Here is a 72089-nt window from a genome sequence, read left to right as displayed (position 1 = left end):
AAACAACGTTTCTTGAAAACATGCGAATATTCTTGAGTATGACAGCTCCATGTGAGGGGTCAGAAATGGCAGTCAAGTTCGTTTCACTGGGTAACAGCTGATTTGCGGACTGGAAAACAGGCTTCCTTGTTTACAGACATAGCCACAAGGCTGCCCGTTGTGTGCCAAATCCACACAACTACACAGTTGCATTGGGAGAGCGACCAAACATGTTTTACATGGATTTATTTCAGAGAGGGAAACGCTTCATGTAAGGCTCTGTCAATTTAAAAAGCAAGAAGAATGACCATCCACCTTTCCCAATTCAAGCCCTGTATATCATAAATATGATAGCTACACACCACCAACTGATTACATACATCACGAGCTTTGATGAATGGAAAGGCCCTAAAAAGATAGCAACAAAACGAAGTTAGATCTTCATGTAAATACATGACCAGTTAAACCCAGTTAATACAACTATTTAGTAGTATGAACAGTATCCATACAGAATTGTGTATAAAAATAAATAAGCTCAAAACAAGGACCTGGAGGGCTCTGCTACGGAGAAAACAGAACAGAATTCAGCCTACTGGCTTGGTAATAACTCTCTGAACTGCTGAGAGGCCCCTTCAGCTCCTATGTTCAGGATGGTTGAGATTTGTCTCTCTTCTTTAAATGGTGATATTAATCGTTCTCTAATTTACCACCCTGTGTGACGAGGATGGACCTGCGATTAAGTGTCTCAGGAAGAAGACAGGAAACCACAGAGCTGTGAAACTCAAGTGCAAACACTGGGGATTCAGCACTATAGTTTATGCAACAGCAATTCACATTACCATTTGCAAAAAAGTAGTCGGTTGTCCAGTGGGGAGTAGAAACATCCATTTAACATGAGCAACTGAACAGATATTTTACACAGGAACTACTTCAAGTACTATTTAAAATCAATTCTCTTTGTTTTCTTAAGCAATTGTTAATCCCCAATTTCCTGATTACTACCAAGTAAGTCACCTGAAGATCATCTAGAGCCATCTATTTCACTTAGCAAGCCTAAAGCTATAATTCAACCATTTTATTTACTGTTCTGTGACAAAAATTACTATGAACAGCTATCCCCTGGATAAGAAATCAGGTAATGCTAGTTTGACTCACTAAATCTGATTTACTGAGTTAATAAGCCAGTTCATTTAGAATAGCTCTAATGCATATTTTTCATCCATTCTGCATTAAACTATTTCCCATGCCTAAAATGTCTTTTTTCCCATTCGTACGTATCCAAATTCCTACTTCTGTGCTGTAGGGCTTCGCTCAACTACACCTGCCTTTAATCAAACTTTTCTCACATGCACAATTGGTGATCATTTTAGTCTCCTCAAGACTCCCACGGAGTTACCTCTGTTGTGACACTTGAGAAACAACTTGAAACTCCCAATTACTTTAAATTTTTCTTCCTTAGAGGGCTCATTAGGCAGAAGCCAAGCCATGTGTGAGTTACCTTTTTTCCTCTACACAAAGCACCAGAGACCACCCACATAATACAAGTTCCAAAATAAAGAACTCTAAATGACTGAAAAAGACAGGGAATGCAAACAGCTTACCTGTTGCTTTTTGCACTTTCTGCAGGACACAATGGCCGGAAACCAGACACTCCAGGTGGTAGCGCTTCAGGAGGGTAGCATTCTTCACCAGCAGAGTGTTTCCTTCCATTACTTACAGGCTTCTTTGCGGCCAAGACTATGTTTGACAAAGCATGAAAAGAAGGAATCAAGATGCACCAAAGGTCTACAGAGCAACTGTCACACGTGCACACGTCGAAAGGAATCAAAAAGGCACTTGACAATGATGCCAAGCCCATTAAAAAGAGGATCGGTTTTGTACAAAGGTTTTACATAAGCCAGCATTTTTTAAAATATAAGTTCTCTACAGTAACAAGTTATTTTAACTAAAACAAAAGTATTGAGATGTGCAGAAATGCAAAAATAAAGTTTAAAAAAAGATCCCAAAGTATGATACATTTTATGTATCATGCAGAAACACTCAAGTTTCCTGAATCGTAGAACACCTTTGGCATTTCTGAATCTCAAGGACACAGAAACACAGATATACCCATGACTTCTGCCAAACAGAATCTTCAGAAGTAGACCAAAAGTTAAATTTAAGACGAATTTTTCTATGTAAAAACAATACAAGTTATAAGGCTGCAAGTTGCTGGGGGGTAGGTGAGTCAATTTTACCCTCCTATAAGCCTGTCAACCTTCACTGCTCCTTTGATTTCATATAGAAAACAGAAAAAAAAACAAATGAAACCCACTGGATGAAAGAGTGAAATGTGGAGACTTACCCTATATTTCAGTAGTAAAGAGGCAAGTATCTTTATATGAAACATTTGGTTGCAGAAACTAGACCTACGTGTTAATATTTTACTTAGAACAAGCCATATATTAAAATTCACATTTAAATATTTAACTTGAATTTACTGAAAACAAACATCATAGGTTAAAATGGTTATATTTATCCTTCACAGCTACTGTATTTTATGTTATTTTATTTATTTATTTTAATAGATCTTGATTGGAGTATAATTGCTTCACAATTCTGTGTTAGTTTCTGTTACACAACAAAGCGAATCAGCCATATGCATATACATGTCCCCATATCCCACCCTCTTGAGCCTCCCTCCCACCCTCCATTCCCACCCCTCTAGGTCATCGCAAAGCACCAAGCTGATCTCCCTGTGCTATGCTGCTGCTTTCTACTATATTTTAGCAGCATTAGGATGCAGGGTAAAATGGAGTGTATGTGGTAATATAGGACAAATATTTCATAGAGTGTAGCTTATTGATAATCACCACACGATCCTGTGTGATTTACATGCCTCTTAAAAATATATAGGAGCTCAGTTCATTTTGTGCTATGTTGTTGTGTTTTTTAACTTCATTGCCATCAAAAAAAATGTTTGTATGCATATGGTTTGTATGTGTATACCCTTCCTTTACTTTCAGAAACTAATGCAAATATATTTGTATTAAAATTTTTTTAAATTACACTTTTCTTGTTAGGAGATTAAAAAATTTCTAATAAAAGTTCCCATCTTTTATTAGGCATACATAAGTACAATATAAATGTGACACAATTCACACCATTATTTCACTCCTATACTCACCTGGATCTAGGTATATACCCAGATACTGATTTGGCTTACCTCTATGTCTCCAAATAACTGAGGCAAATACAAAAAAAAGCCCAAGAAATAAAATTACTCTTAAAAGAGCTCAATGAGCTTGTATACTTCAGTTACATTTCCACTTTGTTTAATCATGCTAACTAAAAAAAAATGTTTAACTGTTCTCATTCCATGATGCCCTATTATTCTGTACTAATTTTACAGAATTCCTAATATGTTTTACATATACATGTTTTATTTATATATCTTTCCATTTCTAATATCATAGCAAAAGTCAATGTAGCTATTTTAAGAATGCTTTACATATGATATAAATTTTTAATAATAATATCTAATTAGTGTGATATCACAAATCTTAACTTCTTTGAATGTACTATTTGATTATTAAAATATCACTCTCTTGAAATAACAATGGGCAGACGATCATAAGCTTTTTTTTGACTTCATAAACACTCTTAACAACTTATTTAATACACTATTGTCCAAGCAAGTTGATTAATAGAGAATCAAAAACATACAACTTTAAGTAGAAAAAAAAAAGCTGTATTTATGAAGGTGTTTACAATAGTTTATTTGAGGTTATTTCCAATTTTTCACCAATTTAAAAAATTGACCTACTCAATGAAACCTTGTGAATGCAATGGTAAAAAGTATAACTATGAATCACAGAATTTAAATTTAGTATGAAAACATAAGAATGGCAAATTATATTGAAGCTATGTGGAATTATGTTTATAGACAGCAGGAAGAGAAAATAAAAATGTAAATATTGCTTGATAGGATAATGGGATTAGAGGTGGTCTTTTAAATTTTTCATTTTTATGCTAATACAATACCGTTATAAAACCCCAAAATCTTCAAACAACACATTTTTTAAAAATTGTGGTAAACTACACAAAACAGAAAATTTATAATTTTAACCATTTTAAAGTGGACCGTTCAGTGATATGAAGTCAACAAAGTTTTAAAACTTTCAGAGGGCACCTGAATAAAAAATGTGTTGTCCACTGGTGATTTTAATGTATCTGGTATATAACTAAAGTCGCCACAAAACTCTTTCTGGGAAATTGGCAGATCATAAACATAAAAAATTTATTTTGCTTTTTATTAAACCTTATTGTTTTGCTGTTTCAAAATTCAAATTTACTCACAAGAAAGGGTCAGTTTCATATTAGATTTGGTTTCACAAATGCTGCTCCTGCTATTCATTCTTATCACCAAAAAAAAAAGACTATTTGTGACTAACGATAATATGTTACAGAAAATAAAAAGTTAAAAGGTTTTCAATCTGCATATCTGGGAACCTAAATTAAAGCATCACACAACATTTTCAAAAACAGAAAAGCCATTTGATTTGACTCAAATCTTAGTTTTAAGATGGCAGAAAGTACCTTGATAATTTTCTTTTAAGAAAGAAAGAAAACCAAGCCATTAAAGAGAAATTCTTCCGAAAGAACTGAAACATGTTATATACCTCTGACTTGGCACTCCTTCCATCTGGAGAACTTTTTTGGTAACTGTTTTCATCACAGAATGATCTAAAGTAAAATGAATTGAAATTAGAGTAATTATTTTCCAATGAGTGGCTATTTCCATTTAAAACCAAAAGCCAACTAATTATTGCTTTTCCCATACATTTAAATATGAAATCTACATTATATAATTATACACTTATTTCCCCCTTTGTGTATTCTAATTTCTTCCTCAGAAACCTAAGATGCCATCTTGCAGACTGCCCACAGTGGCTACTATTTTGGCAGCAGCAAAGGTCAACTTGAAACATTTTGCATCTAAAGTGGCTTTGGATACCTTTGGATACAAAGTACAGTCTGAGCACCGTCCAGACGCTTAGATACCTAAAGAGCATCTAAGATATCAAACCAGGGCATCCAAGATAACAAACCAAGTCCTGATATTCCCTCAAAAGCTGCTCCTCCCATCAGCCCCCTTCTTCTAAGGGATACTACCCAGTTGCACACATAATCATCAACGACTTGTCTCCTTGGTACTATTTCCTTCATACCTCACATCTATCTGCAGGTCTTGATAGCTACACCCTCAAAACACAACCTGAATTCAACCACTTTTCACTTGCTGCAAACTTCCAACCTAACCTAGGCCATAAACATCTCTTATTTGGAGCACTGTGATAGTCTCCTAACTGGTCTCCCTGTTCCTCTTTTTTTTTTTTTTTTTTTTTTTTGCGGTACGCGGGCCTCTCACTGTTGTGGCCTCTCCCGTTGCGGAGCACAGGCTCCGGACGCGCAGGCTCAGCGGCCATGGCTCACGGGCCCAGTCGCTCCGCGGCATGTGGGATCTTCCCGGACCGGGGCACGAACCCGCGTCCCCTGCATCGGCAGGCGGATTCTCAACCGCTGCGCCACCAGGGAAGCCCCCTGTTCCTCTTCTTTATCCTCCCAAGTCCCTTCTCTATACCAGGTCACCTTATTCAGATACGATTTGGATCATGCCTTTTTCCAGTTCAAACCCCTCTACTCATTTAGAATAATCCGTATCTTTACTCTGGCCTTCAAGAATTTACAAGAGCAGACCCCTGCCTAGCTCCTTGACCTCATGTCCTACCACACTCTTCTTCACCCGGTACTCTGCCCAGATTGGCCTCCTTGCTTTTCCTTAAATACTCCACCCACCTACATGCCTACATACTCATTGCCTCCTTGTCCTGGAATGTGCTTACTCCACATCTTCCATGGCTTGCTCCTCTCTTCATTCAGGTCTCCGTTCAAATGCCACTTCTCCAGTGAAGCTGTCCCCTAACAAACCTATCCAATGGAGTCCTACCTGCTCTCCCTCACTCTCCTTACATTAAGATAGTTTTGCACTTCCTACTCTCTAAAATTATATGACTTATCTGTTTACTCATTTCTATCTGATCTCCTTCACTAGAATGTAAGCTCCATGAGGGCAAGACTTTTGTCTGTCTGGTTCACTGCTTTATCCCTAGTCCCTAAACCCGTCTCTGGCACACAGAAGATGATTACAAAATTACTTGTGAATCTGACAAATGAATAAAGTACTCCTGGCAAGAATTCAGAGGTTGCACAGGAAAGAAAGAATGCTCTTGGTGGAAGCAGGCTTAGTATCTAGGTTCACCTCTATTCAGAGTAGAGACAAGAAAAATTTACAAGTATAATTCACTTTAATTAGTACAGTAGCTGCTAAAATCTTAAGGGAAGTGCAACACTAGAAAAGTACAGTTGAAGCTTGAACAACATGGGTTTGAACCTCGCGGGTCCAGTGACACACGCATAGTTTTCAATACATATGTACTATCGTCCTACATGATCCAAGGTTGGTTGAATCCACAGATGTGGAACCACTGACTATAAACTTATACCCAGATCTTCAACTGCATAGGGGTCGACACCCCTAACCCCACGTTGTTCAAGGGCCAACTGTATATGATGAGGAAAGTTAAACACATTAAGTTTTAAAAAACTGTCAATACCTTAACAAATTCTTTTTGTTTTGCTATGTGTTTATCAATTTAAAAAAAGTGACCACATACCAACAAGCAGATTTTTTCTTATATCCAGAACGAGCAGAGTTCTGTTGGTTTCAAGGGCCTTTAGGAAAGCCTTTGCTCCTTCACTGGTGAGGCCGCACTGCTGCAGGTCAAGTGCTTTCGATGAAAGACAAAAGGTCACTTGCTAACTCTACAGATTTAACATATAGACAACTCTCGTTTTCTCACGTGTGGAAGAGTCCTGCACAAGACAAGTCATGGCAGGTTTGTAATTTTGGCTATGGAAAAAAACAGAGACATATATGCACACACATAATGCATAATCCAATTTAAAAACCTCTTCTTGGATGTGCAATAACCCTGGCTTTAGTACCAATAAATCAGACAACAGATTTTACAATTACAGAACTGAAGAATAACTGTGTATAACCTATGAGCAAAAAGCATCACAAAATGAATCTCAGTTCATAATTAGCAAGGGCGGCAGGGGCATGTAAACCTCACAAGCAAAACCTGGTGGAGCTCAGAAATGCACTGCATTCTTTTGATCATGATCTTCAGCTCCAAATCACACTTGAAACTAGTTCAAAGGGGAAAACAAAATAGAAGAAATGTAATAACTGTTAGTTTTAGAGGAAAAAAAGACAAGTCTAAGAGGATACAAATAATAAAAACTTTCAACAATGTGTGAATAGAGAATACATACTAAAAACCTATCATGAAAGTATGATGGTCAAGAACCCTCGCAGTAAAAGGTCAGACAAAAGCCAGAAAAACTGATCATGAATTCTAGTAGTTCTGGGGCTGAACAACCTACTCATTTAAACCAAAGGGATCATCACTAAAGCACAGGGATTAAAAAATATTACATGAAAGGAAACTATCAGGAGTCTTTTGTTTAAGTGTTGTGTGGACCATCACATTAAAATAACTGGAGTCTTTCAACACCCCCATGACACACAGAAATAGCAAGTCAGACATACGGATCTGACAGGATATGATACAACCCTTACAAACTCTCACTACAGAAGAATGGACACAGGGTATAATTAACCAAATAGCCAAATTAATACAAACAGCCAGTAAACCTCACCAGCCAATCAAATGAATACAAAATAAAACAAAGTGTGGTTATTCTCCTATCAGATGAAGCCAAGATTCTGTAAGAAAAGCCTTTAAATAATGTCTATACCCTTTGGATCCAACAACTCTCTTCTAAGAATTTAACCAAAAGAAACAGTCAGAGATATAGGTAAGGATATATATCAGAGTACTATTTGTAACTGAAAAACTGGATAAAGCTTATATACAAGAATGGATAAGCTATGTGCACTGTGGCATATTCATATAATGGAATACTGAACAATCACAAAAAATGATGTAGGAGATGCAAATTTACTGACTTGCTAAAATGCTCATACTAAATTAATTGAAAAAAGTTATAAAATTGGGAGTAATCCCACTTGCATAGAAAATGGAGAGGTACTCATTTTTGTAGTTTTACATTTTTTTACAAGTGCTACAGGCCAGTGTTTGTGAGAGGCAGGCTTCACATCTACTGTTGGGGTGGACTACAAATTGGCATAGCCTTTCTGGGTGGTAATTTGGCCATGTGTATCAAATGTCTTAAAAATAGGTCACACTTAGTCATTCCACTTGTAGTACCTTATTCTACAGAAGTAATCCCGATGGACACAGAGATGTATATACAACGTATTCACATTGTTTCTGACAGGGAAAAGCAAACTGTCTAAATAGAATTGCAAAGAATTGATTAAACTATGGGACATCAATACGACGCAATACTACATGATACATCATTAAGTGAAAAAAGCAGGAATATGAAATAGCAAGTATACTACAATTCTATTTTTGTAATCCCTAAGTGTACATATATATTTGTAGAAAAAAAAAAGACTGAAAGTATATACACCAAAATGAACAGTGATTATATCTGGGTATTAAAATGATAGGTAATTGTTCTCTTGTTACTCTGTATTTTCTATAAAGGATATATGCAACTCTTAGAGAAAGTGTAAAAGCAAAATAAAAGCTATCAGTAAAATGAGGCTTAAAAAAACCTATCACAATAGTATCATGCCAAAAGCTAAGCATATTAAAAATTCAATATTTTCAATTTTAGAATTTCCCTCTAAGCCATAAATCCTCACTAAGAGATTCTGCCAAAGCACTTGCACCCAGGTCACCAATGAGCGGGTTGCAGTTCAGAGTGATGCGCCTCAAACCAGCCATGCAGTCAAGATCACGTCTCCTGGAATGAAGACTCTCAGCCCAGGTTTCTTCATGCCTTCTGGTAGTCTGATACTTCAAAGATTTAATGGGATGAAATTAAGATGCTTGAATAAGGAAACAGGGTGTGCCTGAGTATGGCTTATTCTGTCAGAGATTTACACACACACACAGATCAAGCATATATGCCAGGAGCATCAACCTGAGAAATTCAACAGTCACTTCTGGTTTACGAGTCCAGTGACCCAGATTCTGCTCGGTCAGTGATTAGATTCTAGCCACTGCATTTCCTGTTTCTGAACACTTACGTAAAGTTGGACAACTCAATTACAGTCTATGAATTATTTTCCTTATCTTCTAAGTCAGGGAATTGGTTCTAAATTCTATCTTTGCTGAGGCCCTATATTTCATCATCCTGTCCTCCAATGGCCTCCAAACACCTCACTGGGCAAACCATAAGAAAACTTTTTAATATGCATCTTATTTATTAACAAATTATATACACAAAGTTCCATACATAGAATTTATGTACATGATAAACTACACAGATTTTTAAAAATAATACAAAGGTAAAAATGTTCTCATATTTTCTTTTCCTAACTCCTAAGGCATTATTTTGTTTTACTTATTTTTTATAAAGATTTATTTATTTATTTGCTTGTTTGTTTGTTTGGCTGTGCCGGGTCTTTAGTTGCAGCATGCCGGATCTTTTAGTTGTGGCATGTGGGCTCTTAGTTATGGCAGGCACGTGGGATCTAGTTCCTTGAGCAGGGATCGAACCCAAGACCCCTACATTGGGAGCACATAGTGTTAACTGCTGGACCGCCAGGGAAGTCTCAAGCATTATTTAAAAAACTATATTTACAAAATGTAGCTCACATGCTACCTAGGGTGTGCACACAAGCTTTAGAGGCCTGGACTATGCAGAGCCAGTTTGATGTGCCTTGGGGAAATAATGGTTTGACATTTAAGCAAAAGTACTGTCTTGAAGACATTCAATTCTTTATATTCATAAAGTAAATTTTGGTAACAGGGAACACTGACTGTAAATGAAAAAAGTCTTATTACATTCCTGAAAAAGTAAAAGACTCAAAGTGCCTTTGTTACTCTAAAAGGAAAATCATTAGTGTCATTTTTCTATTAACAATAACTTATTAAAGCTCCAAGCAGAAACAACAGCAATCACTTACACAGTGCTTAGTATGTGCCAGGCACTATTTATACAAATAAGTGCATTTAAACCTCATAATGAGGCATAGAGGTTAAGTGATTTGCCCATGGTCACTAGCTATGAAATGGGAGAAAGGGACTTTGAACCTAGGCCATTTGGCTTCCGCACCCAAGTTCCTGACTGTTTTCTACCTCAGGGGTCAATGGACTTGCCCTGTATAGGCTCAAAGAATTTTTCAATTTTTAAAATCTAAATTTAAACATTTCCAGATTTGTGGGCTATACAGTTTCTGTTGCAACTACTCTGCCCCACTGGTGTAGGGTGAAAGGAGCCACAACTACCATGTAAACAATGGGTGCGACTCTGTTCCAGAAAAACTTCCTTTACAAAGCCAGGCGACGGGCTGGATCTGGCCCACCAGCCAGAGTTTACCTATCCCTGATCTGCACCATCAAACTATTAAAAAGCCTTCATGTCAAATTATTAACTAACTTTAGGCCTAAATACAGTCATTATAACTATAACCACTGTAAAGTTGTTAAGGCATTATTTTAAAAACTGTATTTACAAATTGCTGATGTACTGACTTTTATTAGTTTAAAAACTACAACAGCTAATAAACACTTGATTCATTTAAGTCTTGAAGACTAGAATGGCATAGTTTCTTCACAGTATTACAATAAAAGTTTTCAGTAAAAAAACATACATAAAAGTATTATTAGGTATTATATATTAAATCTCTTATTTCTAAAATTAAGTGGACTATCTTTACTAAATGGTAGAATCCCAAACTGAAAACTGGTCATATTCTTTCAGCAAAATGAAAGCTACGCTCACATGTATCAAAAGACAAAAATTAGGGCTTCCCTGGTGGCACAGTGGTTGAGAGTCCGCCTGCCAATGCAGGGGACATGGGTTCGTGCCCCGGTCCGGGAAGATCCCACATGCCGCGGAGCGGCTAGGCCCGTGAGCCATGGCCACTGAGCCTGCGCGTCCAGAGCCTGTGCTCCGCAACGGGAGAGGCCACAACAGTACCACACACACACACACAAAAGACAAAAATTAACTGCCCTCTGTATCAATATATTAATGTGTTTCAATCACATATGTTTTCATGAAAGTTTAAACATAAAATCACCTTTAAGATCTAGGCCATGGGATCTGCTCCATGCCATGTCAGAACACACCCCGTTAAGTTTACTTAACTTGTCTTAAGTGTGATAGAATTCTTTATACCTTGACAAATAACTAAAAGGAAAAAAAAAAAAAACCCACACACACAATAAGATGAAGAGCCTATACATTTGTCAATCTTGACTTATTTGTTTTTCTTGAGTCAGTTGGAGGTTTATAGCCACATTCTCAAAATCATTAACTACAATCTTCCCAAACAGGTAATTGACGAACAGATGCATTCTAAAACTTGTCCGTAACAAAGCGCTATTCCAGTTTACAGCAACAGTTTAATTCTACTTAGATACTAAAACTGAATACACTGAATACTGCAAACATTATTCCCAACCACTCAGCAAGGTACTACATACCTTTTCAGATATAGGGAAAAAAAGAAAAAGCATACGATTCTTCCTATTTTCATTTCCAAAGATACATCCCAATCTTAATGATCAATCAGCGATTTAAACGTCAACTGTAAACCCAGTATACTGCTGCTATGCAGTGTACTAGAGCAAGAGAAGAGAGAGGACCTCAAACCCTCTGTTCCCTCAAATTCAAAGGCAGGCTTCCTGACCCCTCCAGACCACTACTGGACACAGGGAAGGCACACTAATGTTTCAGGACCCCAACCAACAGTCACCTGCTTTGTGATTACTTCCATGACACACCCTCACCAACACCACTGAGTTTGCTTCTCCTACGGGACGTTACATGTATTTACTATTTTAACACATACCACAGTGCATCATAATTATGATTGCAGATAGATGTTCTAACAATTGAAAGAGAATGATGACTTTTTTGCTCTTTACATCTTGCTATTTCCCGTCCCATAATATTTCTTGAAGCGAAACCATAAAATATAGACAAACACAAAAAACAGAAAATATACAAAACGTGTGCTTTGCACCTTAACGCAAACTTAAGTAAAATTAGTTCTGACAGTATCCAGCATGACAAACTTCCATGGTACAAACGAGAATGGACCAAGGTTTGAGCAGGTACAGGAGACAATCCAGGCATGAACAACACCAAGGCAAGGTAGACAGGAAGTAACATGGTGTGTAGGAAATCACGAGACCAGTCTGATGGGAAGAGACTTAAACAAGACTGAAACTCACTTTCTAAACCTCCATCTCCAACTGGACAATTCGCAGGACACAGGTGCACCAAAGTGGCCAATTTATTCAATCCCTTTAATATGGAGGAAGAGTTTAAAATTTTACTGGTTTAATTTGCCCCAAAAGCAACTCTCAACAGTTATGGCCTCTGTCGTCGGAGCTTTGTATGAAATTAAGTCAAAGTGTGGAGCTCCTTTGCCTTTTTTTTTTCTCCTTAAAAAAGAAAAGAAACAATTGTTCCGAGTAAAAACAAACATATTCCGAAGCATGTGTACATTGAAAAGTAAAGAAACTTTATTAACAACTTCATAAAAACTGACTTAAAATTTTAAAAAGAAAAAAACATGTTTTGAAGTCCTTCCGACTGGAGTCGTGTCTCATAGTGTCCTTTCTTTACAGAAATAGTCGTATTAGGACACATACGCACAAGGATTAACACCATGACACACTGTACACGGCGGGCCCCGGCGAGCTCACCAGTCGTCGTCTGAGTCCAGGTCTCTGGGGAGGATCCACTCCACGGATGAGCCCAGCAGAGTCTGAAGCTCGTTCGTGAACTCCACCAGATCTAAGAGCTCCTTACTTTCTGGATTACAGGACTCCAGGTCTTTGGGGCAAGAGAATAAGAGACTTGCTGACACTTGCCGGCAGAACTCGGCCTCCGCGATGGTGACGATTTTCACATTTGGGAAATTGCAGCGGAATATGCAGGAGGACATTTGCAGTTTCTTGAGCAGGTCTGAGAGCAACAGCCAGTTACGAGGCCTACACAAGAGAAAGGACAGTGGTTTGAGTTTCCGGCAAAATTAGAGGCGCTCCCAACTATGAACTACCCGTCTCCTGGCGGGGAAAGGGCCTGCTACTTCCACTTTGATTACCCCACCCCCACCCCACTTCTCACTGTCCTTAGAAGGTCTACTTCTTCTTCTTTTTCTTTTTAAATTTTATTTATTTATTTATTTTTGGCTGCGTTGGGCCTGTTGCTGCGCACGGGCTTTCTCTAGTTGTGGCTCGCGGGCTCTAGAGCGCAGGCTCAGTAGCTGTGGCGCATGGGCTTAGTTGCTCCGTGGCATGTGGGATCTTCCAAGACCAGGGCTCGAACCTGTGTCCCCTGCACTGGCAGGCGGATTCTTAACCACTGTGCCACCAGGGAAGCCCGGAAGATCTACTTCTAGCGGGGGAACTCTGGACTCATGTGCATGTGTTAAGAGGCCACCTAGGGAGTTCGGGGGTAAGATGGCGGAAGAGTAAGACGCGGAGATCACCTTCCTCCCCACGGATACACCAGAAATACAGCTACACGTGGAACAACTCCTACAGAACACCTACTGAACGCTGGCAGAAGACCCCAGACCTCCCAAAAGGCTCGCCCCGCACTCCGTGCCCCTCCCTCCCGCCCGGCCTGAGTGAGCCAGAGTCCCCGAAGAGGCTGCTCCTTTAACCCTGTCCTGCCTGAGCGAAGAACAGACGCCCTCCGGCGACCTACACGCAGAGGCGGGGCCAAATCCAAAGCTGAGACCCGGGAGCTGTGAGAACAAAGAAGAGAAAGGGAAACCTCTCCCAGCAGCCTCAGAAGCAGCGGATTAAAGCTCCACAATCAACTTGATGTACCCTGCATCTGTGGAATACATGAATAGACAACACATCATCCCAAATTGAGGAGCCCGGAGTCAGTGCTGTGCCTCTGAGGTGGGAGAGCCAACTTCAGGACACTGGTCCACAAGAGACCTCCCAGCTCCACATAATATCAAACGGCAAAAATCTTCCAGAGATCTCCATCTCAACACCAGCACCCAGCTTCACTCAACGACCAGCAAGCTACAGTGCTGGACACCCTATGCCAAACAACTAGCAAGACAGGAACACAACGCCACCCATTAGCAGAGAGGTGGCCTAAAATCATAAAAAGTCCGCAGACACCCCAAAACACACCACCAGACGTGGACCTGCCCACCAGAAAGACAAGATCCAGCCTCATCCACCAGAACACAGGCACTAGTCCCCTGCACCAGGAAGCCTACACAACCCACTAAACCAACCTTAGCCACTGGGGACAGACACCAAAAACAACGGGAACTACGAACCTGCAGCCTGCAAAAAGGAGGCCCCAAACACAGTAACATAAGCAAAATGAGAAGACAGAAAAACACACAGCAGGAGAAGGAGCAAGATAAAAACCCACCAGATCTAACAAATGAAGAGGTAATAGGCAGTCTACCTGAAAAAGAATTCAGAATAATGATGGTAAAGATGATCCAAGATTCTATTTCCCAGATCCAAAATCTTGGAAATAGAATAGACAAAATGCAAGAAACAGTTAACAAGGACCTAGAAGAACTAAAGATGAATCAAGCATCGATTAAAAACACAATACATGAAATAAAAAATACTCTAGATGGGATCAATAGCAGAATAACTGAGGCAGAAGAACGGATAAGTGAGGTGGAAGATAAAATAGTGGAAATAACTGCTGCAGAGCAAAATAAAGAAAAAAGAATGAAAAGAACAGAGGACAGTCTCAGAGACCTCTGGGACAACATTAAACGCACCAACATTCGAATTATAGGGGTTCCAGAAGAAGAAGAGAAAAAGAAAGGGACTGAGAAAATATTTGAAGAGATTATAGTTGAAAACTTCCCTAATATGGGAAAGGAAATAGTTAATCAAGTCCAGGAGGCACAGAGAGTCCCATACAGAATAAATCCAAGGAGAAATACGCCAAGACACATATTAATCAAACTGTCAAAAATTAAACACAAAGAAATCATATTAAAAGCAGCAAGGCAAAAACAACAAATAACACACAAGGGAATCCCCATCAGGATAACAGCTGATCTCTCAGCAGAAACTCTACAAGCCAGAAGGGAGTGGCAGGACATACTTAAAGTGATGAAGGAGAAAAACCTGCAACCAAGATTACTCTACCCAGCAAGGATCTCATTCAGATTTGATGGAGAAATTAAAACGTTTACAGACAAGCAAAAGCTGAGAGAATTCAGCACCACCAAACCAGCTTTACAACAAATGCTAAAGGAACTTCTCTAGGCAAGAAACACAACAGAAGGAATATACCTACAATAATGAACCCAAAACAATTAAGAAAATGGGAACAGGAACATACATATCAATAATTACCTTAAATGTAAATGGACTAAATGCTCCCACCAAAAGACACAGATTGGCTGAATGGATACAAAAACAAGACCCATATATATGCTGTCTACAAGAGACCCACTTCAGACCTAGAGACACATACAGACTGAAAGTAAGGGGATGGAAAAAGATATTCCATGCAAATGGAAACCAAAAGAAAGCTGGAGTAGCAATTCTCATATCAGACAAAATAGACTTTAAAATAAAGACTACTAGAAGAGACAAAGAAGGACACTACCTAATGATCAAGGGATCGATCCAAGAAGAAGATATAACAATTGTAAATATTTATGCACCCAACATAGGAGCACCTCAATACATAAGGCAAATACTAACAGCCATAAAAGGAGAAATTGACAGTAACACACTCATAGTAGGGGACTTTAACACCCCACTTTCACCAATGGACAGATCATCCAAAATGAAAATAAATAAGGAAACACAAGCTTTAAATGATACATTAAACAAGATGGACTTAATTGATATTTATAGGACATTCCATCCAAAAACAACAGAATACACATTTTTCTCAAGTGCTCATGGAACATTCCCCAGGATAGATCATATCTTGGGTCACAAATCAAGCCTTGGTAAATTTAAGAAAATTGAAATTGTATCAAGTATCTTTTCTGACCACAATGCTATGAGACTAGATATCAATTACAGGAAAAGATCTGTAAAAAATACAAACACATGGAGGCTAAACAATACACTACTTAATAACGAAGTGATCACTGAAGAAATCAAAGAGGAAATTAAAAAATACCTAGAAACAAATGACAATGGAGACACGACGACCCAAAACCTATGGGATGCAGCAAAAGCAGTTCTAAGAGGGAAGTTTATAGCAATACAATCCCACCTTAAGAAACAGGAAACATCTCGAATAAACAACCTAACCTTGCACCTAAAGCAATTAGAGAAAGAAGAACAAAAACATCCCAAAGTTAGCAGAAGGAAAGAAATCATAAAAATCAGATCAGAAATAAATGAAAAAGAAATGAAGGAAACGATAGCAAAGATCAATAAAACTAAAAGCTGGTTCTTTGAGAAGATAAACAAAATTGATAAACCATTAGCCAGACTCATCAAGAAAAAAAGGGAGAAGACTCAAATCAATAGAATTAGAAATGAAAAAGGAGAAGTAACAACTGACACTGCAGAAATACAAAAGATCATGAGAGATTACTATAAGCAACTCTATGCCAATAAAATGGACAACCTGGAAGAAATGGACAAATTCTTAGAAATGCACAACCTGCCGAGACTGAACCAGGAAGAAATAGAAAATATGAACAGACCAATCACAAGCACTGAAATTGAAACTGTGATAAAAAATCTTCCAACAAACAAAAGCCCAGGACCAGATGGCTTCACAGGCGAATTCTATCAAGCATTTAGAGAAGAGCTAACACCTATCCTTCTGAAACTCTTCCAAAATATAGCAGAGGGAGGAACACTCCCAAACTCATTCTACGAGGCCACCATCACCTTGATACCAAAACCAGACAAGGATGTCACAAAGAAAGAAAACTACAGGCCAATATCACTGATGAACATAGATGCAAAAATCCTCAACAAAATACTAGCAAACAGAATCCAACAGCACATTAAAAGGATCATACACCATGATCAAGTGGGGTTTATTCCAGGAATGCAAGGATTCTTCAATATACGCAAATCAATCAACGTGATACACCATATTAACAAATTGAAGGAGAAAAACCATATGATCATCTCAATAGATGCAGAGAAAGCTTTCGACAAAATTCAACACCCATTTATGATAAAAACCCTGCAGAAAGTAGGCATAGAGGGAACTTTCCTCAACATAATAAAGGCCATATATGACAAACCCACAGCCAGCATCGTCCTCAATGGTGAAAAACTGAAACCATTTCCACTAAGATCAGGAACAAGACAAGGTTGCCCACTCTCACCACTCTTATTCAACCTAGTTTTGGAAGTTTTAGCCACAGCAATCAGAGAAGAAAAGGAAATAAAAGGAATCCAAATTGGAAAAGAAGAAGTAAAGCTGTCACTGTTTGCAGATGACATGATACTATACATAGAGAATCCTAAAGATGCTACCAGAAAACTACTAGAGTTAATCAATGAATTTGGTAAAGTTGCAGGATACAAAATTAATGCACAGAAATCTCTGGCATTCCTATATACTAATGATGAAAAATCTGAAAGTGAAATCAAGGAAACACTCCCATTTACCATTGCAACAAAAAGAATAAAATATCTAGGAATAAACCTACCTAAGGAGACAAAAGACCTGTATGCAGAAAATTATAAGACACTGATGAAAGAAATTAAAGATGATACAAATAGATGGAGAGATGTACCATGTTCTTGGATTGGAAGAATCAACATTGTGAAAATGACTCTACTACCCAAAGCAATCTACAGATTCAATGCAAGCCCTATCAAACTACCACTGGCATTTTTCACAGAACTAGAACAAAAAATTTCAAAATTTGTTTGGAAACACAAAAGACCCCGAATAGCCAAAGCAATCTTGAGAACGAAAAATGGAGCTGGAGGAATCAGGCTCCCTGACTTCAGACTATACTACAAAGCTACAGTAATCAAGACAGTATGGTACTGGCACAAAAACAGAAAGATAGATCAATGGAACAGGATAGAAAGCCCAGAGATAAACCCACGGACATATGGTCACCTTATCTTTGATAAAGGAGGCAGGAATGTACAGTGGAGAAAGGACAGTCTCTTCAATAAGTGGTGTTGGGAAAACTGGACAGGTACATGTAAAAGTATGAGATTAGATCACTCCCTAACACCATACACAAAAATAAGCTCAAAATGGATTAAAGACCTAAATGTAAGGCCAGACACTATCAAACTCTTAGAGGAAAACATAGGCAGAACACTCTATGACATAAATCACAGCAAGATCCTTTTGGACCCACCTCCTAGAGAAATGGAAATAAAGACAAAAATAAACACATGGGACCTAATGAAACTTCAAAGCTTTTGCACAGCAAAGGAAACCATAAACAAGACCAAAAGACAACCCTCAGAATGGGAGAAAATATTTGCAAATGAAGCAACGGACAAGGGATTAATCTCCAAAATTTATAAGGAGCTCATGCAGCTCAATAGCAAAAAAACAAACAACCCAATCCAAAAATGGGCAGAAGACCTAAATAGACATTTCTCCACAGAAGATATACAGACTGCCAACAAACACATGAAAGGATGCTCAACATCTTTACTCATTAGAGAAATGCAAATCAAAACTACAATGAGATATCATCTCACACCAGTCAGAATGGCCATCATCAAAAAATCTAGAAACAATAAATGCTGGAGAGGGTGTGGAGAAAAGGGAACCCTCTTGCACTGCTGGTGGGAATGTGAATTGGTACAGCCGCTATGGAGAACGGTATGGAGGTTCCTTAAAAAACTACAAATAGAACTACCATATGACCCAGCAATCCCACTACTGGGCATATACCCTGAGAAAACCATAATTCAAAAAGAGACATGTACCAAAATGTTCATAGCAGCCCTATTTACAATAGCCTGGAGATGGAAACAACCTAAGTGTCCATCATCGGATGAATGGATAAAGAAGATGTGGCACATATATACAATGGAATATTACTCAGCCTTAAAAAGAAATGAAATTGAGCTATTTGTAATGAGGTGGATAGACCTAGAGTCTGTCATACAGAGTGAAGTAAGTCAGAAAGAGAAAGACAAATACCGTATGCTAACACATATATATGGAATTTAAGAAAAAAAATGTCATGAAGAACATAGGGGTAAGACAGGAATAAAGACACAGACCTACTAGAGAATGGACTTGAGGATATGGGGAGGGGGAAGGGTAAGCTGTGACAAAGTGAAAGAGCGGCATGGACATATATACACTACCAAACGTGAGGTAGATAGATAGTGGGAAGCAGCCGCATAGCACAGGGAGATCAGCTCGGTGCTTTGTGACCGCCTGGAGGGGTGGGATAGGGAGGGTGGGAGGGAGAAGCAAAAGGGAGGGGATATGGAAACATATGTATATGTATAACTGATTAAATTTGTTATAAGGCAAAAAAAAAAAAAAAAAAAAAAAAAAGAGGCCACCTAGGGCGGATCAGCCAACTTAGACAAAAGCAGGAGCAGCGCCCCTGAATGAGCCTCGTTGCAGGCCACCCCAGTGCTGCCTTGGCTCTGGTCACAACTCAGGTCACCCCTCTCCAAGTAAGTGCACCCCGTTCTAGTCACTAGGGAAAACCAGTCTGTATGCCAACCCAAGGGAGATGGCAAACACCTCTTTGACCTCTCCTCTCCTCCGGCCCTCACGGAGAGAGCATGAGAAACACTCGAGGTCACCTGGCTTTCCTTTCCTTTCCCACACCTCCAACCCGCCCCTCAATGCTGCCGGGAGTGAGGATTTTTCGAGAAGGGAGGTGGTACAATCCTTCCTGATACCCTGCCACGCTTTATCATCTCTATCCCGAATAGAATGTCACCACAAAGGCAGACACGTTCCCAGCCTCAGAGTCCAAGGAGGATGCTACTCCTTAAGCACCGGGGTCAACACACAGCAGAGCAAGGTCTCCTGATGTGTTCACTCCGAAGGGTTGGTCATGGGGCACAGTGGCCCGACCGTGGGGACAAGACTCGATCTAAGCAAATCTGAAGACACATAAGATCCCAGGTGCCACATACGGCTTTCTCTAATCTTATACGAGAAGAGGGTACACATCAGTATCGTCCCGTGGACCTCACGCGCCTTGGAAGGCCCCTATGGTAGCCGTTTGGGGAGGATCCCTTCCCCAAGAGTTTACTGACTGAAACTGCAATTGCAGTCGCTGACTCCCGTGTCCTTTGGGCTCTAGGGGTGTGTTCCAATGAGGGCAGTTGGCTGGGGAGCCCTCCCACCCCCCAAACTTTTCTGGAAAAGTTCCACTGCATTATGTGAGGTCGGTGGACACTTGGTGAGGAATTCACTCACCCCCCAACCCAGCCACCCTCATCTGCTGAAGGGGATTTCTAACTCCTGCCACCCCACAGAGCAGCTGGGCTGGCTCTCGACCACACGCTGGCCACGCTCACCCCTGAGCGACGGACACCTGGACGTTATAACACGGCAAAAGGGGGTCTTGGGAAAATTCAGATTCCAATAGGTCACCATAGGCCTCGTTGCTGTCATCCTGGTCCTCTGGTCGTGGGGGATTTGCTAAAACATCGTAACCACTTTCATCATCTGGTTCTAAACGGGGGGGCAAACAAGAGAGAGGTCAGTAAGCTGGAGCAAGATTCCAGCTGTTCGCCAAAAAGGACCCTGGAAAAATTCTTTCCCAAGCAAGTCCTGCTCACAGCACCACCCCCACCCCCACCCCCACAAGCCCAACTGAAACGAACAAGCCTGCTCACCACACACACAGCTGCCAGAGAACTCCGAAGAGCAACCGGGGCTACCATCGTCAGGAGCCTGCAGGTTATTTAAACAGTCTGGAGAGAGAGGGGGAGAGAGAGAGAGAAAGAGAAACAAGATAACGCCTGCTGGTAAGAGGCAGATGCTGCTGGAGTTCGGGAACATCTCACGCTGGGGCTGGTGTCACCTCCTGAGAAGTCCCACTGCACACGCCTCCAGGTATCTGACTGAAACCTCCCCACGCGTCCACCCGCCTTCCTGAGGGACTGCCCGCCTCACCGCCCCAGCCTGCCAAACAAAAGCTAGCCTGGCTAGCTAAGAGTTTTCCAGCCCCCCACCTCGCAAAACTCAAAGTATGTATCTCTTCTTTGACAGACTAACGTTGGGCCGCTTTTCCCAGTAAAGGGTCACTTAGAGTAAACGGGGGGTGGGGGTAGGGGGAACCCAGGTGAAAGGCTGTGAAGTCACCGTCTAGATGCTTGAACAAGACCGTGTCTTGACCTCTGCCGTACCTGTTAAGAACTTCTCCAGAAGTTCGCTGTGGTTCACTTTCTTGATGGTTCTACCTGAGTACGTAGCCAGGGTAGGATCAGCACCGTAGGAGAGGAGCAAGCGGACAATTTCGAGATGATCATTCTTGACAGCATCGTGGAGAGGCCTAGGAGAGGTGCGGGGGATTACACCTGTGCACGCGACGCTTGCTTCTAAGGACACGGGGCAAAATCGAGCGTGTGTGGCCAAGCCTCGTAGGCGCACTATTTCACCGAGGAGGTGAGTGTACGGTCGCTGCGACAAATTACTCTGTTATTTCAACACATAACCCTTTACGGGACAGGTGAAGGGACCATCTCAGGCCTAATTCTTCAATGCAAATCTCTCTTAATGCATGGCCCAAGGAGGAACTCAGGCCACGATGAAAACGTTTCCAATGAACTTAAATAGTGACAGACTGTAAGAAGGTAACATACGGCGGGCTGGGGGGAAGAACCCCAGCACCACGGAAGCAGATACGACAAGCCATTGTTACACCATTACAAACAAAACCCAAAAAGTGCAGTTTGTAAAAGAAACTAGGGGCAAAGTGGAACCTCTCCTGAAACCAATTTGGAGATGAGTGATCAACCCTTTCGCCCAGAAGCAGTCGACAGGCAGGGCGAGTTCTCAGGAGGATACAGAGTCCTCCTGCTCGTGTCCGCTGGGGTCAGGAACACTGTCCACAGTCCCATCCAGAAAGGATGCTATTTGGAAACCATGAACCACCAAATACCTTACAGTTTTGCTCATTTTATGACCGTCAGGAAAGCCCCAGTGCCCTGCCTCGTGGTGGCATCCCAGGTACAACCAGAAGATGCTTGGGCTGACTCAGACCTGGGCCTCTGGCCAATAAACCGAGGTCAAGGACAGAGTGGGGGCCAGGCCCGGGGATGTGGGTGGACACGGCAGGTCCTATCAAGCCAGTTGCCACTGGACCTGTCTGTACTCCTGCAACTTTCAACTCACATATATGTTCAAGATTGAGATTCAACAGACGCTGGTGGAGAGTCCAGGGTCTTAAAAGAGAACACCCCTGATTATTCATGCAGGCTCAACATTTTCAGGGACTTCTGTCCATAAGAGCGTCACAGAGTTTTAAAGTTCTATGTAAATTTGCCAGAAAGATCTGTCCGATTCCATTCTAGAGGACTCCGCCACCAGTGTGCTTACATGGCACTCACTCTCTATCTTTCCTTCTGGGGTTCCCTGCACACCCTAAGAACCACTGCCTATGCCCCAACAGGGCCAGGCCAAGAGCAAGACCGCCACTGACCCGGTTCCATCCTGGGCACTGCAGTTGACATCGGCGCCATATTCAAGGAGGTGTCGTACGATGTTGAGCCAACCTCTTGCACAAGCCTCGTGCAGGGCACAGTAACCCGCGTTGTCGCGGTGGTTCACATCACAAATCTTGTTCTCCAGGCAGTACAAGACCACTTCCTACGGGGAGAGGAGAGGAGAGGAGAGGAGATACCATCAGACCACGATACAGTGAACCTTGTAAGCGTGACCTCCCCATAGCTTGGCGGTGCCCACTTTCAAAGGCATACATCCTCGGGGCCAAAAGCCCACCATGGCGCGGGCAGGCGGCAGGCATCCTGGTGGGGGGCGAGAGTGCGTGAGAAGGGCTTGGAGATGCAGACAGTGTTGTCTAAGGCTCTGCTGCACCAGTGGCCTGGCCATGGGCAAGTTACCCTTGAACTTCTCCAAGCTTCCACAGGGCTGCTGAGAGGACGCATTCGGATAGCGATGAAAGCCCTCAGCCCAGGGGCCGACGTGACCAGTACAGAGGTGTCACGGCTGCTAACATCTTAGATGACACATTGCCAAGCACAGACCATTCTCACTTGATGGGTCTGTTCGGTCAGTGGCAGTGGACGATAACACAAGTTTAGATAAAAGTATGGATGACCAACACTTAAAGAGAGCTTAAATCAGCCGGAGAACATTCCCCAGCTTAGAGAAGCAGGGACACCCAGGTCAGCTACATCCTCGCGCCCCTTGTTAAGACCCCAAATCAGAACCTGGGCCTCAGATGCTCTTGTCTGTACGTTAAGTAGAGTTAAAGAGAAGCTCTCTCCCTCCATCCTCGAGGAATGACACAAAATGCCTCCAATAACCCCACCCTCTATTTTGCCTCACTCCACCCTCTCGAGTAAATATGAAAATTTTAGACTGATTCTGCCCCAAGTTAATGACAGGAACCTGATACACCACAGGCTGCAACCTCCACATTTCAAGAATCAAATAAAACGTTCACCCCCCCACCCCCCACCCCGGAGATGTTCTGTGTCAACACTGTGCATTAGAATCACTGTTATTAACCTTCTTTCTTTGGCTTGTTAAAATATTAATATGAACCACTCCCAGTAAGCAGAGCAGGAACTTATTCAATGTTTTATTACCTTAAGAAAGTTTTCAGACACATCGAAAGCATTTGCCACCAGAAAACACGTTATACTTTTTATACTGGGTAAGTCGTGCCCAGCAGAGAGCCGGCAGGTTCTGAGAGCTGGGAGTAGGCAGAACGTGCATGTGGCCCAACACATGGTCTGCAGGGTAAGGGGGGATGCGATGGGGTCAGAACAGGCCTCCTTGTGACATCTCTCAGGTAACTCATCTGTTAAACCCAAAAAGGGCGTCATTCTAGCCGCCCATAAGTGCGAGATGGGTTCTGTAAAACCTTTTATGCCCTTTGGAGGACACGCCAATCAAAGGTGACCACTCACTTGGGAGCGAACTAGAATGTTCCATTTGCTTACCACGTGAACCCAATGGGGCATGCTGGTAAACCTGGCCATCGGTGCCCTGTTACTTCGGGTCACTGCAGCAGCTCCCTTCCAAAACAAGAGGAGGAAGACAAAAGGCACGCCCATGAATGCGTTTCTCCGTTTACATCCCAACCTGCCAGAAAGCCCACAATCCTCTGGGCTCCCAGGCCACCTGCCCCGAGCCCTGGTATCCAGGATACCGCATGAAGCTGCTGCGCTTTTAGCAGGCCCTCACTAGCCAGACTTGAGTGGACGGCTGCAAGCTAATGAGTTGTGTGCCCCAGCCAGGGAGAGGCCCTGTCACGTGGCTCTGGGATCAGGTCTGAAGGCCACCAACTGCTGTGCACACATCAATTTACTCAACCCAGGGTTTATTTGCTGTGACAATCATGGCCTTCGCCTGGAAACCTTCATCACTACTAGGGCAGATTCAAGGGTACCTAGAAATGAAAGGCCGTCCAAGCTGGTGGGTAAGTCAACTCTCTTCTCCTGGAAGATGGCAGCAAAGGCAGCAGTAGCCCCACGGCCAGGTCAGACTTTTGGCCACGGGCTGTCCTAACTCAACCACGTTGATCCCACTATTTACACAGTGGTTCCCATTCCCCCAGATGAGGACGTCTTCTGTCACCCACAGGAACCCAGGAGATAGCAGGAAAGGAAGGTAGTACTATCCTCATTCAACACTTGGAAACTGAGGCCCAGAGATATTAAACCCCAAGTTCAATTAACATGAAGTACTAGACCTATAACTCAGGTCTTTGGTACCTGGTCAGCTGGGAAGATTCAAAAGGCCCAAGAGGGCCCCAGTTAGAGGGATGCAATCCAGCTGTGACGAGCATCCCACAGGCCTTCTCTGTTGGGGGTCAAGTGGGCTAACTACACTCTCCTAGCTAGGAGGGTGATGGCCTCTAAATGGATGGCGACCATCGCCACCGACACTTTCTCTAACTGAAAGGTGAAGAGGCGGGGCGAGTCTGTCGACGCAACACATTCCTTGGTTTTATTTTCTCCGCTAGAAATAAACGGGAGTGTCCGAAGGGCAGCCCAGCCATTCCCAAGCAAAGTCAAACTGCTTTTGTCGGACAGCTCTCTGTTCAGCGGCTATAAGCCGAATGCCATTACCTGCAAAATGTAACCATAAAGGCCATAAGCCCGACGTTGTTAGTTAATTAAATGCCTCATTAACTTTTTAAAAAAACATGACTTATTCAATTCATAGAAAATTTAATCATCACCGCTAAAGGCACAAGCATGTGGTTGCACACGGGCGTTTTAGCCTAAGAAATAGAAGCCTTTTTCCCAGGAGGGAATGGTTTGAGGTCTTTGGCCACGCAAGTGATCTATTTAACGCGGATCTGAAGCCAGAGTGTGTTTCTAAACTTTCAGAACCAGATTATCATGACATGAAGCTCAGACAGCCTTTATACTGCACATGGTATCTTTGGCTAAGCAGAAGAAAATAACCAAGAATGCTGAAGACAAAACTTCAGGAAAACCCTCCCAAACCACACCCTTATCTGCTTAAGCAAACTGTCCTTCAATTTTAAAAGGTTGAAGCTGCCACATCTCCCAACTGGGCCATCAGCCCAACATTTAAAATTCTGCCCAGAGAAATCCCAGAAAGTTGGATTCAAAGTTGAAAGCGTTCATCTACTTGTCACAATGTTCAGCATCAACACTGGTGATCTGTGGAATCTACATATTGAAATTTACATTTGAAGAAAAAAACAAATCCCACTGTAAACATTCCCAAGGCTTCCTGTGCAATCAAAGGCCAGGTAGCCTAAAAAAGTATGGATCAAGTGCCCCTTGGTCCAGGCCTCAGAGCCACCAAACCAAAATGGAAACTGTCTTAGAGGACCAACGAGGGTCTTTTGACGTCTCTGGTCCCAAAGGGAGGCTGCTGGAAATGATGCCAAGTTCACAGGTGGGGCTCGGAGCCCCGCCCTCCACGGCGGGTGCAGCAGCACCCCGCCACCCCCATCTCCAGCATTTGCTGGAAGCGGGAGTCTACTTTCTCAACCCTAACACAAAAGTTGGGGTTAGGGGTCTCCCCCCCACCTCCAGCGTTTGCTGGAAGCAAGGAGACTATTTTCTCAACCACAGGGGGTCTAGCTCAACACTATGTGCAACATCTGCTCTGTCCTCCCAGGCGCCCGCTCTCAGCTCTTGGGAAACCAACTGGGTGCTCCTTGGACTTCACCTGCAAGTAACTGCGCTAACTACCACAAAGTGCTCTCTAGCTAATGGAGAGGTCTCCAAGAGACGTGTAGATATACACAAGAGCACATTCAACGCACAACAACAACAAAACACCCCCAAACTAAGCATAGCCCTAGTGCTTCCAACTTCCCACCCACAGTCAGGCCTTAGGGCCAAGGCAGGCACACTTCCAAGGGCTCACGGCACTATGGACCGGGGTGGGGGGACACGACGGGAGACGGGGGACAGGGGCACAGAGCTGGCTGAGGGTGTGGGCGCCAGGGCTCCGGGCCAGCCTGGGTCCTGCCACCCCAGTGCTCAGCCACACCTCCACGCTCAGCCTGCTGAACCGCGTTTTACTGTCACCATTCAACTCCCAGAGGGCTGATGCCAGCACAGAAAAATGCCTTTGCCCTGTGGGCTATCACATCACAATTGCTACTGACAAGTATGGTGGGGGAACTGCACAGGGCATCGAGAGGCATCTGTCTCACAGAGGTTTTGAACTGTAAAAAGGGCAATTCCAGTGTGAGCCAGTCTTGCTGAGGAGCGTGGTGGGCTGTGGAGCACTGCTGGATTGCTACCTGTACGGGGATCAGCTAACCCCTCTGAGGCTCAGTTTCCTCATCCGAGAGTGGGCTAGTACTCGTTACTCCCAAGTGAAGATGTTAACAGGGTGAAAGGAGTTACTACAGATCACACGGGCTTAGGCAGATATCAGCTCTCTTTCTGTGTTGCTCTAGCAATAGAGGCTGTCACTGTCATCAGCCGTGCTGGGTTGGGATACAGCAGTGTGGACAGGGAGTTCTGTGCAAGGCTCAACCCCTGCTCCCCGCCCATCAGCCCTCGGCTCCCGTGCCCTCTCAGAAAGAGACTGCTCAGGTCTGCCCCACTCCCACCCCTACTCTGCACAGACACTTCCCACCCGCTACCCCACAGGGGCATCACTCTGCCCCAAACAGCACAAGTTAGTAGAGCTAATAACTACTCTCCTTCTTGCTATTCAGAATCCAAAAGGCTCATTAAAATTCCCCTGGTCGCCAAGCCCTGGGTTAGGTCAGATTTTGTATCAGAGATAAGTGAGCCGGACTGGCCGAAGCAGCCTACCTGCCTGAACGGGAACGGAACATCAGAGAGGCCTGCCTTTCTTTTCACACCACGACTGAACAAGCCACCAAAGAGCCCGCAGTGTGAGCGGGGCCAACGCAAACACCCTGCTGGAACACCCAGCCCAGTCCGCCACATGGAGGGGGCTGGGCTCTGAGACCCGCCCCCCATCCCCAGCCAGTGTGTCCCCCACCCAAGGAGCAGCAGCCGGCGGATCCTAATCCGGGGCACCCACAAGGATGCTCACCTCGTAGCCAAGCCGGGAGGCCTGCTGTAGGAGGGTCTCGCCTGCGTTCTTATTGACAATAAGTCTCCGCGCTTCCGGTGGCATCGGGCGGGACTGGGTGGTCTCTGGAGGGGAGCTTGAGCATGTCAGCTGCGAGACCTGGGAAGATGGTAACAATTGCTGCAAACGGTCCAAGGGCTTCTGGTCCTGCTTGGCCGGCGAAAGATCATAGTCGGAACTGGGCTCAGGCCGCTCCTGAGTGGAGGAAAGCACTTTTCCTCCTCTCTGTCTGAGGGAGGCGGGGCGCGAGGAAGGGGCTGCATTTTTACTCGCTGGAAACTTCACCGCCACCCAGGAGACAGGTCCCCTAGGAAGGGGCAGTGACATTTTTGGGGGAGGGGTTCAGGAAAAGGAAAGCTTTGTCCCCAGAAGCAGAGAAGTAGGCAGGCGGGATGTGCCTGCACAGGCCCGGGGGGCGGGGGAGAGCCAGGGGCAAGAGGTACCTTGCCATCCGCATTGTCCACGTAGGAGTCCCCTGGCAGCGACAAGCCCCGCCTGGGCTCCTGAGGGATCAAATGCTTGGTTTTGCACGGTCGCTTCGCGGATGGTTTCTCGCTGTTGTCGGTGTATTTCTGCGGCAGGGGCGAAGGCTGCCGATCCATTTCTCCGTCCATGCACAGCACATCTGTCAGGGGGAGAAGCAGCGGGCGTTACACAGTTGTAGCCGGTGAGGAAAGAAAAGCCCATTGTTAGCACTGATCGTTGGAGAAGATTCAGTTTTTAAAGATATACCAATTATGTTTTCAAAGCACTAATATTTTAATTATCCCACATTCAACCGGCAAATAGGCTAACCCACGAAACGCCAAATGGCAAGTCGCTTCAAAGGGCCGCAAGACAGGGCAGAAGCCAGCCCTTCGTGCGCTCCCGTCCCCACCCGTGGGGGGCCTGGGTGCTCGGGACAGGGCGACTGGGGACAGCCTGAGGCTGGAATGAGGGCACTGACAAGCGCCCGGGGTCACCCAAGACTTCCCTTCCTGCCCAGCTGCGGGCTGGGTGATGAGGAGCAGCCCAGGAAGTCGAGCTCCCGCCTCACTGTCCATTCCATAAGGAAGTGTGCAGGCTGAAAGGACCTCATGAAGAAAACTCCCCGCTCGCCACACGCTACTCTTGTCAACTTGGATGGCGCTCAGGTCCCCTCCAGGGCCGTTTCCCACAGAGGGCGGGTGATCCACCCTCCAGGAGCGCCCCCCGCCCCGTGCGTACCTTGTTCATTGTCACTGCATTTAAGGGACTCCTCCAACCAGCTTCTGTTGCTTTTGGCCTCTGCCCTTTTCCTGCCAGGTTTCTCTTCGGAGATACTATTGCCCTGGGGGGTGACCGCAGGCTGGACCGCCTGAGTCACTTCCGTCCCGCCCTGCCGGCCAGGTTTGCTCTCTGCTGCCGACACCTGCTGCTCCCGCTGTTCTCTAAGGTGCAGCAAGCGGCGCTGCTTTCTGGGATGGAGCCCTGTTAATTCAATGCACACCTCAGGTTGGTCAGCTCACTATAATGTGGCTCTTCTAAACGGTTAGAGGAACTGTTTGTCATTTCCCTCTCAGGCCAGTCAGCTAATGGAGAAATAACTACAAATTAATGAAGAAGCCCCCCGGGGCGGGGAACAAACTGTCGTACACATCACTAACAGGAGTGGGGGAGGGGAGGGGTGTGGTCACTGTGTTGGCTGGAACTTGTCACCAAGTCTCGGGAGGGGGCCTATTTGCCTTTGGCCACCTTTGGGCTCCAGCCCTGGCACCTGGCTTTGGGGGGGTGGGGGTGGGATGGGGGTGGGGGGTGGGGAGGTGTGAGTGGCTCCCCCCAGGGATCCAGGGTGGGACTGGAACTTTCCACTGCTCCGCTCCAGGACTTCCATAGGGTGCCCTGCGGGCCCGAAGCGAAACCAAGCCCACCTTTGGAGACCCGTCTCGGCTTGGCTTTCAGCAGAGTGTCCTCCGGGAGCACAGTGGTCTCAGTGTGGTTCCTATTGCCAGACACCTTGCGCTTTCTGTTCAGCCTGAGGGTGGGGCTGCGTGACGCGTCCGGGGCCGCCTGGTCGGTGGGGGACTCTCTGGGGGGCTCCGTGTCCATGTCCTCAGGAAGATCACTGTCTTCTGGGGCTTCGAAGGGGTCAGGTTTGCTTCCATCATAACACTCCCCTAGGGGAGGGGAGACAACCCGGAAAGGAGGGAACAAAGGTCACCAGGAGCAGGCAGGACCCCCATGCCCAAGGCAATCTGCTACCAACAGACCACCCCCCTTTGGAGACCCGGGGCCTCACACGCCGGAAGCACAAAACCCTCAGAAAGACGTCCCAAAGGAAGGACAGCTGAACACAACCAGCAAAGAAAGCAGAAAATGAGGCGCGTAGCCCACTCACAATCCATCCTTCAAGGGTCAAGGTGAGGCATCTACACCATCCGTCTATAGGCATGTGAGATCACTCCCTAACTGCTTAACTCTCCAAGGTGGCTTACTGTTAAAGGGGGGGTGAGTGACCTCACAGTAAGAGCCAACCAATCAGGGCAGAGCTACAAATGACTATGGAAACAGCTGCTAGTCAACAAAAAAGGCTGATGTCATCAAGAGACCAAATAGCCCCCAACTGCCATCTACACAGACATAGCACCAATGTTCACTTGGGTCAGCAGGGGCGAGGGTGAAGAAAAAGGGTAGGGAAAGAATGGTGGGAGGCTGGGAAGCTGGGGAGACCAAGGCAAGAGGAGCCTGGCAAAGGGAAAGGAAAGGCTTCCTGGTGCACACACAAGGGTCAAGGGCAATTTCAAAGAACTCAACCAGATTGCTACAAGTCCGTCTGTCCTCTTTCCACACCCGTGGGGGAAAAGCATTTCACTGCCATCGAGGGGCTGCTCCTATTTCCTGTCTAGGAAGAAGGCCCTCAGTGACACCAGTCACCCACCTGGCACGTCTCCACGCCTTCCTTCCCAGGCAACAAGCATCTAAGGACATTTCAAAGACAAGACTCCAACCCCCTTCATGGGGGTGGGGTGGGGGGATGTGGCGGGCAGGGCTGAACTGCTCACACCCCAGCTCCGCCTGTGTTGCTCCTGCCCCCTCTGCTCAATCTAGCATCCACTTGGGGCTTTTCCTCCAATTACCCCAGCCTAACATCACTCCTCACTTTTGCTCTAGCCAAAGCAACAGTTCAACTGCTTTGCTAGTCACATTGTTTCTAACACACAAATAATTCCATAATGATCACTGTGCTGTTAAAGAGTTCCCCGAAGATGACCCTGTGTCCATCACCGGCCGGGGGTGGGGGTGGGTGTATGAGTTTGGTATTTCGTTAACACCTGAGCTAAGCTCCCACAGCCCGTTTTTCTAGATGAAATCATGGACACACCCCTCACATGCTGCTCGCATTCCTCCTCTCCCTAGACCACTTCAAGTATCACTCCCACTTCTGCCCAGCCGGCTGGTCCCCTGATCAGCCTCTCTTGGGGGCATTCCCAGCATTTAATGGCAGCCAGTTGTGGGGATGAACCTCACCCTGGCCTGGGCTAGCCTGACCTGTGCTCTCAATGGTGGAACACACTTAGCTTTTCTCCAAGGGTATCCCAAGGTGGGGCAGATCCCCATCTACTCTTGCCGGAATGGTGGAATCACCCCAACCGCGAGGGTCTCCTGCCATGGCAGCAGGAGAAACCCCAAACTCCTGGCCTGTGCTTACGGGTGATGCAGCCCAGGCTACCGCAGGCCCGGTGAAGACGGCGTGCTGCAGCTCTCACTCCGGCTGCTCTGTGACCCTCTTAAACACTCGGGCAGGAATGGCGCCGCTTTACAACTCAGCCCCCTTCACTTGTAAAGTGGGAATGTTACTGCTAGCCTCCCTCCAGGGTGGGCTTCATCATCACGGGCCGGGCTCAGCACAGAGAAAGGCTGGAAAAATCCCTTTAACCAAAAGGTGCCAAGACTTTCAGACCAGCCTGAATCTCAGGCCTGAAATGTAGGAAATTTTAAGAGGTGAGCCCTGCTGGTTACACCATTGGACTTCTCGGGTCCAATCTGGTCCAATCAGCCTTCCCTAAAAGCTCCGTGGGAGGGCATCCATGGAGGAATGGAAGGGCTACCTTAAGAACCCCCATGTCCAATTTGAAAGTTTCTTTTTCCAAACTAGGTCCATCCACCCTTCCCCCAACCCCGGAGCCTTTTAGGGCAAAGATCTCAATTCCCCTCAGCTAAGGCCCCCCAAGACCTTACGCTAGTGTGACCTTACCCAGGCCACTAATAACCCTGAAGGACACCCACCCCGACTGCCCAAGATGCCCATGGCCACCAGCTATGGGGTAGAGGCTCCGTGTCACTTGGAGCTTCTCAAAGACTGTTCTAACCACGACCCACAGGAGGATGACCCTTGAGGGCAAAGGAGATGGGGAGATAAATAGATACACGGGGATCCTAACCATCAGGCTTTGCCATCATTGCTACTTTTGGCCCTTCTAAAAGTGGGAAGCCATGTGCCCTTCGTCACCCAGTCTAAGCAAGATGTGAACGTGGTCCCTGCAGCATGGTCCTATGACTCACAGCACGTATATCCCAAATGCATTATGGTTGTACCACAGCATCACCTCACAGAAGCATCACCACAGCAACATTTACAAGTCACTGTGGCAGCAAAGCACCCTCACCACTGTTGAGCCATGCCCAGTGAGGCCTAAACGAGGTGAGAGGGTTCTGAGTCGCTGGAAGGCTCCCCAGGATTAAAATCCCCTTCTCTGTAGCTTAACTATAGCACCTCCAGTCAGGGCTAACCTTGTTCAAAGTTACACCCGCTACACAAGGGGTGCAGGGGGTCTCTGTTCCAAAGTAGTTTACACACGTGCAGGTGCTCAGCTGGAAGAGAAGTTCCCTGAGCAAAGAAGTTTCATGAAGCCCCTCGACTGAGGCTTCCTCCAGCTCCTGGCCAGGCACTGCCACTGAGCAGGTCCTAGGCCTGTCCCAGCCAAGTGGTTGGCAAGGGAGATGGTTACTCCAAGTTTGAGAAGGAAGGGACCAATGCCTCCTTGCCCCGCCCCATCTTCAAATGCCACTGAGGGTTCCTAGTGATGAACTTCCAAGTCTGAGGAACCTCCCAACTCATTTGGTGAACTTCCAAAATAAAAATTTCACTCAGCCACCCATGTGATCATAAAGAATAAATGAGTATCTCGGCCACTGTGTTTTCAAGTTAATTCCTTTCTTTAAACAAGCCCCTAGCAACAAGATGCACCCGCACCAGGACAACCAGGGCCACGCAAACAGCACCCACCACCTTGGAAGCTCCTGGTCCCTCCATGGGTAGGGGCTGCCTCAGAAGGGGGAAGGCATCTTGAAGGCATCCTGGACCCTCTCTGGGACCCCTGCCCGCCCCAAATCCCCGCCCCAGCTCCCATGTGCTCACAGCTCGGCTCTCGGCCACACCGACACCCATGAGAAGGACCTGAGCCCATATCAGCTCAAGACATGATGGCCCGAGAACAAGAAGGCCCGTTCATATCCAGCTGAATGGAGTGAACACCTGCTGGGCCTTGGACGTGGAGGCCGCAGTAAGAACAGTGGCCCCTTCAGGTGACCTTTCCTGACCAGCTATTTACAAACCCCACGTCTCTACAAGACAGAGGGTGGGTGGGGAACCCACCTCCGTTGCCCCAACCTTTCAAACAGAGCCCCTCACCTTCCCCAACCCTACTCCTGCCCTGCCATGGTGGCGATTCATGGCTCACTGGGCCATGTCCCGGGTGCTCCAGGAAGAGACCCGTCGGTCGGTCTGAGATTGGAGGCAGGCGGTGGGGGGAGGGGGCTTTCGGAATCATCTGGGGCTCAGGCCCTGCTCCCCATCAGCCACACCGAGTTCTCGTCTCCAAGCTCAGCAGGAAAAACTGGGAAGGACACACACAAACATCTCTGGGAAGAAGGGCGGGTGAGGCCACTGAGACGTGAAGGGCAGCGGCCACCCTGGGTTTGGCCACGTTGCTAGAGAAAAGGGCGAGAAGACTCGAGGCCGGTTAACTGCCCGCTCCCTTCCTCCAGCCTCCCTCACCGTCCACCCACAACACGCAGATCCCCTCCTCAGAAAAGTGCAGCCCTGTGAACTTGGCCTTGCCCACTTTTATCACATCTCTCTGAGAAACTTCCCCAAGAGCTGAGTTATGAGGCCACTCGGGAGGGTAAGGGCTGCGTGTCAGCTGTGAGCACAGGCAAGGAGGGAGGCCTGGACCCTCCGTTTTTCATTCCAATCCCGAGGGGGAGGAGCTCGGAATCGGCTACTCCAGGCACATCAAGAGCCCCATCCCTCGGGTAAGGCCGCCACTGACTAGCCCCAGAAATCCCCTTCTACGGGAGCCACGTAGGACAAACCGGTCCCGGTGTGGCTTACCCAGAACCCTGGCCACAGGCCTTTGTCTGACCCCAAAGATGAGCTGGGGGAGGGCAGTGCTCCAAGCAGCAGAGAGAAGCACACGCTGTGGCTGACCACAATTTTCCCAAACTGCATCAGGCACCCACGACCCAAGCGTGCGGGCGAACGCTGACCCTACGACTGGGTCCAAGGGCCTGGGCCTCCCAAACGTGCCCACCACCCCCGACTGTCCTGTCTCAGGAGGATTTCACGCCCACCCTGTCCTCGACGTTCACCTAGGTGCCCTCACTCACCATCACCGGTGAGGTTTCTGGGGTCCGGAGCAGGCTGCAGGCCACAGGCCACAAGCACGCACACTGAAGAAAGCGGGAGAAAGACCTCCACTTGCTGCCAACACATCTCATTAGCCCAGGAAGTCTCGAGGGCAAAGCCCGAAGTCAACCCCAGTGGGGGAGCAGCTGATGGGACCGCAGAGTGTGACTCGAGGCAAACACTAGCTTTCTCTCCAATTTGGCCTCCAAAACAGAATACACCCCGTCTGGTAGGAAGAACGCCCTCGTTGATCCCACGCCCTTGGAGCGTACTGTCAACTCCTAATGACTGCAAACAAGCCTGCCACAGAAAATAATTATGCTCGTCTTTCTGGTGCCTTCATCAGCCCTCATCTCACTTTAACGAAACCTCTGCCTTTGGAGGGAGAATCCGAGTACTCTCCACTCCCTCCCACAGGAGACTGTCACTCTGGAGGGTCTGGCTCTGGCTGCAAGTGTCATTCCACTGCTACCAAAAACCCGTATCCGTACCTGCTACAAAACAGAACACATACCTGCTACGCTGGAGGTCTTGCACCGCCATTCCTCTGCTCTACTGTATCAGACTATTACTAACTACAGGACTAGCATTGCTCCGGAAAAAGGAGATGCGTGCCAGGAAACAGCATTTCATAGGTGCTTCACTCATAGATGCCGCAACACTCAAAAGGACAACCAGCCTTGCAATCCACAGCTGGGAAGGGTGGCCAGAGCAGCCCGTTCTCCGAACAGCCAGCACCCAGACGCTGGGCCGTCGGAAGCGTACTGTTTCCTCTCACCTCCCTCGGCACTGGGAGCGGAACCGCCCCGTTCCCACCGACGTGGTACCACACGCGAGCCGCCTGGGTTCACTTACATCTCTCACTGTCGTTCTGGTCGGCAATGGCCTCCTCCAGGGCGACCGACTTTGGCTTTTTGTCCTGACTTCCTTTCAGCCTTTCCCAGCCAGCGGGGCTGAATTTGCGCACCTCGGAGTCTTTGGTCATCGGGTGGCCACCTTCTCGCACTTTCATCTCCAACTCGGAGAAGCGCATCACTGCACGCTACAAAGAGAACGGAGATGGTAAAAAGACACACCTTACCACCAAAGCTATTTCACTGCCCTTACCTTAAAGGAAAGTATCTTCAAAGAAAAGTTTGCCCCAAACCAACCACAATTTATGATACAACTGAGATATTTTAAAATTGAACGATAAAAACGTAAGTGTGTCTATGTGTAACTAGTCACACACTCTTTCTTCGTAAAGCCATATGTATGTAGAGATATATGTGGTGTGTATGTATAGCCATACATACACTGTGGCATAGAGACAGACATTCTCTTTCGAAGGTAAATAAAACAAAACAAAAACACAACGCAAAGAAAGTGAAACAAAAACACAACAGAAAACAAATGCACAGTGAATAAAGACGACCATGGCCCACAAACTTCCCTTTGTATATTTGGAAATGAAATTTAACTCAAAAGGTTTATGTAAGATTCTAGTAATAAAAATTTGAAGAACTGACCTCACAGTAAGCAGCGGGTAGACATAAAATACTGTCCTCTTGTAATCCTTCCATCTATGTAATTAAAATCGGCACTCAATGGATCATTTAGATAACTTCATCCATTTTTATAAGCATAAACCAATTTTTTTCTTAACATTGCAGAACAATTTGGCTTTGTCTTTTAATTAAAAGTAAAATATCTTAAGGAAATTCCTATACAACATCTATCATTCACTAGCAAGTTAAATACATACTCTATCCCTTTAAGCAAGGTTTGTGTTTTTGTTTTGTTTGTTTTTTTGGTGGAAAAAAAAATTGCACGAATCTCACAGACATGCGGCCGCTACACACCTCCACCAAGTATCACGTAAGGCATTCTAAGCAGCGCTTTTAAGTATATTTGTTAACGTACAGTAACGGCAGAGAAATCAAAGCGATTGATAAGTAAATGTCTTTTAGACATCCTTCGCAATAATTAAAACTTCCGTTATCAGCATTCGAGTGGAGTTCGCTTAAAATCTACAGAATAACTTCAAGTATCCACTTACGTCCCCTTACTGGACACATTTCAAACATTTAAATTATCCTAAGCTTCATTAACCAAATCAGCCCGGTGTCCTGCCCTATCATACCCCCGGCCCCCTCCTCTTCACACATTACAAAAACCTGACAACTGCTCAGGCTCCTGAAATTCGGGTGGGGGGGGCTCACCTGCAATGCCCGCTGCTCCCGGCCGAGCTGACTGGAGTCTGCGTACAGTCCGGTAGCGACACACTTGAACCGGTCACCCACGTAACCAGCGGAGTTTGCGATTCTCTTTGCCAGCTTAGATGGCTTCGGTTTCAGAACTTTGCCATCGGTTGATCCTGCCTCGTCAGCTCCGTCTTTGGTGTAGGTGGGGGTGACGTCCACCACGCAAAATGGTTTGGGATCCTCTTGGGTTTTCCCGAAAGTGACCGCAGAGCTGTCGCTCCCCAGGGTCGGCTCCAGGAATGGAGTCGAGACCGGCGTCGCCAGGTTCTCCTTGTTGGTTACCGCTGGAACATTCTCCTTGCTTAAGCCGGAGACTGGCTGGCCCGGAACCTGTTTGAAAGTATAGGCTTCGTGGAAGTCACTGATGCGCCCCAACTCCTCTCTCAGGGCAATGAAATCCCGGTGTGGCTGTAGAGCCGGGTCAGGCAGGCGTTTGGTGGGCTCGGCACTCTGGCTGACACTCTCAGCTGTGAAGCCGGGTTTGGACACGTTAGCGTCGGTTTTCGCATCTGGCTCTTCCCGGAGGAGGTCTACATAGACAAGCTTGTCACTCTTGACGACGGTCTTCCCTTGATTTCAGCTGGGGCTGGGCTTTAGGTTCTATGTCCGCGGGGACTTCTGGATGTAACTTGGTGCTGCCGGCTTCCAGCATCTCAGAAAACCGGTTCCAGAGGCTTGGGTCCTCGTAGCGGGTCCTCTCGTGGGACCGGTACCTCCTCTCCGGTTTCTCCTCTTTAGTGATCTCGATGGGCGTATGAGGTATCAACATGGGATGCACCATGCCCAACCCCAGCGCGTCCTGGTAGGTCACAAACTCCGGCCCGCCCGTGGGTAGCCCGTAGGGCAGTCCCGGCTTTGGGGCGAGGTGCCCAGGAAAGAGACTGCCATTGGGCAACACCGGGTGAGGGTAGACAGGGCCTTTGCCGTGTAAGGAGAGGGGACTTATGGCAATGCCCTCGGGCGCTGGGTAAGGCAGGTAACTCCTGGGGTAGGGGATTGGTGGGGACCTGAACGCCTCGTTTGGTGAGAGAAATACTGAGCTCGGCGGGAGGCCATTCTCATTCGCTTTGAAGCTCGGCTCTGGGTTGCTGGCTTTGGCGCCCTTGCTGCCGGTGCCGCCGCTGTGCTTGGCAGGTGTGGTCGAGGGCTGGCCCACGTGCTGGATGACGGATGGCGTGGTATCCACGGAGCTCCTGCTGGTCTCGCTGCCCTCGGCGGTGGCATTTGGGGCCGGCGACGCAGAGGCTGGGCGGCCGGCGCTCGACACCGACCCCGAAACGTTAGTGACCACGGCGTCGGCGGCACCCATGCGGGGACACGAAGAACTGCGCTGCTGCGGGATGGCCCAGTCCAAGGCCTTGTTTTTCAGCGGCAGGCCTTTGCCATTGTTCTCTTCGTTAGGACTTGGCCCGGGCACCACCCAGGACGAGGGAGCCGTGCTAATGATCTCAGATCTATAGATAGCACAGCCATTTCCTGGAGGAGACAGAGTTTCTTTCGGAATCTCACTTCCGGAGAGCACTAGGCCGCTTCCAGCTCTGCTGTGAACCAGGACGGTGGGAGCCACCTTTTTCATGTGGTCAGCTTTGGAAGCATCTACATCCACCACTTTACAGGACAAGTCTAGTGGCTTATCGGTGACGCCTTTGGTAACCGTCTGCTTCTCCAAGAGAGGAGGTGAGCTGCCATCTTTTCTGTCTTCACCTGCTGTTTTCCGGGTGTGCCCGGGAGCTGGCTGGGTGCTTTCGGCTCCTTCTGGAGCCTTTGGATACTTGCTGCTGCAGAGCCTGGCCGCGGGGAACTCGCTGCTGACCGTCATGTATGGCTTCGACAGGGTGACCGAGGGCGAGGTGGAGATCCTGGCACAGTGCTTATGGAACGCGGAGTAGGTGTCCGCAGCGGGCTGGGAGGGAAGGTGGACGCGGGGTGAAGGCCGAGGCGAGGGGGCAACAGGAGAGCCGTGTCCCCCGGCAGGCCGCTGGTGACCGCCTTGGCAGAGGGCACCCTAGGCTGCTTACTGTTCTGGATGTGGGGATACGAGTGGGAATCGACCGGGTTCCCAGGACTGACGCCCATCTTCCAGGGCAGGCTTTTGTCTGCGCAGTGGACCAGAGGCGGGATGGCTGGTGAGGCCGAAGGCGTCGAGAGTCTCACATGGGCGAGGCCAGGGATGATGGGATGTGGGGACTGATGTGGTGAGGTGGCGGCAGGTAGAGAAATCGCTCCCCATTGGTACAGACCGGAGAATACAGCGGCTGGGCCACGCCGTAGGACTGCTGAGGTAGCAAGGCCTTGTACGTGTTCAGGGAATACTTCTTTGGCGAGTCGAGGAAAGGGTAGATGGCTGGCGTGGCCCCCTCCATGTAGGGATTGACCCAGGGCAGCCGCAGGTAACCAGCACCATTGATGTTGAGCGGGCTCTGTTTGTCGCTGGCAGGTCTGTCCAAGCCCAGTGTTTCTGCCGTGGGGACAGCACTTTTTTGTATTCTGGGTGGCGTTTTGTATATAGCACTGAAGCCATTTGGGGGTTTTCCGGAGACAGCGGAGGCCTCCACCGTCTCGGGTGTATTCGGTTTGAACTGCATCTCTGGGTTTCTTTCGGAAGAAAACCCCAGACCACCTATGGTTGTGGCAGCCTCCTGCCCTTTCTCTGAGCCCAGTCCACACGAGCTAGAATAGACGATGTTTCCGGGGACACGCAGCCCTTCCCGGATCAGGCCGGTGTGTGCGGTCCATGCTCAGCGCTGCCAGGCCATCGATCCGATGGGCCGTGGTCGCGTCCACCTTCGCAGAAGAAGAATATGGGTATTACCGAGGACATGCCTTCAAAGCAGCCCATCCCAAAGAGAAACCGCGGACTAGCTCAATAGGACATCAGCCTCAACATCTGAGCCGAAACGGTTAAAAACTAAAGGATTCACAAGGTCTTTGGCCCCCTCCCCGCTTATCCAGAACCCTCCTCTGCCTGCCGCCTCACCTGTGTCCAACTAGTGTCCTCAAAGCACGGAAAACGTTGGCCCCTGTAGACTTGAGGCCCCTGCATTAATTCAGTCATCTATTAACTCTGGAAGATCCACCTTCTCAGCAGAAATTCTTTGCTGCAACTGAGGTGATACCAACTCCACTGCTCTCAGAACCACCCTCGTGGGGTACAGAACTCGGACTCACCCTCCCCAGGCCCCAGTCAGGTTAGGGCGGGGCGATGTGCACTGCGGTTTTTCCCGGATGGAGCGGGGAGGCATTCTTTAACATAACAAAAACCAATCTTCAGGGGGACAGTAAGGAATGAAGGACTTGAGCTGTCTCATTTCTAAATCAATAAAGAGGCCACGGGTCAAACTGTAGTTGTGTCTTTTGACTTCCTCTCCCTGGTATCTGAAGACAGCTCTGTTTCATATTTTACTGGGAAGGGAAACCCTAAGGGTCTACTTGGAGGCTACACATTTATCCAGCTGGGAGCACTGATGTGGCACGTAGCTTATCGAAGAAAAGGCGGCACGTATCCCACCAGTCACCAGGGGACGAGGATGTAAATGGCGAGCACAGCCAAGAAAGCGAGCCAGGAAGAAATTGGGTGAGGCTTCGTCCTGCGGCCTAGGCTTTCTACTCAGCCCTGCCCTGAAACACCCCGCCCCGCCCCCAAAAGGCCCTTTAATGGTATGCAAATGAATGCACGATTGATTACAGATCACTGATACTCAGCACATCAACAGAAGCCATTAATCTCTTACCACGTTGTGATTCAAGGGGTTTTCTTCCCTTAGTTCCAGTACGGCCTTTGAAGTGTCACCTTCGTTTACAGGAATTTTCCTATTTAGAAGGACACACCAACTTCATGAAAGCATTCCTCACTTAATCCATCTTTCATAGATTGCCCCAGAATAGACCAGTTTCTAATAACTCCGTTTTTCCAACTGCCCTTAAAAAAAAAAAAATCCTCCCCAATGGCCCATATTGAAAGTTGTCCCCGAATGGTGATTCAACGGGACTGGGAAAAACAAAGGAAAGGCAGGGCAACAGGGATGTGAAATCACAGATGCTATGTCCTCAAGGTGGGTAAGGCAGAAATTCTGCACAACCACGTCACCCTCACAATTTTTCCTCCAGAGAGGCCGGGCAGGACAGTCCGGGCTCTGCTGTCCTAGCAGACCCTTATAAGCTCTACCTGAGGACAGGAATGAAGTAATACAATGTCCAAAGCCAAAGTGGGGACCTCAAGGCTGGAGTCTGCGAGCTGGCTACATCAATCACTTCTGTGTTACCTGTGAGGACAGGCTTTCAAAACTTTTCCCCAAACCAAGTTAGGTACCATGTCCTATGAAACTGGTTTCCATGGTGATAATGAAGCCATATTTGACTGCCTCTATCAAAATGATGGGGGGATAACACACTAATATCATACAAATGTCAGCTGCTCCAGGGGAAGCCGCACATCTGTGCCAGGCTGCTTGCGGCTGCCCCTGGAACTTGTTATCAGAGAGCATCGATAAAGAAAGTGCTTGGTGCCAACTTCCAAATCCCCAGGATAAAATCACTGACAAGCGGCAGAGAGAAGTTTCATCATTACCCGGAAGAGCAGCTTCAATTATCTACTGCTTAGCTGCCTCTACCCCGCACTCCAAAATTACTGATGAGGAAGCATAACAGAGCTGCCGGGTGACTGAAACCAGGAGCCAGTGGCCTCGCTTAACAGGTGGCGGAGGATGCAGAGAAACCCTGGGCTTCAATGGTGTGAAGGGTGGCTATCGTCCCATTTATTACTGAGCAAACTATTTGTTTTAAAAGCACATCGAAGGCCGATCCACCTGGGCCCACACTCCTGACATTTAGAGTTAAAGCAGCATATAGACTGGGATTAATTCTCCTTCGTAAATATGAAATAATAAATTAAGGACGAAAGTGCACTGAAAGGCCGCTTTAGGGGCTGACCTCTTAAAGGGCGGCAATGCTTCGCTGAGCCAGGTTGCCTGTTAAAACTGTAAATCAAGGGCCACCAGCTAGGCAGGAGATCTCCCCCCTACCCCCTTAGGGCCCACTCTGGCTGTGAGGACATGAAGGGGGGGCTCTGCTCAGGAGCCCTGAGGAAGGACCCACGCTCTCCCCAGGCCTCAGCCGGACACGCGCATTTACCTGTCGTCGCTGATCCCACACATGCGGACCCTCTCGCTGTTCATCCAGCTGTGAACATTCCCACACTGGGTGGGGGGGGGGTGCTGAAAGCATGTCGTCTTCTTGGATGGCAGCTTTTCTTCAAGCGTCTAGTCTGTTTAAAACAAAAAGAAGCCCAGGAGGTTGAATAAAAAAGGAGCCAAAGAGGGAACAAGAGAAACCCTCCTTCTAGGCACTTCATACAGAATGCACTTGGGAAGGCAGACCCTGCTCCACGTTCTACAGATGGCCAGAAGCAAAGGAACACACCTGAGCCAGAGGTTCAAGGAGGGAGGTGGAACTTCCCTGGCAGGAGGCGCTGGGGATGCAGAGAGTTCAAGAGCCACAGGCCACACCATTCAAGGTACAGCACATGACACCCTTAACCTGCCCTTCTCCCTTCTCCCTTCCCCTTTCCCAGCCTTTTGGAGAACACACTTGGATCGAAAGTGGACGGTGCTAGATTCCAGGGAGCCCCACATTGACTCTTCTTGTGGCTGAAAGGATTGGGGACAGGACAGAGGTGGGGTGTGGGATAAAAGGCACAACAGTCCGGTGTGGCGGCCCAAACTACGACTCACTTCCACGGCTGCGGTGCGTGTGACTTACAGATGGAGGGGTAAAAAGAGTCAGTGGGCTGGCGAGCCACCCCACCCGAGCCCTAGATTAGATTAAGCCCCAAACCTGGGTGGTTTGGCCTGGGAGCTGCAGAGGGAGGGGGCTGAGTAATTCAATGACGCCTGCTCGCTGGGGACCAGCAATCAGGAGCGAGTGCAGAAATCGTAGCAGCCCAGGCTGCCGGGCTGGGGCTGGGGCTGGGGCTGCAAGATTCCGGCCCACGGGGAGCAAGCAGAAGCCACCCGTGTTTTCCGTCTAGCGGGAGGAGGGGGGAGGCTGCTGAGGCACAGGGGAGAGCCCCGCCCCCTCCTTAACTTCCCGGCCCACCAGCCCCACCCACACCACATTCTAGTTTGCTGCATGAGTGAAGGGTCAGGACAAGCTGCATTTTATTCACAGGATTATCACGGCGCGTGATTTATCCTCGTGCAGGATTTTAATTGCTCTTTGGAGGTTGAGCCGTTTCTTTTGACTGCGCTTCAGCTCCATATCCTGCTGTTAAATGCTGGGTTAATAAGTAGGGGAGCCTTTAATGCCTGGGACCGATGGCCCTAGGCAATTCCCCTGCTCACAGACTCCCTTGTCCGGGGCGGGGTGGCGGGGGAGGGCCCCCCCCAGCCACGGCCTTTTTACACAGGACCCAAACCTGAGTGTGAAATCACTGGTGTGCAGCTCATGGGGGCAACTTTTCTTTCTCCTCCCTCATACACCCACCCACACAGCTCCCGAAAGCCCAAATGTTCCCCAAGTCGACACATTTCCTTTGTTAGCAGGAAAAAATACGCAAATGCTTGCTTTTACACTTTAGCACACGGAGCTGACTGCCAGGTCTGTTGGGTGGGAGCCACCAAGGACTGGGGACTCTTTTTCCGAGAGTGACTAGGGGTGGGGTCGGGGAGCACATGGGAGACCTGAATCCCAAAGCCAGCCAGGCTAGCCCTCTGCATTTCTTTGTCCTAACACAGGCTTCTGTCCACCAGCATCCCCCATCGGCCCCTATACAGAAGAGAACACCATCTGTTCATCAAGAGCCCCACGCCGCAGACACACGGCGCGTAGTTAGAGCTCAACGATGAAGCTGGAGGAGAGGCAGGGATCTCCCAGTTGTGTCCGGCCTGGTGGGATTCTAGAGAAGCTATTTCTTTAGGAAGCGTCCCTTTCTTTAGACAGACTGGGGCATTTCCAGTGGCTGGCCACAGTGCCCCGAAAAGGTGGACTCAGATGGACTTGGGCATCAAGGAAGGTTCTGTGGGGGGCTCACGGGCTGTTCTTCCGTGTTTCGAACATACAAATCAAGTTGGGGGCAGGCCACCAGTAGTGCAGGGCCGACCAGAAGGCACGTCAACAAAGTGTCCCCTCCCTAACCCCTGCAGCCCCTTCTACAAAAGGAAGACCAAAAGGAAGATGTCCAGGGAAGCCTCATCTACAAGGTGGAGGAGCAACATTCCTCGGTGCAAGTGTCCTGGCCGCGGCTGCAGCGGGAGGACCACACCATGCCACCCCCTGGCTGGGTGTCATGATGAAATTTGGACATTATACCAGAAGCCAAAGGGTCACTCCATCAAACCCTTAAGAAAAGGATGAGGGACGAAGCGTGTGTGCCCTCGAAGCCCCAATCTTCTTCTGGTGCTCCAGTCTTCAAAACTTACACAAGCTGCCTCTTACATGTCTCCTTCAGTTGTCACCTTGGGACAAGGACCTCTGAGCACCTGACTGAGGAAACAGAAAGGCCCCTGCCACAATCATCCTACTGAACCCTCTCCCCTCCCCTCAAAAAGGGCCAGCAGCCTCCTTCCCTTGAAAGGGCTTTTCTTTAGAAAGGGCGGCCTGGACTTAGCATGAGAGGGGAATGCACTTTAGAGACACCTGGGACCATGGGGTGCTTTCAAAGCCTCTCCCCGCCCTTCCAGGTCTTGACTGGTGGGGTTTTCAACATTAACGCCGCACAGATAAATAACACCCAGTGTCAGGATGAAGTGTTCTTACGTGCACAGGGTCAGATGGAGGGTTGAGGCCCCGCGCGTGGTCCGGTGTCACGGGAGTGGAGGCGGGGCGGGGCGGGGGGCTGGCCGTGAAGAAACAAGAGGAGGAGGGGCAAGGCTCAGTACTGGATCCTGCTGACTACACCCACCCACACACACCCACACCCACACCCACACCCACACACACACACTTATAAACTTTAGCTGCCCCATGAACTTTTTGTGAACTGTTTAAAAGTGGAGGTCTGTTGAACAAACAGCGGCGCCACTGCCAGCCATAATTTCATTGCAACGAGCTAAAGACTTTTAACTCTTCAGGTTCCGGGCCAAAGATGGACCTGAGCGGAAAGGGCCAAGGAGCCGGGGGCCCTGCCTGGCGTGAGGCCCTTCTCCAGAGTGACAGCCCAAATCCTGGGCAGGAACACCCTCATCCTGGGCAAAGGCCATACTGCGTACACCCCACCATCACTGAAGAACGGGCCCACCCCCCATCTCTCTGGGATGTAGAACTAAACTAACTAAGGGGATCGTGGGCGCAAGGGACACAGAGATAGGGTCAGAGACACCGCCACGCTCACCCCATTCCTCTTCTAGAAGCGGCTATTGAAATAGTTGGGGGTCTTTCTTACTTTCTTCTTCTTCTTTTTTTTTTAACCTCCAAGGAAAAGTTCTTCAAAAGTGACTTCCCTGACCCTTGGCTGTGGGTCATGCTGCAGGGTGCAAATGACGTGATTTAGATGACAGACAGAGCAGGCGCTTTGCTGCTGTATATAAGAGGCTCATCTGCCCTTATTTCTCAACGACCCCCCCCCTTTTCTTCCACAGGTGGGTGATGCTTCTGGAGTGCCAAGATGTGTGAAGTCAGTCATGAAAAGCACTTTACAAGCACCAACCTGTTTCCAGTGGGAGCTGCTAAGCTATACCCTGGCTCTGGGTTTTAACCCTTTTTTCCAGCAGTGGAGAGAAGGGGGCAAGGATGTGGGACAGGGATGAAGAGGGAAGGTGGCCAAGAGAAGGGGTCAGCCGGGGAGACGGAAGAGCGTCTGGTTTCTGAAGAACAGACCAGGAATTGTGGTGGCTGCCCGCTGAACACCCAGTTCTGGGAGAGACCCGGCTTGCAAAACGCAGACTTGCCGCGTGGTCTCCGGCTTTCGGTCTGGCCCTAGGGGCAAGCACAGGAGAGCTTGAGTCTCCCTCGACAGACTTGGGCAGTCATCTGGTCCGGGAGCCAAGAGTTATGATTAGCATCCGAGCTTGGCCTGGACGCTGGGGAGAAGAGCCTGATTGGCAGAAAGAGGTCAGAGGGACCAAGATTAGGAGCTGTCCCCCCAACCTCGGCATCCCTGAGCGAGGGCACTTTGGCCCTCTGTGAAAAGACACGAGGGGGCACACGGGTCCCCAGCTGCACCCACCACCGTTCTGCCGATTCCTGCCATGAAGACACCATTATGGAATGAGGAGAAGGAGAGAACGTTTGTTTTGTTTTTTTTCTTTAAAGGCGACTTCCCTTGGCAGGCAACAAACAGGCTGCAAAGGAAGGAGCAGTGGCCGTGAGAGGCTGGCGTGAGCGCAGGGAGGAAGGCAGCACCAGGCCACTCCTGCCACCTCTCCTTTCTCTCCACCCCAGCTCCTCCTGGCACCGGGCCACTTTCCACTGCCTCCGCCCTTGAGGCGCTGATGGGTTGGTTCAAGTCTGCACAGCACGCTTGTCAAGTGACAGCGACGGAATGGGAAGCAGTGCCACCAAACCATCCCAACCCCACTCCAATACGAACGGTGCCCCTTCCTAGGGCCTCACTCTCTAGGCACCCCATGCCGCCTCAGGCACTTATCCAGTTAGTGACCAAGAAGACCTGGACGGGTTTTGGGGAGCTTCCGGCTCAGAAGGCCGGGCAGACGGCAGGGCTCCCAGCCAGCATGCCATGTGCCACGGTCCTCCGTAGGCTGGGGACCTCTTCGGGGAAGGGGTGTCTCTCGCTGCACCGGCATGGCTGGTTCTCTGTGGAGGACGCGCGCGCGCGCGCGCGCGCGCAGTCACCACAGCCTCCCAGCTCCCACTCTCATCCACGGCGTGTCTCTGGGCAGGTGGCCAGACCTCTTCAACTCTGGCCCCCTCATCTGCAAATATTTGGCACCGTGTTTTCCAGAGGATTAAACTGCACTATGGACTTGAGTTCTGCCTGGCAATAGCTGGTGCAGGCCACATCTAACCCATTAAACAGCATCTGACTCCACTAAACATTCTACGTAACAAACAAACCCCAGAATGGCTACATAGTTTCCTTGCGGCAGAGGGAAGGCTGAGGCAGGGACACAGAGGGGGCCAGGGAGGGGTGACCTTCTGCAGAGTGTGTGGCTTTCATGGAAGCCCAAAGCTCATGGCGTGGGAGCCCTTCCTGGGACTGCTCCAAGCGCAGACTGAGTCACACACAGACACTTCTCTACTTGTGTCAAGGAAGGGAGGGAAGAAGAAGTTCCTATTTTAGCACTGGGGGCCGCGAGGAGGTGGGAGATGAGAAAAAGCGGTCCAGGGTGTGCAGTGTTGGGGCAAGTCCTCCTGGGATGTTTTCCCCAGTATGTGTAGCAGTGGGGAGAAGGGAACCCCAAGGATGCCCCCAGGTCGGGGCGAGGGTCGCAGGCTTCCTGGGGTGTGGCTGAAGGAGGTCGCCCGACGGGTCCTGCAGCCGGGCATGGGTGCTGGGGGGGAGTGAGGGGTGGAAGGAGTGATCCAGCCTGCCCAGGCGCTGTCTCTTGGCACACTCCAAGTCATGGCTGTCACCGCCTCCAGAGGCGTCCCCACTCACGACCCAAGTTTTGCATTAGTAACAGAGCTGCGGAGCAGGAGTGCGGGTGTGACGGGGTGGGGGACGGGAAACTCACGCGGCTGGCCCTGACCTTTTGAGCAACCAGAACCTTCCCTGCCTCCTCCCAGGGCGCCAGGATAGCGCCGCGAGCCACTCGGGTCAGTCGGGAGTGAACTTGGCCCGCAGCGGCAGCGGCGGCGGCGAGTGGGGGAGGGGCGCCCCCTCCCCCGCCTCAGCCCCGAGCACGGATCGGTTGGCAGCAAAGGGATTTCTCTCCCACCACACACACCCGCGCTGCCGCAGGCTCCGCGCCTCTCCTACGCCAGGTCCCCGCGCGGGGCCGCCCCCCCCACACGCACCCCCCGCCCGACCTTCCAGGACCCCCGGCTCTCTCGGCCAGCCCCCGACCCCAGCTCACCCCGCCCGCGCGCTCCTCTGGGCTCCCCCTTCCCAGGCGCCTGCCGCTGAATCTCTGACAAAAAGCAACTTTGGGGGGGCGCACGGAGAACCCAGGATGTGCGGCGGCGCGCCCCAGGGGAGTGGGCACTGACTGGAGACCGCTCCGGCCCATCGTCCTGCGCTCCCTTCGGCCAGTCTGGAGTGTTCTCTCCGTGGAAGCCTCCCCCACCTTCCCCGATTCAAAGATGCAAGCCAGGTGTAGCCAACTGTAAAAGGGGGCTCGGGGGCTTGGGGAGGGGGGCACCAGCAAGGATCGACCGGGAGAGCCGCTGCCAAACCGGGGCTGCCCGCCACACACCCCCTTTCCCAAAAACAGAGCCGTGGCCCCCCGTCAGCTCTTGGACCAACCTCAGACACTTCCCCTTCCCCCCGCCAACCCCCCCTCCCGACGCCAGGCCTCGGCTTTTTGTTCCTTTCACTTTCTTTCACGGTTGTGCCACACACAACCACGCGTGTATGCAAGAGGGGGCCCCATTTGGAAGCTGGTGTCCCTCAACAGGAGGCAGCAGCCCAGGACAGGAAACCTCGGTTGAAAGCAATCAATCAACCTGACTCCTCTCCTCCCCGCCCACCCACCCTCCACACCCCCTCGGGTCTGGTCCCTACAGGCTGGGTTCCCACTTGGAGTCTACACAACCTGGAGGCAGATCCAGAATAAACGATCCATAGACCACGACTCTAGAGGGGGTGTCACTGCACTGCAGCCTCCATCGGGGCTTTGTAGAAATAAAGTGAACTCACTGCAAACTCCTCCCCCCACAAGGAACAAGCTAGACCAGAAAGCTATTAACGACACCTATCATTAGTACACACAGGAAGCACAAAGGAACTTTTTACGAATAAAAGATGCATAAAACACAGGGTCCTGTGACCTGCACCCGGCTTCCCTGCTGATTGTGTGCAGCCTGGGAGTCCTGGGAAGGGCTGGGGATGAGGGTCAGAGGAGGACAGGGGCTCCCACTTTCTTTACGAGGAACAATAGGAACCCCACGTCTGTTCATCTTGGAACCCGGAACACCCCAAACAAAGCTGTGGGAAAACTGCGGTAGGCGTGGGGGCCCGTGAATTTTTCTAGCTGTTCAGAGCTTAATTACTCCTCCTTGACCCGTGGGACCAGACACGACACCACCAAGGTTAAAATGCCCCAAACAGCGCCCAGCAGATGTGAGTGAGCTGGCAGACGCGCAAATGAGACCTGCCTCGGAGCACGATAACAAGTGACTCATACGTTGCATATCGTTGAAAGAAAATTATTTTTCTCTAATTTGCATTTGCTTCGGGGGAAAAAAAAGCCAACTAGAGTCCCTCTTCACAAGCACGAGTCTAATCCTGGAAATGCAGCCCGGCTGCTTTAAGAGAGCTGGAAGGAGGGAAAGACTGCCAGCGCTTTGGCGTTGCAGGCTTGTTTATCTTTCCGCCTTTCCTCCAAGGCGAAACTCGTTTTGCAAGCAACATTCCTACAGAAAATGGCACACGTCCTAAAAAGAGACCAATTTATAGAACTGGCACCGAAGTTCATGTATCATTCCAGAAGCATCTCCCAGCTCCCCACTAGGGAACCCAACTAGATGTAGAAGTCCACATTATAACTCAGAGAGTAGATGTGGGGGCAGGGGGGAGCGGAGGTGGACCCGTAATTTGCAGATATCCTGCAAGCTGTACACTCAGGGGCCGAAGTCACACAGAAGGGCAGGATATAGAATTAAGTCAGCTCTAAATGATCCTCCAAAGCCCGGGGGCCAGGGCTGCGGAAGCCTTCAACCTTGAGGTTGGGGGGAGTGGTGCTTACACCCAGCTTGCCCCAGGACAGCCCAGGGGCAGGCCCAGCTTCTGGACCATCCTGAGGACCATCCTGAGCCCGCCAGCTTGGACCGGCCCAGCGGGGTATTGCTGCCACCCACCAACTGTTCTCCCTCCCACCCTGGCGCCTCCCCGCAGTGCCTGGCAGAGGACCAGGAACTCAGAGAAGGCCGGGCTGTGGGCATCTCGTTGATTAAGTCACAGAGTGGGTGGCGCTGTGGGCAGACCTCAAGACAGCACCGCTGGTCCTGCAGCTGAAAGGCAAGTGCGCTCTTAAAAACCGGGAAGGCAAAGGGAGGCGGGTGATCAAAAGCCGACTTGCACCCCTCCCCACCCCCATTCACCCCCCTTCGGGTCCTGAACCTACACACTTGTGTTTCCAATCCAGGAAACGGGGCCGAGGGCATAGAACACAGCGGCCGCCTGTCTCTTGAACTTGTCTGAATAACAGGGCCATTTCAGAGGAAGAACAACGGCCTTCAGAGCCTCTGCAATTTCCAGAAAGCCTTCAGTTAATACATTCTTTCCAACAGGCTTGCTTTAGGGTGGAAAGTTACTTTCCCAAATCTTAACAACCCGGTCACAAGCCACTGAGGCCCCAGGTCAACAGATCCCGGCCAAACCCCTCCAGACAGTTGACACTCATGACCCCGCAGGCCTTCTCCTGCCACCTCTGCCTAACAAGTTCCCTAATCCACAACACACCAACCAGCGCGCACGTCCACCACGATCCCAGGAGCCAGAAAGATGCGTGTCGCGGGGTGCGGGGGTGCGGGTGCCGCCGCCGGAGGGCTCTCTCGCAGCGCATCCGAGGGCTCCCGGGCCAGCAAGGGGCGGCCACCTCTGCAGCTCTCCGCGGGCCTGCACGGTGCGCGCACTGTGTGGGCGCCGAGGAGGCACAGCGCTGCTCCTGCATCAACAGCTGTCACATTATTTGCACTCGCTGTAAACAGCCTTCACACTCCCCCCTCACCACACAGTTAAAGCCGGACTAACAATCCAGTTAGAGATCAAACCAACAACAGCAGCATTGTGTCTGCCTTCGCACCAAGCCCGGCAGCTGGCAGGTTTCTCCGGAACAAGAGACCCCCCTCCCCCCACCCTTCCAGGCTCCAGCCAAGGCTAGCCTAGGCAGCAATGCGTGTGTCGCTGCTGATTGTTAAAGCAAGAGAACACAGCCATTTCGCGCAGAGTTCTGTGGGGTTCATCAGCTCTCTCCCAGAGTTTCCTCCTCTCAGGCCCCCTCCCCCATTTCCTCAGCTGGGAATAAAGGTTGTTCAGACTCCCACGGTGGGTTTCTCTGCTCAGCAAAGCGTGGGTCGGCCTGCCCCGGCCAAGCCTGGGGTCCTGCAGCCCTCTCTACCGTGGTCCCAGAGGCTAGGCAGCTTGGCACTTTCTGCAGCCCAAAGCCTCGTGTTTCGGAAAACCGTCCAACTCCCTGAATCCTTCCTGGTCGCCCCACTGATCAAAATGTCTCCTTTTATGATTTTTGGTTAAGTCGAACATTTCCATCATCGTCATTATTAGCGCAAATTACACGCCTAATCGGTCCTTAAATAGATTTTAATTAAATAATCATACAAGGCTCATTTTATGACTTAAGAAAGGCATTAGTTTTCCTTATAAACTTTCCACCAGGATATAGAATAATGATAGCAGACAAATACTTATTCTTTGAAAAGCACCAATAACTGATGGGCAGAGTATTGGGAAAGCAGACCCTGCTTCAAACCTTCTGGAATCCAAGTGGAGACTAGACAGACCACATCTGCACAACTTTCCTCCGGAGAAGGGAGAGGGGATTTCTTCCTCCAAAGCATTACTTTTGTCTTCTCTTTGGGGCCAGGAGAAAGGAACCCCAAATGTTCCTTTTCCTTGCCCATCTGAAGAGATTTCTCCAGCTTAGAAGTCTCTTCTAGAGACCACTCCTCGCCACCCCCATCTGTTTTCCACCCCTCAGTCTGCTGAGAGCCGTGGTGGAAAGCAGGCAGGCTGTGCTTGTTAAATGCTCTGTAAAATGCTGTTAATAAAATAATAAATACAAAGGATGGAGGCTGCTGGTTCCATGGGTGTTTTGACTGGAAATGCCTTGGCACTTGTCATGTGTTTACGGGAGGGCAAACAACTCTAGGAATTACATAGTTTGGACATTTCTGTACTTCATTTATTCTTTCCTAAGTGACGTAGGCCTAGAGCTATGTCAAGTTTGCATTTGTACAGAACTGTTAAATGCCTAAGAGTTTCTCCAATTAAACCAAGTTTTAAATCAGACCCAAGGCTGGAACGTACTCTCGGCCTCGCCCCACTCCACCCCTCTGCCTCTGTGGCTGGAGAAAACAAACAGACCCTCAACAAGATCCCCTGTCCTTGCTCTCCCCACCTTCACCACCCCCACCCGCGGGGGGGCACCTAGGGCAAAGGTTAAGGTGTCTTCAGATTACAGGCAAGGCCCTGGCTACACACACTGGAAAGCACTGCAGTTGGGCGCATCCTGGGCACACTCGAACCTCTAAAATAGTGAGCTAAGATCGGGGGAAAACTGCTGGCCTGGTAAAACCCACTGTTCACAAAACAATGTCAGCAAAGACTGGAAGGCATTCTTTAGAGAGGTACCAGGGACTCATGCCTACTGAAGCTCTTTCAGCACAAAGGCTTTTAGGGGAAGAAGGGAAAAGGGGGGTGGGGGGGAGGAGAGAAAGGGAGGGCTCCTGTTTCAGAGCAGGCATCCCCAGAGAGTCAAGAACCAAGTGTAGCTTCAATCAAACGCTGACTTCCCCTCTGGGAGTCTAGTAGGAAACCTGATCACAGTAGCTTACTACCGGCCTGGATCCATACAGGTCTGGTTTTCTTCTCATGCTAGTAAATTTTTTAAAATACATATCCATAGAAAAGAAGCAATCCCTGACAGACTTTTACTGAAAACCACACTGAGACCTCATAACATCCGGACTTAATCCCTATCAGACAAACCACAGCACCTCTGGCCTCTGCAGCGGGCCAGACCCTTTCACCTCTTCCCACAAGGTCTCTCCCCTCCAGCCGCTGCTGTTCCCTCCCCCCAAAAGAATGACGGGAGGACTTGCCAAAGAGCACCTAGATACCGGTTCTGGAATCAATTCCTAACCATATAAATGATCCCACTTAGGGGGAGAAAAAAAAATCCCAGCCTTTTCATATGGATTCCTTTAAAGCCCAGAATGCAAAGAACTGTAACAAAGGGAAAGAAAGAGGAACCCACGGAGGCAGACCTGGAGGAATAGCCTCAGGAATACCCTTGGAGGGGAGCTTAACCTGCAGGTTGGTCCCCAGACACTGGCCTACGCAGGTCTTGGCGGGGGGGGGGGGGGGCGGGGGCGGCGGGCATCTCAGGGGCAGCAGGGAACGGAGAAGCAACCTATAGGAATCTGACCAGTCATTCAAAGCAATTACTAATCCTCCGGGCCTACTATGTGCCAAGTATTCTTTGATCCTAAAGGTGGAAAATTATACCCAGTTTTACAAATGAAGAAACTTACTGAGGCTCAGAGGCCATAAATAACCTGTCCCCAAGGTCACACAGCTAGTAAAAATGGGCCACGGTCAAACTCAGTCCTGGAGTTGCGGAGAGGAGCCAATTATCGGTCAAATTGTGCCATCCAGAATCCCCAAGAAGTTCGGAAGGCTTCCTTAGCCCTTGTACTCCAATACAGAGTAAAAGGATAGCACTTAACACCTATGAAATTCGGTCCACAAGGAGCCCGCATCCTAGTTTCTCCTACATCCAGAAATCTCTTGGTCCATGTGAAGTCTTTTGAAATTTCTGCCAACATCCTACCCATCTCCCTACACTGGAACACCCTGGTGTGAGGCCAGGGATTCCCAACAAGGCTCCACTTTCCCCTCCTCCAGAAGCCCAGAACAGGCAGTGGGAGGTGGGTGCTACTCTTAGGTCTCTGGAAAAAGTGCTGACACCTGGAACTACAAGAAGGCTTGCCACACTAGTTTTGCCACATAAAGCAATCAATCAAATTATCTAGACAGAGCAAAAGCCCTTTGGAAAGACTGCCTACATCTACCTTTCCTAGGACTTTAATGAAAAACCCAAAGTGGGCTGGGGAGGCAACTGAGGGGGAAGCGGCTTGCAAGATGCTGGACCCTCCTGGACTCCTGGGGGTCCCCACAAAAAGCCAAGTCCCGAGACAAGCCGGAGGTTGGGGTTCTCTCTCCTCTCCCCAACTTCTCATCCCAGCAGCGCAGGGTCAGCGCTCAACATCCCCTCCCCACCCCATCTTCAATTTCCTGCTCTGTCCCGGGCTTTCAGAAGCTCCGGGAACCATCCACACCCGATGCCACAGACGCCACAGGCTCCACGACCCAGGGCCGTCTCCAGCTCAGCTCGGTGGCAAGGGGAACGGGCAGGAGCGCCGGACACTCAGCCGCCCCTGCGGCTTCCCGGCCCCGGGCGGGTGGCTCCTCCAGTGGCCGAGGCTCCGGATGCGTGAAATGGCTCCAGGAGCGCCTGGGGCAGGCCAGGGCCTACGCAGCGGGAGGGACCGAGGCGATGGCGGAGCCGGGTCCTCATCTCTCTAGTCAGCCAAACACGCCCCGGCGGCCCGGCAGCCCCTGGCTTGCAGCCAGTGGCTTTCTCTCTTTTTTAAACCTTCCGGCCTTGCCGATTGGGACAGGATTTCCAGCCCCCGCCTTCCCTCCTCCACACCCTCCGTGCAGGCCCTTCCAACCTCCAGGGAGGTGACCCCCGCCCCCGGGCACCGTGAGTCCCTGGCCCCGCCAGACCCTCCCCCGCCCCCGCCACTTGGGCCACCTGGAACGAGCCGCTTCCCAAAGCGATCGGCGTCCGGCCGAGTCTGGGGCTGCTGCTGCGTCCGGGGAGGAACTCCCGCAGCCTCCAAAGGTCCAGGCCTGCCCGCAGCGGCATGCAGAACCGCCCCCTACTCGCGCTCTCTTCGAAAGACCAGACGCGGGGGGGAGGGGGGGCGGGGAAAGTTTAAGGCCTGTCTTTAAAAAAAACATTTAACTCTTCAGATGCAAGAATTTGGGTGCCCTTGGCACGGTTATGAGCGCTAGGGTAGAACAATAGAAATGGGGGGTGCCGGAAATGGTGCAGGAAGACCCCTATAACCCTATAAACCTCTCCTCCCCCCTCGCAGTTACTATTAGCATTAAAAGATCCCAGTGCCTTCAATGCAATAATGCCTGTTTATAACTTTTCCCTGCTGGGTCCCCATACCCTAAACAGGCCCCCTCCTCACGTTTTGCAATCACCAGGGCAAAGATCGCTCCCAAATCTGTGACCTCCCGGAGCTCTTGGGCCTCTCACCTGCTCTGCCCCTGGCACCCTGACCTCACTCACCCTCTTCCCCCACAGTAGTTCCTCTGGTTTGCACCTAGACAATAAATTTAGTTTCATTTAGCTTCCGGTCTTTAATTTTAGCAGGTCTCCTTTTTGCATGCAAATCAATATGACAATAACCATCTAAAAGCTCGCCCAGCCCCGGGCCAATGTAAATAGATCATTGTCCGCCTTCCACAAAATAACACCGGGAGTCTGTGATGCATAACGAGATTATACTGGAAACTGTCTTTTAGATCAAATTCTATTTAATGCTGTCAGGATCTTCTCCTAGCGGACTTCCCCGCTAGTCTAATCACGGGGCGCCGGAGCCCATGGGTGCCGAGGGGCGATGACTGGCCGGGGAGACATGGTTCTAAGAAATAACAAAGTGCGGGGACGCCCCCCCCCCAATTCCAATACCCTCGACTAGAGGCCGGCGGAAATGAGCCTGCGCTGGGAAAGGGGGCCTGCTACAGAAACGTTGCGGGGGCGGGAAAAGCTCGTTGGTTAATTCCCATCCAACAGAAAGTCAGCTATCCCTTCCGGAGGAACACATGGGGGGCAACCAGCGAAAGCCGACGGGCCGGGCTGGAGGTTGGGAGACGTCCCCGGCCAAGTGCTCGGGGCACAGGCGGCTTGGCTGCCACGGGGGTGGCCTGAGAAGACCTTCCACTCCTGCCCCGGCCGCTTCTCAAGCCAGCGCCACCATCTAGGCCCCGGCAGCGCAGCCAGCCTTGCAAACAGACGGAATCCTGCCGGCCGTTCACTCGGGCGAGGCAGCCTGCTAATCCTCCCTACGCTGGCCGTCCCCGCACGGTCTCCTGGGGGGGGGGGGCGGAGGGAAAGTAAGCATACCTCCCCTTGATTCCGCCCAGAGGCCGAGCTTCGCACTTCTTTCGGTTCAGTCTCTCTCAGTTCACTAGGCCCTGCGCCACCTTAGCAAACAGGGCTTAGAGGAGCGCAACATCCCTTGCTTCCGACCCAGAATGCAAAGCTACTCCTCTTTTTCCTCCACCATCCATCCTCTCAGGGTCCAGAACTCAAAAATCTTTCAGAAATCCTCCTACCTGCTCAAGACATACTCTCTTCCCCACTCTAGATGGGAAGAAACTATAACCAGAAGCAATCTTAGTAACCAAGGGCCATCCACCCTTAGCTAGGCACCGTCGCCCTCACTTTCCCTCTAGCCGAAGACACAGTATTTCCCAGTGAATGAGTGTGCGAATGTGGTTGTGTGGCCCACACTTCCGTGCCCTGCTGTGTCTCACCGGGCAGGAAAATCTTCATCAGGCACTGAGGAGTTTTTGTCGTTCAGCCTGTGTATCTAAGCATGGATGTATGCATGTGAATGCTTTTTGTGTTTCCAAGTGACCCTCTTCACACCTTTAAATGGGCTTTTGTCTCTCGAACGAACTTACAGAAATTCTGCTCCAGTTTCCAGCTCAACAAAGTCTGGGATTTTCTCCTAGAATCTCGCTCTACGTCTCAGTATTTGCATACCCATGTTTACATTCCTCGCGGCCAGTTCTTTCTCTCTTCTCTATCTCTTGTTCCATGTGGGCACCAGAGCCCAAGTGTCTTGATTTGTCTCAGCACATGTCATTCAGGCGCACATCTTAATCTGTGCATTCCTGTCTAACACGTACACCTCCCCACGACTTACATTCTTGCTTTGCCTATAATGGGGCTCGTTCCCAGACCAATATGGGTTTGCAGTTTAATGTAACTAGAGGATCCCCTAAGACTACAAACCCTAAAAGGAAGAGGAGGGGGAAGGAGAGAGGAGTGTGACTAATGATTCATTTCTCTATAGGGTAACCCACCTGCCTCAGGGGTCTACCTCAGGGAAAGAACGAGACCAATGCCTGCAGAGTTGTATTAAATTTTTAGACCCATTCAATGTTGACCCCATGGATGTGTATACAAATGATTGATCTTGTACACATCGCTGTCCAACTCCTGTTTGGAGGCTGCCTCCCTGCACATATCTTATTTGAACTCTCCACAAGTTCATGGTTAAAAGTGTTTTTATTTCCATAGACAACTCAAGGACCCCTTTGCTCTCTCCGACGCATACCTGTACGCACTGGACAGGCATTTCAGGCTTGGGTCTTTGGTAGGCAACACTCTCGGTCAGAGGCCCCACTGACTAAAGCTCTGAGCAGACCTTCACATACTGGGCCGCTGGGAACGGTAAGGTCTAACCTCTGCATCTCCCCAACTCAGTTCCTTAAGTGAGGGTGCCCACTGTGTGTGTTCACACCTTCCCCATTGAGAAGTATCGCGTCAAATTAGATCACCTAGCAGCTGCGTTTGGTTCGTCGAAGAATCGAGCCCAATGTACCAGGATGTGAGATTGCATACACAGAAGAGAAAGGAAAACCCTAAGCCCAGACTCCCGCCTCCTCTCCCCAGGGGGCTACTTTGCCTCCAGGAATTTCTACTACACTCCCCACCCCCACTCTCCCTATCGTCTTTAAAGGGTTAAGAGAAACCCTCGCAGCCTTCCCTCCACCCTGGTCGCTGGGCCCGAAGGCTCGCTCGCTCACGGGGGTCTGCCGCCGCCTCCGCGGCCCGCCCCCCCCTTCCCGTCCTTCAGCCGGGAGGGAGCCTGCATGCCTGTCTAGACCCATCTATCACAGGCACACCAACAACACCCACGAGAGCGCGGAGACCCTACCCAGGTCCCCCTGCCCGCACGGTTCCCGGTGGACAGAACGCTGGAGCGTGACCGCGCCTGCAGGGTCGGGGTGGGACTCTACGGGCTCGGGCTGCCCCGAGGGCACAGCGGGTCCGCCCCGGCCCCGGCCCACAGCGCTCCCGCCAGCCCGGCTGCCGGGGCACAGTCACAGCTCTGCGCGCTGGGCAGTCCGATTTTTATCTTGTCTAATCCCAAACTGGGCGGGGAGCAGCAGCCAGGCAGCGACGCGAGCGGGAGCGAGTTAAAGACACAGTCGAGGCGACCGAGAGCAGGAAGAAAGAGCGGGCTGCGCGGGCCTCGAGGCGCCGCACGCAACGCGCCGCCCGGCCAAGCTACACTCACCTCCCGCTCGCCCCTCGCCGCCCATCCCTCCCCACTTCCCAGAGGCGCTCTCCGCAGCCCGGGCCGCGGGGTCCCGGCCTGTGTGGGAGGCACAGGCCCGGCCGGCCCTGCAAAGGGCTGGAGAGAATCGCTAATGAGCTGTGCGGCCCATTGGTCCGGAGAACACTTCCTAATTAACTCTCAGTCACCTACTGGTGACAGTGCCTCAAAGGACAGCGCTGGGGCCGTCCGAGCCCCAACCCCGACCTGCCCGCGGAGCGCCTGGCGCCCGAACCCCGCGCCCCCCCCCAACTACCCCAGGCAATCCCGGTGAGTGGCGGCGTAAACCCGCACACTAAAGGCCAGCCTCGGATTAAACCTGGACGGCATATTAATCACCGCCATCTCCCCGCTTCCTCCTCGCGGTGAAATCATGCCCAAAATAAACACGGGAACCGACACTGCAAGGCCCAGACCAGATTAACGGGTCGGGGGTGGAGTGGGAAGGGTCGAGAAGCAAATGTGTTTTCCAAGTGCCCACGTACAGGAGTCTCGGAGGCCGACAATTAAAATGCCTTCCACACAAGCAATTCTGTTGGCCAAACCGAATCCAACACCTCCTAAGGATTGATTTCGGCCCGCGGTGTCCGTTTCCAGTGCCACAGCAAGTGTCACATGGCTACAAATACCCAAGTCTGTCTGCGTTCACCACCCACCACCTTCTGGGGTGGGCCATTTCCTCCTCGTTTTTATTCCTAAGTCATTTTAAGGATTTTTCTCCAGAGACTACCCCTAGAAGCAAATACCACTACCCCTCCTCTGGCCTCCTCTCAAAAAAGAAACAAACAAACAAACCAAAAAAACAGCTAAAACCCTGAGCTGTCTACTCTAGACACAAGAGGCTGTACGAATACCTATTTGAAGCGCGCTGGTTTCTTTTTTTAAGGTTTGCTTTTAAATACACATAACCCTCCCCCCTCCTTCGCTCTTCCATCCCCGCAACCCCCCAACCCTTTAGACGCCGGCGGCGCGCGCCCTCGCGCGCGGGCACTCACAGCCTCTAGCTGGAGATCGCGAACTTTCTGGAAAAGATTCATTAACTGCAAATTAAGCCTCGCCCCGGCTTCGGCCTACACGCGGCCAGGCTCAGCCGTCTCAGGGACCCGGGGACGTGCCCACTCAAGAGTGCAGGCGGCGGGAAGCCCGCCGGGACCACGCGTGCCTCGAGCCGCCCTACTCCGCACACGGCGCCCCGGGGCTTGCTTGGTAAACAGCAGGAGCACGTCGCCGCCGCCCCGAGCCCCCTAGTTGGCGGAGGCTCTGCAGCGCAGCCGCCCGCCTGCTCCGAGCGCGGGCCCCAAGGCGCAGCGGCGCCTCGCCCTCCACGCCTCGGCCGAGGATCGCGCCCGGGTGCGCAAGTTCCTCTTCGCCCTCAGCCTCTGCGCCGCACGCCCTCCGAGTGGGACCAACTTCCTCCGGCCGCAGACTCGCACACGCCCTACAGGGCTTTCCACCAGACTCCACGCTACCCAGAGGAGGACCCAGGTCTCGCCCCCCCGCCCGCCGCCGCCCCCGCCCCCGCACGATCTACCCCCACCCCTGGGGTCTCACAACTTAAAACCAACCCCACGACGTCGCGGGGAAGGTGGGGGTGGACCAGGGTGGCAGATTACAATTTTAAAAGAACATTTACAAAACAAAGCGTCTGACCTGACTGGCTGGCGGGCGGGCGGAGTCGGAACCCCTCGCTCTGCTCCATTTCCTAGTATTTTTGTTTTAATCCACGTGATTCACGCTTTGGAGCAAGCCAAAAAAAGCCAAAAAAAACCCCCCAAAACCGGGACTCCCCTCCCGAGTCGCGCGGCAGCGGCGGCAGGTCGAGCTCGGCTCGGCCCGGGGCGCCCGCCACACACACCCTCGCGCACGCACACGCCGTCGTTCCACGAGCAAGAACGAGCTGCCCCCGGAGAGGCGAGACGAGGCAGCGGCGGCTGGGGGTTTTTACAGTTCTTTCCCGAGTCGAAAAAGAAAGCAGACGGGAACCGGCCGCCCTCCCTTTCCTGCTAGCGAGCTAACGCCGAGCCGAGCTTCCCAACTTCCAGACCAGCTCACCCCCCCCGCCCCCCCCCACGCCCCACGTCGCGGCACTCAGCGACGACCGCGCTCCCGCGCACACAGGCACACACTGCCTGCAAACTTCCACTCCGCGAACTCCCTGCTCTCCTCCCAGCCCCGAGGGGGGCGGCAGCCCCCCCCCGCCGCGCCCCTCCCTCCCCGAAGCCCACGCCGGGCCGCTTAGGTTGGCTGCATTTTTAATAACTTACAGCTAGGAAATAAAAACGAAAGCGAGCAAAGCAGCCAAAGTGAAGCGCGAGGCACAAGCTTCGAGGGGTACGCGAGAGAGTCAGAGGAGCCACCCGCCGCTAGTCTGGGCCCCGAGGGAGGGGGCCGACTGCAGCCCGCCGCACGCACGCCCGCCAGCCCGCGCGGCCTACGCGGGGAAAGGTGTTCCGGGCACTGACCTGAAATCCCCAGCCGGGGAGTAAGCGGGGAGCCTGCGATCCGGCGCTTTGAAGTTTTCCCTGGAGCAGAGTCGAGGCGGCGAGGAGGAGCGACGGGAGGTGGGGTGGGTGGGGAGAGGTGTGCGGGGTTGGAGGAAAGTGGGGTGGCGACGTTGGCGATGGGAGAAGGGGCCGGGCTGGGCCGGGGAAGCGCGGCGAACTGCAAAGTTTGCCGTCCCCCGCTGCCCGCAACCCGCTCGCGGCGCCGCGCCCGCTCGCCTCCCCCGCCGTCTGCTGCCAGCCGGCTGCCCTCGGGGTCGGCCCCGCCGAGGGGTGGGCTCTGGGCCGGGTGGGGGCGGGGGCGGGGCGGGGCAGGGCGGGGCGGGCTCAAAGCTTCCTGGCAGGTGGCGACAGCCCCGCGCGATCCTCCGGGCTCCGGCGGCTGGGCCGGGCTCGGCCGGGCTCGGCCGGGCTCAGCAGCTGTCGCGTCGCCGCTGCTGCCGCCCGCGCTCGGGCAGGAGCCCGAGCGCCATGCTGACGATTAGCCGCGAGCGCCAGCTCGGGCTGGGTGTGTGAACGTGTGTGTGTGAGTGTGTTGGCCAAGTCTTCCCTGCGCGGCGACAGCGCGGCTGGGGCTCCCCGCCCGGCAGCTCGCGGGCTCCCCCTCCGCCGCCGCTGCCGCCTCGCTCCCGCTCTCGGTCGCGGTCTGGGCTCCGGCGCGTCTTCCCCGCTGCCGCCGAGCTCGGTTCGCGTTCAGCAAGGAGCGTAGCTCCGCCTCACCTCGCCGCTGGGAGCCCAGGCTCCGTCTGACGCCGCGCGCCGCGATCCCAACGCGTCCCCCCTCCCTGGTTCCCTCCTCTTCCTCCTCCCCCTCCCTCCGCCCTCTAGCTCGCCCTCCCTCCCAGCAGCCGCCTCCCCTCCCCCCGCAGGCGCAGCGCTCGGGCGACAGCCGCCTGCCCGACGCCTCCTCCAGCTCTCGCAAGTTTGAGCTCCCCCAGCCTCCGCTCACCCTCCGCTCACCCTCCGTTGCAGCGCCTGGGCGGTGGGGTGTCGGAGGGGTGATTCCCCAAGAAAGGTTTGCCCGAGTTTCCCCAGCCGTCATCGATTCCCGGCGCGTTTCGCCTAGCTGGGTCCGAACCCCAGACCACTTGGGTGGCGTCCCCCTCGCCCCGTGTCCTCCCCTCCCCCGCTTGGACCGAGTTGGCTGCGCACACCCCGCCCGGGCGCGCGTCCTGGGCGAGTGAGAGACCGACTTGGGCGGCGGCGGCGGCGCGGGCGGCCCGTTGATCCTGAGCCGAGGGGATGGGGGGCGGCGGGGGCGGCTCTCCCAGCCGCGCGCCGAGACCCGGAGAGTTACAGAGCAGGCGTACATTGGAGAGAGCTTTCCTATATAGGAGAGCCAAGAATTTGTTACTTCTTGAGGGGGGAGCATGAAGGTAGGGGACCCTATAATGAGAATCCTAGGATTGCTTCTAGATTTCTAACTTGGATAAATGACAGGACGGTACTCTTTGGTGGATACTAAAGGAACAGTAACAGCAGCAAAAGTCTAAGAATGGAACTTTAACATATCACAATGCCACCTTTAAAGTAAATTTGGCATTCTCCTCCTTTTTGAATAAAAGAAAATGCATTAATTCAAGACATACACATTCACACACCTGCTAATATCTGCTCTTCTGCAATCATGTGTTTTCTGTATAGTGTCTAAATATCTATTCCAGTTGAAGTAGTGCTTGAACACTTCAATATGCCTCTTTCCATCCAAAAAGAAAAACTGTCTATGACTGTTTCAACGTATTTTAAATATATGTATAATCATTGCCAACTTATCTGCTTTGCAGATTCTCGTTTCCTATACAATATTTAATATCTCCCTTTATTGAAAATGTCATTGCTCAGTATTATGATTGTTTTTCATTTTGATTATATGTCTGAATGTTAGAATTATTGATGAATCTCTTTATTAATGGAATAATCTCAGCACAATGTTAAATACACTTCTTCTCTACCATTATTATATGTTATTTTAACGATTTTCCATACAGTTACTTTAAATGGGATTTTCAGAGTTTTCAGGCTTTTTGAAGTCAGTGGGATAGGCTCCAGTGAGTAAAAGAAATGCTGAAGAACAACAATATGAATTAAACAAATTTAAGTAGTTAAGAAAGCACTAATCTAGTCATTGAGAAATATATACTAAGATTTACATAGTATGTATATATAAATCAATAGTTTCAAAATGAGATAATCTACTGAACAAAATATCTTAAAATGTGAATGAAAAGATGTTGTAAAATCGCTATATGATTAAAGTACAAAAATTTTTATAAGCTTGGAATATCAGTAATAAGTGCATTTTTGTCTGGGAGACAAGTTGTTATCTGGGAAACCTCAAGACATTTTGTAGATTATCGAAATCACTTTACTATCAATCTTGAGCATTTCTCCTATCAACTCTATCATTAGTATTGGAAATTAGCATGATGACTCTATTTCACCATCAGGAACATTGAAGAAACTATTTAAAGTGCTAAACATTGGTTTTAACAAATAAAAAACAATTCATCTGAAGAAGATGTTACAATGAACTGAGGAATTAAAAGATCTCAAAGTAGAGAAATTTCACTGACTGCAGTATAAACAACTTGAGGGTAGAGAGTGTGTTTTTCCTGTTTGCCCTCCAAATTTGGGAACGGTGTTATATGCACGGTGCAGGGTAATAAGCAAATATTTAACAAATGCAAAGTACTGAATTCATTACCTTGTGGTACAAATTAGGATTTCTTTTGTACTGTAACTAGAAGATTTTAACTTCAGCATTATGAATTATTAATGTCTTTATCTGATTCCCAGTTCTGTGTCAACCAAACTTATTTGAGTGTTAATTAGAGGACTTCATGTTTATCCTATCTTCTAGGATTTCACTTTTGCATATCTGTTAATTCATAATTTTGACATTTTTATAGCACAACCAAAGACTATAAAAACACAGAGCAAGCACTTGCCAAAGAACTCTAAATAAAACAGGTCTCAGATATGAAATTAGAGCCAAGCTTGGTTATACTTCTAAGTGCTTCATCTAAAGAGAAGCGTGCAACACTGCTGCATGAATTAATCATCTAGGGTGACTTTTAAACCTATCAACAGCTGGCCCCTCTATCATATCTGATTTTATTCAATAGTCTAAGTGATAATAATTTTTTGATCAAGAACTTTATTTTACTGGTTGTAAAGGTGCGCGCATGCACGTGCACACAATCCCCAGTGCTTTTAAAAATTGTGGGACAGAATTAATCATAACTATTGAGTTTAAATGTCATTTATCAACTTATTAAAGTGCAAGCATGCAGGGAAAATAAGCTAAAGACAAGACTTTCGTTTTTCAATTTATTTTTAAAAAGTCTCGTAGAAATCTTTATGAAATTAACACAAAATGGTGGTACCAAAAATCTTTTTGCTTTGTTTATTCCCTAGTCTGTGGCAATGTAAACAGTGGAAGTTAACCCGGAATTTAAGTTAAGGAAAGCTATATTGTATTAAGTGTAGCCAAAATTCTCTAACTTGCCATCATATTTTTTCAAATAAATAAAATTTCTATTCTCTTCCTTCTCTCCTCATCTCCCTTAAGGTATGTCAACTCTAACCCCGACCCCCCCCCATACACACACCTTGTTGCCTCTGACACTATCTCCTCTACTAGACGCGCTTTTATACTTATTGCTACACAATAGTTCAAAATAAAATGTGATAAATGCAGGCAAAGGTGTTTCAAGAAAGAAGGTAAATGTCCTTACACATTTTCAACATAAAAACAGCATTCTTCAAAAATGAGTTACAAAACAGCAAAATTTAAAAAAAAATAGTTATAGATAAAGTTTGCAGATAATGTTGTCATCCCTCTTAAAAGAAGAGGGATAAGGCGCAGAAGAAATGTAGTGTTGAGGACAATGAAAATCAGCAGTTATTGCAATCTATTTATGCTGCATTCAATGGATTTAGAAGACAGAGGCTTGGGTGCTGTCGTTATTACTTGTTTGCCATTTGATGGTGGGCAAAATATTTAATTTCATTGGGTTTCTCTTTCTATGCCTCTAAAATGTGGATTCCCAGGCTAAGAAAATATTTCAAATCTTTTCTAGGTCTAAAAGTCACAGACCTTAGTGTACCCTTTATAAAGGCCACATTTTCACAAAAGATAGCATTCTTGTAAAACACCTTTATAGAAAGAAAAAGCTATATTTAGAAAGTCCACTCAGTGTCCAGGGTTTTCTGAAGTCGTACTGCTGTTTATAACCAGGTGTAGGCCAGTAGGACAACACATTTGCTTTAATAACTGTCCAGATTTCTTGGAGTTAAAGATAAGTTTTTCATTATTCTAAGTGTTGACCTAAGAAATTATTGAAAATAAGAATTGTTCTAATTTACTTCTTGAATTGCCCAGTTCTTACATGGCCTGACATGAAAGGTGATTTAAAAGATTGCATTTAAGTTTGGACATATAGCCTTCATCCTGCTGTTTCATCACAGACCTCTTACAGGATAAACACGTGCAACCATTTTGAGTTTCTGAATGGGAGTGCTCCTTATAGTATTTTCCCCTTATAAATTTTTTGCCAACTTACTCCAATTTGAATGCAGGTAGAAATTTATAAATTTCTCCAAGAACTTATTTTTATTTTTATGAATCTTACTGATTTTGTGTTAATACCGAGGACTTTATCAAATTCATAGACATTTGATAGAATAAAAAGCAAAAGCATAATTAGGAAAAATCCAAAAACCTCAAATAGAAAATAAGATGCTATGTTGTTAGTAACAAAAATTAGCACAAATAGACTGAAAAACTGACCACCATTGTAAACTGAGCTTTTAACTATGGGAGTCGCCAGGAAAAGGAGGGTTACCTGACTCAGGGGTCTTCTCCTTTGTTTGACTTCTTTTAACAATCTCGAAAATTAAAGAAAGGTTGAAATGACAATAAAAATAATTTATTTCCCAAACCATTTGAGAGTAGTTGCCAACACAATGCAATGTCTCCCCCAAATCCTCTAGTATTTCCTACAAACATATATCCAAATATAATCATGAAAATCAGGAAATTAACACTGACACATGACTACAGAGCTACTAATCCTCAGACCCCTTTCAAGTTTTGTCAATTATCCCAATCATGTCCTTCATAATGAAACGATCAGCCCAGTGTCGCATGTTGCATTTAGTTGTCCTGTCTCTTTAGTTTTTTAATCTGGAAAATTTTCTCAGGCTTCCCTTGAATTTCATAAACTAGAAAATTTTAAAGAATATGGATCAGCTATTTTGTAGGATTTAGCTGTTTGTATTTGTCTCATGATTATTCAGGATATGTGTAGTTGGCAGGAATAACACAGTGGTGAAGCTCTGTTCTTCTCACTGCTTCCTATCAAACAATTTCGGCAAACTTTTAACTTGTAACCTTACTGGAATATTATTTTACTCATTTGATTAAGGTGTATATCACCCAGTCTTCTCCATTGTAAAGTTATTTTTTTCTCCTTCATTATTAATAATTTTTGTGGTAAGGCACTTTGTAATTATGTAAATATCCTGTTCCTCATCAAACATAATTTATTCAATTTAATTATTTAAATCAGTATGAACTCATAGACTCCTATTTTATTCAATTGACTATAATACGTTTCTACCATTATTTATTTTGAGGCTTAGATTGTTCAAGATTTGTCCAGTGGAAACCCCTTCAGTTTGGCTTCCATATCCTTTGATGTTTCCCAATTATTCTTTGATATCTCCCTTCTTCTTCTTTTTTTTAACATCTTTATTGGAGTATAATTGCTTTACAATGGTGTATTAGTTTCTGCTTTATAACAAAGTGAATCAGCTATACATATACATACATCCCCATATCCCCTCCCTCTTGCGTCTCCCTCCCTCCCACCCTCCTTACCCCAACCCTCTAGGTGGTCACAAAGCACCAAGCTGATCTCCCTGTGCTATGCGGCTGCTTCCCACTAGCTATCTATTTTACGTTTGGTAGCGTATATATGTCCATGCCGCTCTCTCACTTTGTCACAGCTTATCCTTCCCCCTCCCCATATCCTCAAGTCCATTCTCTAGTAGGTCTGTGTCTTTATTCCTGTCTTACCCCTAGGTTCTTCATGACATTTTTTTTTTTAGATTCCATATATATGTGTTAGCATACGGAATTTGTCTTTCTCTTTCTGACTTACTTCACTCTGTATGACAGACTCTAGGTCCATCCACCTCACTACAAATAACTCAATGTCGTTTCTTTTTATGGCTGATCCCTTACTTCTTGAAACAATAGTATGTTCTAGGGTCATCTTATATTTTCCCTATAGTGGTTCTAGAATCAGCCATTTCTCCAAAGACCTTTAGTTCCTTCAGTTGGAGAGCTGTATTTAGAAATCAAGATCTGGACACTAGGTGTATTCATTGCTCTTGGGAAGCAGTGGTCCCAGGTACTCTCAATAGGCAGAGCTAGGGGATTTATGGACATATATACATACACACATATGAAAACACATATTCATAACCATTTACACATATTCACAAACACGTTCATAAACATATGCATACATATAGTCTATGTTTATTTCTATAATGTCTCTATATTGAAAATCATGTGTTCACATTAACATCCTCCATTCCCTTTCAACACCCTTTCATTCTAGTTTTTGCCCTTTTCATATTTTAACTCCCTCCACAGATATTAAAATAACACTGATTACCATATTCTTAATATCCTTAATTATCTGATCAATCTTCCTGTATTTAAGTAAATTCTTGTAGCTGCCACTTTCCCATCCACACATTTTCTGCACCTGGCACGGGTTATGACAATCTGTACAGAGTGGTTGCCAAGGCCACTTCCTCATGTGGATGCCCTTTCACACGAATCAGACTTCAGCAGTCAACTCCAGGCTCCCTTATGCAGACATCCTCTCCCCTTTCTCAGACTCTGAGACCTAATGCCAAGTCATGTGGTTCCTTGAATGCCCACCTCCCCCATGCTGACAAAGGGTTATTTTACCTCACTTAATGGACTAATTTGTTCAAGAAGGGAAGGGATCACAACACTATAAAGCAGTTATACTCCAATAAAGATATAAAAAAAAAGAAGGGAAGGGACAAGGAAGGGGATGAAGAAAGGGAGGTGGACAGGGATGAACAGGCATCTTTTCTTTCTAAACAATATTTGAAGAGGTCCTTCATTTAGAAGTTGCAAAGACATTATGAAGTATCAGCTGAAGAACTGAAACAACGACATATATTTACACATCTGTATCCCTACATCTATGACACACAATGTACACCTAATTTTATAGCAACCAAAATATAATTTAACAAAACTTATGATGCTTAGCCATACACTTTAATACTCAGCAACTTAAAAAAATATGCAGTGCCATTTGGCTGTTAACTATCATCCATTTATATGAATGGATTTGTAAAACTCCTAGCCAAGAGTGCTTGGGATAGCGTCTCTACTGGTCCTTACTGGATCCTCTTCTTCTTTTGTCACTCTTTTCAGTCATTTGTTGATTCTCGATTGTATCTCATTGGTGACTTGCATGACCATTGGTAATCATATCTGGGCAAATACCCCAGCTTGGTGTCTCTCAAAGGGCTGACTGAAAACCATCTGCAACAGAATCAACTGTGGTACTAGATAAAATTCAGGTCCACAGGCCCTGTTCTGATTTCCTGCTCAGAAGCTCTTTAGAGAGTAATGAGTATTTGGAAAATACCTTAGCTAATTCTCACACATTAACACTGAAACCATGGTGTAGTTTGCATGTCTACAATTCCTCAAAGTTCATGGTTTAAAACACATAGGTCTCACCAACTACAGTTCTTTTATTTTAGCTTCATCAATTCACATTTGTTATTTAACCAACTTGGAAATTGCCAGATGTGTGAATAGCCGCCAAAGTAAAATGTATCTATCTTCTGCAAAAATGTCTTCTACCAAATGTCTCTACAAAATGAAATGTAAATACCTTCTAAGATCTTGCTTGGAGGAATCTTACAGATTTTTTAAATCTTCCAGGTTTTAGGGAATAGCAAGTGCAAAGGCCCTGATGTTGGGAAAGCCACTGCAGAAAGAAAATCTGGATGTGTGTGTGAAAGAATAGTAGTAGTAAACGAGCTTGGAGAGTAGGGCAGAAGAAATACTGAATAAAGCATGTGGGACAGGTAAAAAGTTTAATTTTTATTCTAAAGTGATGGGAACAGGTTTTGGGAAATAATGTAATATGATTCATGGTTTTTTTGTGATTATTCCGGCTATTGTATTGGTTATAGACTATAAGGATTGGGGCAAGAGGGGAGAAAGCAAGGAGGTTGTGGAAGAGGCTGCCTATTGCATTAGATGAGGCAAGCAATGATGGCTTGGAGTAAGAAAAGACGGCAAGAGTAAGGTGAGAGGTAGGTGGATTCAGGATGTATTTTCAAGTTAGACTGGCAAGAATTTCTGATGGACTGGACATAGGAATTGTGGGAAAGTGAGAGTTTAAGGATGAATCTAACATTTTTTGGCCTGAGCAACTGGATGAGTTATGGAGCCAGGAAAAACTGGAGTGCAATGGATGGATCAAAGCAAAATATTTAGTTTTATTTGCTAAGTTTGAAATGTCTATTATGCATAGATTGGAGATATTTAGTGGGAAATTGGAATTAGGAGTCTGGAGGTTAGGTGAGTGCTTAGGGCTAGAAGTATGAATTGGGGAGTCATAAGTCATCTTCCCATTAAAGTAATGGGACTAGATTAAAACTCATGAGTAGTTAAGGTAGATGGAGAGTGAAGGGGGCCAGGAATGAGCCTTAGGGCATTCTAACAGACATTGAGGGATGGGAGGCATCACCAAGGGAGACTGCCAAGGAATGGTGAGTGAGAGGGGAGAAATCTAGGAGAGGATGGTGTCCTGGTAGCCAGTGAAACAAAATATTCATTCTGGAAATTATGAGGTTCATTTCCCAAAGTTTCTTGAATTGATGATCATTTGAAACTTGGTATTTTATTTTTATTTTTATTTTTTTTCAATTTAATTTTTATTTTATATTGGAGTATAGTTGATTTACAATGTTGTGTTAGTTTCAGGTTTACAGCAAAGTGATTCAGTTACACATATACATATATCCATTTTTTTTTGTCTGCCTTCTTTTTTTTTTTTTCTTTTTATTAGTTTCTGCTTTATAACAAAGTGAATCAGTCATACATATACATCTGTTCCCACATCCCTTCCCTCATGCATCTCCCTCCCTCCCACCCTCCCCATCCCACCCCTCCAGGCGGTCACAAAGCACCGAGCTGATCTCCCTGTGCTCTGCGGCTGCTTCCCACTATCTATCTACCCTATGTTTGGTAGTGTACATATGTCCATGCCTCTCTGAAACTTGGTATTTTAAAAAGAGCTTTAGCAAACAGAAAAGAGAATAATTTTCTATCATGAGTGATTGATTGCAGTAGCATGGGGAATGGAAAAGTTGTGAAAAGGGAATCAAGAATCTATGTAAAAGACAATTTTAAACAAAAGTATTCATTTAAAAAACAAGTACACAATATTTAGACATTATATTTTGTCTTTGTGTCAACAGCAGCTACAGCATGCTGTAAGTGAAAGATGAAGGATTACAGTTTAATATCAAATCAGGGAAAAAGGTGAAATAGTTGAATTCTTTGTAGATTTTTAATAATTTCAAACCTCTATTGGTTTTGAATAATGTCATATTTCAAACATAATTTTCTAAATAATCATAACAATTTTAGAATCAGAATAAACCTTATATAACCTTATATAAAACTTATTTAAATGCACATATAGTTCATTTTTATGGGTAAAACTAGGACTCTGGTCTTCTGATTACCAGTACTATTTCTTATTGCAACACACTGTTTAAAAGTATAGATGATTGAAAAAAAGAGCATACCAGTGATCTCTTAAATGTTTTACAAAATATTAAGTAATTAAAATTCGGGGAAATAAAGCTCATGAGGATTAAATTACAGGAAGAGTTTATAAGAGGGCAAACAAGTAGGAGATGTATTTCCACACAGATAAATATGAGGTTTTAGTAGAAAATGACCAAAACTGCATTTATAAGGTCATGATACTAGCTAAATGAAATAAAGACAACCATCATGGGAATAACATATAATTTTGAAGGTGAATTTTGAATATGGAGACTGATACAGATTAACATCTGAATATAATAAAAATCAGATAGGCAGGGTAACAAGGTCTTCTTCATCCAATCACAGCTTATCAGGAATAAGGGAACCTCTTGATACTTTGGTATGTGCCATTTTAGGACAATGAACTTGCTACAAAGTGAACACATGACATAAGAAATAGTTTAGAAACATAAATATGATTCAAGAAATTCATGGATGGTGAAAGCTATGTTGGATTATTTCAAAAAGTTAGGGATGACTAGGTTGAGTAACTTCTCTTTTTAATAACAGAATAACTGTCACATGAAAGATCTCACTATGCCATTGACAAAGATAAAATCCCAGGACGCCATGGCTTCATAGTCTAATAGTCTAGAGATACAATGTCCAGTATAGTGTCCATTAGTCACAAGTGGCTATTAAATACTTGAAATGTGGGCAAGTTTGACTTAGGAACTGAAATTTTAATTTTATTGAACTTACATTTAAAAATTTTAAAACACATGTGACTAATGGCTGTCGTTTTTGACAGCACTAAGAATATTTCCATTATCATGGAAAGTTCTATTGACCAGAGCTGACCCATAACCTTTTTATTTAATTTTACATTTATTCCTCTTTGCTAAGAAAATCCTCTCTTACTAAAAAACAATATTAGCAAGATGGCTAGATATAAGCTCAAGATGCAAAAATCTATTGGATTTCTATACTCCAGGAACAAAGAGAGAGCTTAAAAAGTATTTAAAATTGAAAAAAAAAACTACCTAGGAATAAATCTAAATAAAAATGTGCAAGACATTTATGGAGAAAATAAAACCTTATTGAAAGATATTAAAGAAGTCTTAAATAAATGGAGAGGTACATCTTGTTTTTTTTTTGTTTGTTTGTTTGTTTGTTTTTTTGCGGTACGCGGGCCTCTCACTGTTGTGGCCTCTCCCATTGCGGAGCACAGGCTCCAGACGCGCAGGCTCAGCGGCCATGGCTCACGGGCCCAGCCGCTCCGCGGCATGTGGGATCTTCCTGGACCGGGGCACGAACCTGTGTCCCCTGTATTGGCAGGCGGACTCTCAACCACTGCGCCACCAGGGAAGCCCGTACATCTTGTTTATGGATAGAAAAGACTCATCATAATGGTGTAAGTTCCCCCAACTTAATTTATATAGTCAATACAATTACAATAAAAATACTTAATAGAGGTTTTACAGGATTGCCAATTCTGAAATTTATGTGAATGGTCAAGAACAGCTCAGACACACCTAAAAAATCCATTCATTCCAAAATGGTCCTGGAAAACTTAATTATTCATGAGAAAACAAAGAAGTTGGATAATACAGACAAGTCGATTGTAAGTGCATTAATGGCTTGAATATAAAACAAAGATACACTAGAACTTTCAGAAGAAAATATACTATATCTGGGTAGCATTAAACTAGGGAAGGACATTTTAAGTAGAACAAAAAGACACTAAGCTAAAAGATAAATTTGATTTCATTAAAATTGAGAGC

The 72089-nt window shown here is 48.0% G+C and overlaps 2 protein-coding genes and 1 long non-coding RNA gene across 3 annotated transcripts; all 3 read right to left on the bottom strand.

Moving 5' to 3' along the window:
* Positions 1 to 1677: 1677 nt before the first annotated feature.
* LOC309807114 lies at positions 1678 to 6754 on the bottom strand. Its single transcript, XR_014294514.1, has 3 exons — positions 6696 to 6754; positions 4641 to 4704; positions 1678 to 1716 (listed from the first exon to the last, which is right to left on the bottom strand). It is a non-coding gene; the product is annotated as an uncharacterized lncRNA (long non-coding RNA).
* Positions 6755 to 12327: 5573 nt separating this feature from the next.
* On the bottom strand, positions 12328 to 42978 carry LOC309808826 (BCL-6 corepressor-like; the record flags this gene model as incomplete). Its single annotated transcript, XM_082629400.1, is given in 20 exon segments — positions 12328 to 13136; positions 20613 to 20769; positions 20934 to 21011; positions 21447 to 21592; positions 22742 to 22908; positions 27796 to 28059; positions 28278 to 28459; positions 29041 to 29283; positions 29724 to 29969; positions 35336 to 35522; positions 36682 to 37299; positions 37303 to 37323; positions 37325 to 38664; positions 38667 to 38874; positions 38877 to 39449; positions 39451 to 39507; positions 40455 to 40533; positions 41854 to 41981; positions 42556 to 42744; positions 42898 to 42978. Coding segments are annotated over 20 exon segments (5256 nt in total). The 3' UTR covers positions 12328 to 12844.
* A 491-nt stretch (positions 42979 to 43469) lies between these two features.
* LOC309808825 (uncharacterized protein) lies at positions 43470 to 60922 on the bottom strand (the record flags this gene model as incomplete). The annotated part of the gene is made up of 5 exons (XM_082629399.1): positions 43470 to 44202; positions 44476 to 44554; positions 45101 to 45181; positions 60411 to 60851; positions 60894 to 60922. 5 exons carry the CDS (start codon positions 60920 to 60922, stop codon positions 44164 to 44166), a joined length of 669 nt encoding a protein of 222 aa, XP_082485525.1. The 3' UTR covers positions 43470 to 44163.
* Positions 60923 to 72089: the final 11167 nt, after the last annotated feature.

Source organism: Mesoplodon mirus (genome assembly GCF_964341445.2).
Source record: "Mesoplodon mirus genome assembly, chromosome: 7".
Classification (NCBI taxonomy): Eukaryota; Metazoa; Chordata; class Mammalia; order Artiodactyla; family Ziphiidae; genus Mesoplodon; species Mesoplodon mirus.
The sequence above is the reverse complement of the archived record's forward strand: the minus strand, read 5'-3'. Positions and strand labels throughout refer to the sequence as shown.